This window comes from Juglans microcarpa x Juglans regia, chromosome 1D, assembly GCF_004785595.1.
Source record: "Juglans microcarpa x Juglans regia isolate MS1-56 chromosome 1D, Jm3101_v1.0, whole genome shotgun sequence".
Taxonomy (NCBI): Eukaryota; Viridiplantae; Streptophyta; class Magnoliopsida; order Fagales; family Juglandaceae; genus Juglans; species Juglans microcarpa x Juglans regia.
In genome coordinates, this window is record NC_054594.1 from 15,715,671 (window position 1) to 15,787,759 (window position 72,089).

The 72,089-nt window shown below is 36.5% G+C and overlaps 2 protein-coding genes across 2 annotated transcripts; both read right to left on the minus strand.

Annotated features, from left to right (window-relative positions):
• Positions 1 to 7,817: 7,817 nt before the first annotated feature.
• LOC121251724 (mechanosensitive ion channel protein 10-like) lies at positions 7,818 to 12,671 on the minus strand. The gene is given in 7 exon segments (XM_041151064.1): positions 7,818 to 7,954; positions 8,002 to 8,334; positions 8,998 to 9,200; positions 9,323 to 9,616; positions 9,904 to 10,027; positions 11,425 to 12,211; positions 12,214 to 12,671. Coding segments are annotated over 6 exon segments (2,079 nt in total). The 5' UTR covers positions 12,605 to 12,671; the 3' UTR covers positions 7,818 to 7,954; positions 8,002 to 8,054.
• Positions 12,672 to 22,412: 9,741 nt separating this feature from the next.
• LOC121251734 (7-dehydrocholesterol reductase) lies at positions 22,413 to 43,422 on the minus strand. The gene is made up of 13 exons (XM_041151075.1): positions 43,224 to 43,422; positions 41,445 to 41,667; positions 41,172 to 41,227; positions 39,856 to 39,958; positions 39,704 to 39,769; positions 38,810 to 38,923; positions 32,385 to 32,511; positions 25,484 to 25,584; positions 24,741 to 24,866; positions 24,542 to 24,606; positions 23,434 to 23,515; positions 23,193 to 23,275; positions 22,413 to 22,644 (listed from the first exon to the last, which is right to left on the minus strand). The coding sequence occupies exons 1-13, from the start codon at positions 43,313 to 43,315 to the stop codon at positions 22,578 to 22,580; spliced, it is 1,305 nt and encodes a 434-aa protein (XP_041007009.1). The 5' UTR covers positions 43,316 to 43,422; the 3' UTR covers positions 22,413 to 22,577.
• Positions 43,423 to 72,089: the final 28,667 nt, after the last annotated feature.

The following is a 72,089-nucleotide window of genomic DNA, read 5'->3' on the forward strand; positions in this document are numbered from 1 at the left end:
ATTACTAAACCTCTATGCAATATGTTGATTAAAGATACTCGGTTTGAACTTTCTGATGAATGCTTGCATGGTTTTGAAACATTGAAAAATAAATTAATTTCACCACATATCATTGTATCACCGGATTGGAATTTACCTTTTGAATTGATGTGTGACACTAGCGATTATACTAAGGGGCTGTTTAGGGGTAGAGAAAAGATAAAATTTTTCATGTTATTTATTATGTAAGTTGGACCTTAATTGAAGCTCAACTTAATTATGCTACTACTAAAAAAGAATTGTTAGCAGTTGTATTTGCCTTTGACAAATTTCGTTCTTATTTGATAGGTTCAAAAGTAGTCGTATACACCGATTACTCAGCTCTAAAATACTTGTTATCGAAGAGGAAAGTCAAACCAAGACTGTTAAGATGGATTTTGCTATTACAAGAGTTCGATTTGGAAATAAAAGATAAAAAACGTACTGAGAATGTAGTAGTCGACCACTTATCTCGTCTTAAACTTAAAGAGGTGGCTAGTGAGGAGAAATTCTCAATTAATGAGACCTTCCCAGACGATCAATTAATGGCTATACAATTTATTCTATGGTATGCTGACATGGTAAATTATTTGGTGTTCAAAATTCTACCGGCCGAGATGACATATTAATAAAAGAAGAAGTTCTTCTCCGACTTGAAATATTATTTTTGGGAGGAACTTTTTCTATACCGGCATTGCACGGACCAGATAATCAGGAGATGTGTGCTTGAGGAGAAGATGAAGAGCATACTCATACGTTAGCACTAATTGGAAGCGGGCGGCCACTTTAGTGGAGCAAAAACAGTAGCGAAAGTTTTACAATGTGGCTTTTATTGGCAGACTATTTTTAAAGACTCTTTTAATTTTGTTAATTTATATGATCATTGTTAAAAGGATGGCAACATTTCTATAAAACATGAGATGCCTTTAAACAATATTTTAGTGATTGAATTATTTGATGTTTGGGGTATAGATTTCATGAGTCATTTTCCATCCTTATATTCTAATAATTTATTTAGGTTGCTGTAGATTATGTCTCCAAATGGATGGAAGCGGTTGCCTAACCGACCAATGATGTGAGGGTCGTAGTGAATTTCCTCCGGAAGAACATCTTCTCCCAATTCGGCACTCCAAGGGCCATAATCAGTGATGACGGGAAGCATTTTTGTAATTGCCAATCTGAAGCACTACTGACTAAGTATGGAGTTACCCATCACGTGAAGACACCATACCATCCTCAAACAAGCGGCCAGGTTGAGGTGTCTAATTAGGAGCTGATGCGCATATTGGAGAAGATTGTGTCTCTTGGATAGACTAAGTGAGAAGATTAGATGATGTGCAATGGGCCTATGACAGCATTCAAAACACCGATCGGGATGTCGCTTTATCGGCTCGTTTATGGAAAGGCCTTTCATCTACCCATGGAGCTAGAACACAATGCCTATTGAGCAACGAGAATACTGAACTTTGATTTACAAGCGGCTGGCGAGAAGACAATATTGCAAATCAACAAGATGGATGAGTTCCGTAATAATGCTTATGAGAATGCTCGGATTTACAAAAATAAAACTAAAAGATGGCACGATAAACATATTTTGAGAAGGAAATTTGAAGTCGAGCAGAAAGTTCTATTATTTAACTCAAGACTTCGACTCTTCCCAGGAAAGCTGTGCTCTCGGTGGTCACGACCTTTTGTGGTGACCTGTGTTTTTCCCTATGGAGTGGTTGAAGTCCATCACGAGACAAAAGACACATTTAAAGTAAATGAACAGCGATTAAAACCCCATGTGGATGGAGACTTTAACTCAGAAAAGTGTTCCATTGATCTCGCCAATAATAAATTATGAGAGGACAATGTCTAGCTGTAGACTTCAAATAAAGTACTTTTGGAAGGCAACCCAAGTTTTTATTTTATTTGATTTCTTTTGCTTAATATTATTGCTTTACTTTCATCTTGTAGGAACAAAGAGTCGAGGAGATCTCCAAGGAGTACACAGTTGCACCTTCAAGGAAAATATTCAATTGGCATCACTGGACACAATCAGGAGAGAATCTCTTACCTTCTCTCATTCTTTGCTCTAGTTTTTCTTCCTTTTTCCCATTGAGGACAATGTGATATATAAGTTTGGAGGGAAAGGATATTATTTTATTTAAAATAATAATAATAATGATGATGATGATGATAAAAACAGTATGGTTTGATGAATAAAAAGCCTATGATAAGATTATAATTGAAATTGATTATAATTTTTAGGAAAAATTCTCATTACTTAAGTCTAGTTGTTAATTATTTACTTGATCTTACTTAATTTGATATCTTTTATGTTCAATGAATGCTTCTTATCATCATTAATCATTTTTTAGTACCTAGAGAAATTTTATGTGAATTTTGTGAATTTGAGTGGTCTCAACTTACTCTAAAACTTGTTTGATTACACTCAAGATGAAACCCTTTACTGGGAAAATGATTAAGACATGCTTTGGACCGATTGAGCTTTTCAAGGTTACCTGTTTAATTTCTTTATCCCTAATCACCCATTTGAGCTTTATTGAATTATATTTTGGCCTAATATTTTTCTTTCTTGTAAACCTCATATTCTCTGCCCTATTTGAGCTTAAACACTGATTTCCTTACCTTTTAAGAGAACTAAGTTTACACAAAGTCACAGACTCACAAGTGCATGAAAGGCAAGAGAGGTAGAAGGTCTACAAGTAAAGTTAATTATAACCATATTATCAAAATCATAAGTTTGAGGGTGTGAAAATTCAACTCGTCTACTGTGTGGCCAATAAGAAAAGGCTGACGAGAGTCATTCACAAAGGCAGTTGAAAAGGTATGGAATAATTTCATGAAAAAAAAAAGAAAAGAAAAGAAAAGAAAATGTCCAACCTATCGAATAGACGGGTAAAGAGAGAGATAACTGAAAGTACAATGAAGAGAGTTATGTTGAGAGATTTACAATGATTGAGAAGAGATATTAGAAGTGAGAATGCTCTATTTGTTCTGTTGGTGTTCAAACTTAAGTTCTCTTGCTTTGTTTGAATCATACATTTTCTTTGTAGCCCTCACCCTAGCCATACATTACAAGTTTAATAAAGATCTAGGTGATAGTTTCTATTCTACATGAGTGAAGAGTGATTTGAAAAGTAAGCCTATGGAGTGTTTAGAGATCCATTATTTATTTACTTGTTTGCATAAAACTATCCGGGAAGTTAATGATGAAGTGAGAGTGATAGGTTTGCATGAATGTGGGATGGATAATGCGGTGGAATTGAGTTTTGAATTAACTTTTGGACTTGATTGATCTTGAATGATCCATTTGAATTATAGACTTTAGGCAATCTTTAAGGTAATAAATTTTATAAATCAAACCAATGCTTGTTTTAATTGTCTTTATTTTCTTCTTTGCTCGAGGGCGATGAGAGACAACGAGATTTGGTGTGAAATGAGAGCATTTTGGTATAAAAGAATAGACTACGGATCCAAACCGATGAGAGGCAGTGAGATCTGAAGAGAACCAAGAAGTTTTAGGTGAGGGGACGCATGACCAAAATTGGCAACAAGAGTTAGACGATAAGCGAAATATTTTACCTTTTTGGCGAGAAGACTTACCGCAAGGCTCCGGGTGACTAGTCTAAACGACCAACCTAAACGACATCGTGGGAATAACTAGCAAAGGCGAGCAGCTTTACCGCTTGGCAGGTTGGCAAGAGGGTTCTATCATCCCAATGAGGAGTCTTCTCTCTTAGTTGGTGAGAGGGTTCTATCATTCCGATCAAGAGTTTTTACTCTCGAAAGGCAAGGAGACCAGTTATATTCAACGCACACAACATCTACTCGGTGGGACCCTTCCGAGTTCTGCAATCAATCAATATACCGATCACCAAATCCTCCCGAACTCTGTAAATCAAGCTGCATACCACTGAATCTTCTATTTTAGATAATTCTGTTATTCTTCGGATAATTCCTTTTATGTTAACTTTTATCTTTAGAAACTATTTTTTTAGATCTTTAGGCTAGATTGTAGCCGCATTTATCTTGTCTCTGGATTTGAATTTTGACATCTATTTAATCCCGTATTGTGGGATGAATACGGGGTTATGAGTTTTTTAGAGAGTCTGAGTTTTAGATTTCAATAATTCAAAGTTTATCATTTGAGGTTCTTTCAAGGAGGTGGATATGGGGAGTAGAAGCGAGAGCCACATGCTTCATCAACTAACTCCAATGAAGAATATTGGTTTTATTATTTTTCTTTTCAGTTTCATTATAAACAAATTCTATTTTCTAGAATTTTGATGTAGTCTAGCATTGAATACACAATTTATATTCTAAGTTATTTTATTTTAATATTTTCATGATTGAGTGTTTAATCATTGTTCTTAACGCTTGCAATTTTCTAGCTAATTATTGTTCGATCTATTGAATCATAATGAGATCGAGAAGTGATTTGTAATTAAAGCTCTAGGATTAAACAATATTAGTTGAACGAAAGTAGAGATACTTTACCTCGATTAGTGTAATTTTTCTGAAATATTCAAAGGACTTAATGAGTCTCCAATTAGTTAAATTCACATAGAGATATAGAGTTATTAGTTAGAGATATTTTTGGTATTGTTCGAGAGAAAATATTGAATAGTTATGGGAATTTTATCATCAACTTGAAATAATTGGAATTCTATAACAATGAAGAATAAATTGTGTGGGATTTGTTAGGTGAAATAAACGCTCTAGATTTATTCTTATTATCTTTAAAATCTTAATTTTGACGCTATTTTCTTCAGTTTAATTTAGATAATCCATTCTTCACATTTCGATTTTCCGAATAGTAATTAATTTAGTTAATTTCAATACTCAATAGCATAATTATTCTCTGTGGATTCGATATTCGTTTTCTTAAAAATATTTTACTACTTGTTATGATTTTGTGCACTTCCAAATATATTTTTATGCGAATAGGTATGCATTACTCTCAACTTGCAAAGTCCATAGCAAGAATCAAACAGGCACAAAAGGTGCAGCAAAGGAATCAAGCTTCCTTGCAACTGGTCATGGATAGATTAGCTCAGCAACTCTAGGCAGTAGTAAGGAATGTGGAATCATTGGTCTGTGGCAAGGAGAAACAACTTGAGAATGGTACAGAAGAATCAACAAAAAAATAGTTAATACATTATTTGAAGAACATGGGGCCATTCAAACGCGTGCAATTCATTTGGATTTTCCTAAGTTCAATGGTGAAGACCCACAAGGGTGGATCTATAGAGCAAATCAGTCTTTTGCTCAACTACATGTCGTGTATGTACATGTGCTATCTTAGAGGGTGATTCCCCACTATGATTAAGGATGCATGTAGTTGTAAGAGTGTGGGTGATTCCTTGCCGCGCATATACCTGTCCGTCTAACTTTTCATAAAAGTGTTCATAGTATCAGTAGTATTATTTCTCGTTAACATTCTTGTCATAGCTGTTTAACCTACCTATGGTTTCATTCATGAGATCATAGATTTTGATTCAGATCTAGACCCGGCGTGACACCCGAGGAAGAAGAGTCAAACCCGCCCAAGTCCTGAGTATGGAAACTAGTAGTCGCCATAGCATTCCTGTACCTTCCATTAAAATATAAAATGTTAAGTCACGTGATGACTTGTAATCAATCTGGCACTTTAAGCTGACTAAATTTATGTACATTTGGATATTGTCATATCTTGATATTTAAGGAAAGGTAGAGACCCCTTTTGTTGTAAAGATTAGTATTCTGGTACTTAGCAGCTAGTGTAGTCACCACAACGTATTCTGCTTAAATTTTCACTGCGATTGCATAAGTATATATTCTTCACATCTACTTCCCTCTAAAAAATTACATGTCTAGTTCAATTCCCTCTAAAGTATTGGACATTGGCTAGTATCCTTGACACCACGAATCCTCGCCTAGATCTTCATGAGGAACAGGGTGCCATAGGCAAAATGCCCCTTTTGTTGTGAAGATTAGTATTCTGGTACTTAACAACGTTATCACCACAACGTATTCTGCTTAAATTTTTGATGCGATTTCATAGATAAATATCTTTCCCTCTAGAAAATTAAACCACTAGTTCGATTCCCTTTTAGGTATTGACTATTGGCTAACACCATTGGCATCCTGAATCATCGCCTAAACTTTTATGAGCAACAGGGTGCCACAACCTTGCTTGCATTCAATAAGGCTAGGAAAAATCTTCGAGTTCTAATGTCTTTAGGCCAAGACTAATTGAAAGAGTGGGATGTAAAATAAAAATTAATGCAACTCTCTGTCTCGATGGAAGATATGTACTTTCTATTGTTATGCTTGAAGATGCGCATTTATTGAGTCCAAAGAATGCTAGATTTTTAGATGCAACAAGAAAATGGATTCAATCACATAAAGAAGGCTTGAAAAATTGTCTCACACTCTCAATATGAAGCAATTCAAGCTTGGATTCATAATTGTGTTTACAACTCTTTGACGTTCGAGGAATTGAAGACAAATGGAACACGATGCTTGGCACCTTCAATCTACATGATACTGATTCGTTATATGGGGAAAGGCGTAAGTGGTTGCCCGCATATGTGAAAAATACATTTTGAGCCAGGATATCGACGACACAATGAAGCGAAAGTCTGAACACAATCTTTGATGATTATGTTAACTCAAAGACCTCTTTGAAGCAATTTGTCAAGCAACATGACAATGCTTTGAAAATAAAAGCAAAGAATGAGACAACAACAAGCTTTAGCTCCTTCCATATCCAATTTTCATGTATAACCCACTACTCGATTAAGAAGCAATTCCAATCACTGTACTCTAATGTAATGTTCAAAGAAGTTCAAGATGCGTTCTACAAGTTTTTATATTGTCAACCTTTCTTAGTCAATTGTGAAGATCCAGTCCACACTTATAAGGTTACTGACGAGGTGAAAGTTGTAGATGGATACATTAAACGAGTGATGTTTTGGGTTTCATACATTGAGAATGATTTTGTTGTTAAATGCAATTTTAGATTGTCTGGATTCATGAGAATAATGTGTAGGCATGCCTTGTGTGTCCTGACAATTCTTGATAAGACATTGTTACCCTCAAATTACATTTTTTATCGTTGGAAGAAGGACCTAAAAAGGAGATATACTCTACTAAATAGTAGTTATGAGGATATGATGGATAATCCTGAAGTAAAAGCTAAAAAGATATGATAAATTCACAAAGGCATTTTCTGAAATTGCATTGTCGGCATCACAAAGTGTGGAAAGTTGCAAGATACTAACAGGACATTTGGATATGTTGAAAATTGACTTTGTACATAGTGGAGAACAATGCAGTGGCAACAGAATGTCTCATAACCCCGTTGATGCATGCCCCAGTGATTCAAGGGAAGCAATAAAGTGCTTAACCCCTTAGTTGTCTGAAGCAAGGGTAGGAATCTAAGTGAAAAGTCTATGCTATGAAAAAGACTCTTAATAGATTGAAGACAAAAAACAAATCAGGTTGGCTTTCAGTGTATTTCATTTGTTTCGAGACTGATTTAATTTATTTGATTTAGAACTTTATGTGTCTATGCATTCTAAACAGAAGCCCGTTGAGAAAACAAACCTTTATGCACCTTCAATGCAACATACTATGCCTCAAACACAACATCATCTTAGTTTCAAAGTCTTTTTTAAAATCATTGTTATTTGGTTTTAGGATCATTATTTGGTTTTAAGATCACTATATATGGAGTCAAGAGAGTACACATCTTGGTGCACCTTCTACCATACAAAATGATGAGTTAGGTAGATGCGGTGAAATAAAACCTAAAAAATCCACATGCATAAATATCGTGTAATTTTTTTGTGAGATAGTAGAATATCACATCTTTAAGACTACAGAGTATAAAACTCTTTGGGAGCTTTAAGTTCTCTGAGGAAATGGAAGGGAAGAAGGAGAACTTGGGAGCTTTAAATTCTCTGAGAAAATGCAAGGGAAGAAGGAGAATGGGAGACTAGAACTGGCCAAGGACAACACTATAAAGAGGAACGTATATATGTCTAGGAGAACGGAAACGACATTCTCCCGTTGGTAACGTTGAATTGTGTAACATTTATCTCTTGAGGAAGTAGGTGGTATCGTATTCTAAGGATTTCAAAAATCCTCTTTAATTCCAAGACTAGCTCTGATCTTCGACTATTCTTTTCCCCATAATTCTGATGGTTCATGGTGTGTTGAACGCATAGAGACATCTTCATGATCTTGTTGACATTCTCGATGATCTCCTTGACCAGTACTGAATGTTTTGGGCTCCAATGCTTCGGCTTACTCTCAATATATCTGCATCCAGCACCAACGTTTTTCACACAATAGCTAAACTTTAATTCACAACTATAACCATTAGTAATCAATACGGATGGCAAAGATATTATATATATATATATATATATATAATTTTTTAATATATTTTTTAAGATTATTCTTTTTAAATTAATTCAATTCTTCTATTCATTATTCATATATTAAATATTTGATGAAAGAAAAAAATAATAAAAATTAAAAAAAGTGTGGTGTGTGGAGGTTGTGTAGATTTTTTGAAATAAAAAAAGAAAACATATTTACCAACCTTCTTATTTACATTGTACACATCAAGATACCGTGAACGATACAGAGAATATGGAGACCTGTAGAAACATAGTGTTAAGGATATAATATAAATAACTAAATCTACATAATCTTCCCATTAATTTAATTTTTTAAAATAATTGGTTTCACTTGGTATATATTAGAATATAAGTTCTGAGTTTAAACCCTAACTTGCTAAATTAATTAAATATTTCAGGACCACTCTGACGAGGAGTGGAAAACTCAATGACGTTCAACTTCTATACCAGATAGTTGGTTATGGTCAAAGTCCAAGCTTTATGATTGTTCACCTTTCTATAAACAATCTGTCCAATGCTAAGATATTGAAGGTAGATGCAATAAATATATATTACTTACGATTGTATGGCCTTCTTAAGGGCAGTAATATCATCAGCAGGCGTCGACACATCAATGCTGAAATCAATACAATCTGCCATGTCTGGACTTCTTCTGAAATTGCTGATTGGCTTTGTGAGAAGAACAGCATTTGGGTAATATATTTTCTCATTATCATATCGTAAAAACACTATCGTCAGAATATTCATCTCTTCAACAATCATCTACACACAAAACAGAGAGATAACCATGGTGATAAGGATGAAAAATAACCCCACAAATTGTACTTTTGTTTTCACAGTAAAAGTATGCCTAATCATAAGAAATATATACAATATTTACTTACTTGTACGCCTTCAACAACACAACGATCACCGACGTCGAAAGGGTGCATCACGAACACAAAAATGATAGACTTAAACATAGTTTTGCACATGTTTTGGAACATGAACACCACGAGCAGTAGCTGAGATGTAACAACAAATATAACCTTGGTTGTGGCCAAACCCATTACCAGTAGAGATACCACAGTGATAATCACAACAACCACTGCGCTTGCCAACTTGTGTAGTTGCTGGACAGCCGTCTTTGTATCATTCAGGGAGTGGGCTAAAGCTTTCCGTTCAATGTAGGCATGGACCTAACAATTCTACAAGTATTAGCAATATATGTTTCTTTTTTTTCTTTTCTTCCTATTTCGAGAAACAAATGTCTGGTCGAAAATAAATTATAAGAATTCAATTTCTTTCTCTATCGTACTCCTAGGTGTCACAAATTACCAGGGAAGTCAATGGCAGGCCAGGATCAGATGTAAAATGCAGTTTATAGGACTTAAAGACAGTAGTAGCAACGATGTATGCATGCCCTTTAGGGTTTAGGTCATGACAACAATGTAATAGGATTATAAGCATGTACGTAGAATCTTACCACCCAGTTTCTGAATGAAGACTTCGTGATTCTTTCAGCGTCGACTGCTCCTTGAAACAGTGGAAATATAGTGTTAACCTCCTCGCTATGCAAAAACCTCAGTAAATCTTCCTCTTTTATATATCTGTGACACATAATTAAGAGGAATTGATGAATAAACATTTCAAAAAGGAGGATTACTATATATGTCAGCTATATATATATATATATATACACACACACACATCCATGCACGTTGTGACAAGTTAAATGTGAATCATGAACTTAATTATGATGATCATTAAGATGATGGGTGGAGGGTTCCCTTGCACATCCTCAAAAGGATGATCAATCTAGAATGCAGGTCAGCACATTCTATTGGCATGCGAAGGTTGATTAGTCTAAGTTGGAATTCGCATATCTTTTGGGAGAGGAGAAATGAAATATTTAATAAATATTACTCTTTTTCTATCTTCATGCTAGATTTCATGTTGATTTCCCCGATGGAAATAGTTGTCATCACCCTTTTCGTCACGCTCAATGGAGGACCATGTACGCGCGCGCTTCTCGTTAGCATGATTTAATCAAGACAAATGTTTGGTTTACAGGGTTATTTTATTTAATTAGCAATGTTCTGTTGCGAGAAAATTGCATTTAATTTCTATAGATAAATAACCTTTTAATACTTCTTTTTTCATAGATGACAAGATATTTTATTATAATTACGAGAACATTTTATTATTTTTATATTTTATAAAAATATAATATAATAAAATATAATTTAGATATATTTTTTATATATTTTATATTAAAAATTAATCTAATAATTTTTAATAAAACATTTGATGTAACATATGAATTTTAATCTTCTAATATAAAATTAATATAATATGAAATTCTATGTAGTGTCATACGTGTAAACAATAAACTTATTTAGAACAAGTATTAATAGAGGAATTGGCTCTCAAGTCTCAACATATATAGTGTCACATGTGTAAACGGTAAATCAGACCGAAGCAGACCGAAATTGAAAAAATCGAAAGTTTCTGTTTCAATAATAAATCGGTCTATATCAATACGTAAGTTTTCAAAACCAGTATATTTCGATTTGATTTCAAAATTTGTTTAAAATTGAACCAAACTAAAATGAATACACCCCTACCACGCACGATGATCTATGCCAAGCAACGTAGCTAGAAAGGGCCAACATATAATATTTATTACTATTTAAAAAAACATATGATATTGATTTTTGTGAATTTAGGATATATAACTTTCGTATAATTTTTTTAAAAGAGTTATATTTTGTAATTAGAAATGATATTTACAGTCGTGAAGTGTGCAAGTATTACGTAATTCTTTTGAAAAAAAAAATATCCTGAGACCCATATGAAAAAAACCAACTTTCTAATAATGGATCTCATTCTTTTAAAAAAATTACACAATACTTGACTATATTATTTAGCTAGCATTGCTATTTTTGTAATTGGTCTATTTTTTTCAAAAATCTTAAACTTAGCATTGTTAAGAAAGTAAACTCACTTGGCACCAGGCTTTGCAGCAATGTTCTTGAATATCCTCTTAGCACAGTTCCTCGCCTCCCTTTCACTGGTAATCTCCGACTCAGCCTTCCCAAAATCATCAACAGTTCTAGAAATGGTCGACAATCCTGAAGACATCACGTGGCTCACCAGCCTCTTCATGCTCCACGCCGTCGGCCTGCCCTCCAAGCTAAGCTTCCTCAGCCTCTCCATGTCGATCTTCCGCGCCGGCAGGGTCTTTGATGCCTGCAGACGGCGACGTTGGGGCAGTACCCTCTCGTCCTCGTCCAGAGGCGGCCCAGAAAGCGTTTCCAATATGTAATGGTGGAAAACGCTTTCTTTCATGCGATCGAAGAACGTAGCAACATGGAAGGACGAGGCCAGGACCTTTACGAATAAGATCTTTAGCAGCCAGATGGTTGCACCGATGAGCACGGCGATTAGAGCCCGTAACACTTTCTTGAGAAACTTGTTGTGTTCTTGAACGTTAGGGAACATGATCATCCATGCTACTAAAACTAGGCCTAGCCAAACACAGTTTCGGAAGCTCTTGCGCAAACCGTAGACAAAATATAGGACCTTTTCTCTGAGCATGAAGTTGCGCTCGATGAGGAAGGCGAGAAAACCGACCACCCATCCGGAGACAAGGCGTCCGCAGAAGATGACCATGACCATCAGGCACCATTTCCATATCTCCAAACCCCATTTCTTCTTGTTTTTGACGGAGTTTAGGGTGAGAGAGCAAACCAGGCAAGTCATTATAAAGAAGAACAATATCCATTCAATCAAGCCCTCTTGTTGATCTTTCTTTTCTTTTTCTTTCTGTCCTTGCCTTGTGTTTCATCTTCCCCGTTTTCTTCCTCGTTTCCATACCAGTCGTCGTCGTCGTCGTCGTCTTCGTCCGTCGACGATAAGTTTTCGTGGGTGTTTAATGGTTGGAGTTCGTCGGATTCAAGGATGGTTCGTGGTGGGAGGGGGTAGTTGATCTCCTCAAACCGGGACTTGGGTTTGGAAAAGTTTAGGCGTCTGAGGATCTTGGGTCTTGCTTGGCATTGGGAGACTGGATCATCGGAGTCTGTCTGGAAAGATTGTTTGATATTCTTGGAATTTGGCTGGTCGATGTCGAGGACCAGATGATCAGTGCTGCTTTTTTGGTAGTCGTCTGGTTTCTTGACCTCCATGACTGACTACCTTCAACTTCAATTGCACTCCAACCAGAATATTGCTGTTTAGAGAGAGAGAGAGAGAGATGTGTGAATGAGATTCGTCTGCAGCATAAAACTTTCGAGGAAGAAATAAGCGAACGTACTAACAATAAAAAAAAATATATTAAAAAAAAAAAGGTAAAAGGTGTTAACTTTTGATAAATGATACAAATACAAATACATTTTATAAGGAGAAATATATCTGATTTGGATGATGTGATGAAATGAGATGATTTTAAATGAGTTGAATAAAATATTATTTTTTAATATTATTATTATTTTAAAATTTAAAAAAATTGAATTGTTTATTATATTTATGAGAATTTAAAAAAGATATAATGATGAGACGAAGTAAGAGATGAGATGAAGTGAGATTATTTTTGTATCCAAACGAATAATATATTCTTAAGATATCTAAGTCTAGTGTATTTTATTTTAAAAAAAAATATTATTTAATAAAAAATATTTTTTTTATATGAATCGTAGATTTATTAAAAAAAAAAAAATACACGAGACGTGAAGACTGTAAAACTGCAAACAGGATTCCTATAATTTTTTTGTTGTTTCATTTCTAAGCTTTATTATGCCTTCTGGCCCAGACAACCTCAAAGTCTTGTTTCATTTAGGCAAATTATAGGTTGGACCACTGGTGGATGACCAAGAACAAACATTAATGATTAAAGATAAATCAAGGAGATGGTTCAATGATTATAGATTGTTCGACTATGGTAGGGGGTGGCGCCCTCCTGTCGATAACGGGTCTGACAGTGACAGACCATTTGTAATTTTGATGTGCAATAATCCTTGCACTGGCGCAGATTAACATTCTACTTTTTTTTTTTTTTTTTTTTAAGGCTGCGTTTAAATATTAAAATGAATTTAATTGAGTTAAGTTGAGATGATAAAATATTATTAAAATATTATTTTTTAATATTATTATTATTTTAGAATTTAAAAAAGTTGAATTATTTATTATATTTTGTGTTGGAATTTGAAAAAATTATAATGATGAGTTGAGATGAGTTGAAATGAGCTGATGATCCAAACGAAGCCTAAGTGTCCAAAACCAGAGCTCTTAGGTTGCATTTGGATGTTAAAGTGAGTTGAGTTGAATTGAGTTGAGATGATAAAATATTGTTAGAATATTATTTTTTAATATTATTATTATTTTAAAATTTGAAAAAATTGAATTGTTTATTATATTTTGTGTTGAAATTTGAAAAAGTTGTAATGATGAGTTGAGATGAGTTGAGAGGTATTTAGTAACCAAACGTACCCTTAATCTAAACTTATTTCTGTTTTTTATTTTTATTTTTATTTTTATTGTGATTGTTGTAAAGGATCGGGGTGTTAATTGAAGTCATGTTAAAGATGTTTTATTGAGTTTTGGAAGGTGAGAAAGAAAAATTTAAATAAAAATATTATAAAGTTAAAAAATTATTTTATATTATTTTTATTTTAAAATTTAAAAAAGCTGTATTAATGTTTTTATGTTTTGTTTGGTAGTTTATGAAAATTGTATCGAGTTTTATATTAGATAATGATTAAATGAAAAATTTAAAGATTTTAAATTAAAAAATATTTGGGGTTGAGTATTAATGTTTGGGAAGAAAATATTTAATAATAACTTAGAATACATTGTTACACAAACAAGGCCTAAGAGTCATTCTATTCATAAGTTGGTATAAAGAACAATACACCATCAACATCATTAATGTGAAAATTATCTTATAAACTAAATCTTGCCATATTAGCAATATGCAGCGTTTGTACTCCACATGACTAACTTATGAATAGAAATCAAATCAAGCTTCGGACTCCTAATATTGCTCAAACTGAAAATGATATTTTCACTTCACACTTTGTATTATTCTATCTAATGAGGTGAGTGGACATGTTTTTCCGGTTAGTTGCTTTGTTTTGTTGGCCATATAATTCTTACTTTATAGCTGTAGAGATTGCATTCTTTATTTCTTTTGTCTCAACACTTTATCACCATTATTAATGAAAAAAAAAATGATGAATTAGTTATATTCTAAATTTTGTGCCAAAGGGTACTGTGCTAAATAAATCTATTTCTGTGGTTATAAATTCTACATCTTAAACCCCAACTTAAAACTTAATGAGACGATCAAGGATCGAAAGAGCCAGAAATATAATTTAGGAGGCATTAATATGAAATAACATTTAAGACCTTCAAAGAGCAAAAGTTAAAAGATGGTGATAGAAATACTAAATTTTACCGTATGTGTGCTAACCAAATGAGGCAGACTAATACCATCAAAAGGATTGTTAGTGAGGATGGCTCAGTAGCTACAACTCCTGATGAGATTTCAGAGGTATTCTACCAGTTTTATCAGGAATTCTTCTCATCCTTCAAGCCTGAAGGAATTGAAGAATGTCTTAGCTCTATGACCCCAAAAGTGACTGAGGAGATGAACTCAACCCTAACAAAAAATTTACAGCAGCATAAATTTAAGAGGCCATTTTTCAGATGAATCACATGAGTTTCCCTAGGCTAGATGGTTTCCCTGCAGCTTTCTTCCAAGCTCACTGGAACATTGTTGGAAATGCTGTGAGTGAAGCTGCACTTGAGTTTCTCAATTCTTCTAGTGAGTTAGCACATATTAATGAGACATACATTGTGTTGATTCCAAAAGTTAAAAACCCTAAGAAAGTTTATGATTTCAGGCCAATCTCCTTATGTAATGTCCTTTATAAGGTTATCTCAAAAGTTTTGGCCAACATGTTGAAGAATATATGACCTGATATTATCTCTCCCACACAAAGTGTTTTTGTGCCAGGAAGATTAATCACGAATAATGTTATTGTAGCTTATGTGGCTATTCACTATATGAATAACAGACTTTCAAGTCATTTAGGTTTTATGGCATTGAAACTTAACATAAATAAGGCATATGATAGAGTGGAGTGCGGTTTCTTAAGAGCTATTATGGGAGGATGGGTTTTAATGGCAGATGGATTGATATGGTGATGAGATATATTATTTCTGTTTCCTATCCAGTTCTCATAAATGATTCCCATCAATGTTCTTTTAAGCCAACAAGAGGAATTAGGTAGGGTGATCCTCTCTCACCCTACCTTTTTATTCTCTGCTCTGAAGCTCTAAGCACACTTCTCAATCAGGCATAAGCATCAAGGATGATCACTGGCATCCCCATTGCCAGAGGTAAATTATGTATTAACCACCTCTTTTTTGCAGATGATAGCTTGCTATTTTGTAGAGCAAATTCATTGGAGTGGAGCAAGTTGATAGATATTCTCAACATCTATGAGAAAGCATCTGGACAAAGACTCAATAAATAAAAGACTTCTATTCAATTCAGTGCAAATACTAGTAGTGACACAAAGAAGATTATCCTAAGCATTGCAGGTGCTAGATCCTCTTCTTCATTTGAAAAGTACATTGGATTACTAGCTCTTGTTGGTAGATCCCGAAACCAATCTTTCAAAAGTATATTGGATAGGGTAAGGAGCAGGATTAGCATGAAGAATAGGAAATTCTTCTTAAATTAGTAGTTCAAGCTCTACCTACTTCAATATGGGTGTCTTCAAACTCCCAATGTCTTTGATTAAAGAAATCAATAGCGTGATGCACCATTACTGGTGGGGCCAACAACATAATGAGAGGAAGATCCATTGGATTTCCTGGAGTCAAATGGGAAAGGCAAAGCTGGCAGGAGGCTTGGGGTTTCGTGACCTGGAATGTTACAATTTGGCTTTGCTAGCCAAACAAGGTTGGAGACTCATACAAAGGCTTGATTCTCTTGTTGCCCAAATTCTCAAGCTGAAGTATTTTCTTCATTCCTTATTGTTTCAAGCTAAACTAAGGTCCAGACCATCTTTTATTTGGAGAAGGATTGTTGTAGCTGGACATTTGTTGGAAGAATGTTCTTTTTGGAAAATTGGAAATGACCAACTGGCTAAAATCTGGAAAGACAAATGACTACCTCAACCTAGAACCTACGAAGTACAAAGTGCTATTCATACACTAGATGCAAATACTCATGTAGCTGCCATTATTAAATCTGATTCTAAGCAATGGAATGTGGAACTTATTGAAGAAATATTCTCTAGCAATGAAGCTAATATTATCAAGAGGATTCTTATTAGTCTCTCAAACACACTAGAAAAATTGATTTGGAGATGTATTACTAATGGTCATTTTTTCTGTAAAGAGTGCCTATCATCTACAAAAAATACTCATTGATCAAGCAAAAGGGCAAGCTTCAAAGTTTGTCTCCAAGAAAGAGGAGTGGACCAGCTAGTGGAAGCTCAAAATTCCTAATGCTACAAAGATGTTTGTGTGGAGAGCATGCCTTGAATCTTTGTCTACAAACCTGAATCTTTTCAAAAAGAAAATCATTGGGTCACCAATTGTCCCATCTACCAAAGGGAAGAGGATTCTACAATTAGGGATGTTTGGAGTCTTTGTTCTAAGAGTATTCAAAAGAGCACCCTATCTGCAATATGTTAAGAGCCTATTTGAATCTATGATTGCAGTCTTTGAGCAAGATGTTATGGAGGAATTTGTTGTAACAGCAAGAAAGATTTTGAAGCAGGAGGATCCAAGTCATATTACACGTTGATTGTGCTAAAATACCTTGAGGTGGCAGATCAACGCAAAAATGGCAGGAAATTGTGATATTTCCTTGATTATGGCAGTTTTGGGCTCGTTTCGATATTTTGGCCATAATTTTAGTTTCGAGTATCAGAATCACGCATATGACCCCAATTCGAAAAGCTCTTTTCGGCGCGCACATCTTGGTCACTAGCTATGTTCAGTGTGCATCATTTTCGAGGCTAAATTCTACTATTTTTCCCTCTAAATCCCTATTTTTAGTTATTTTTTACCTTTTATGGTAATATTTCATTTATCGTTTAGGAAGTGATGCTGAAGTCGATTAGGGCCAAATTTTTGGCAGATTACTTCTTTTATTACGTATTTATTTTTGGTGTGATTGTTGAGATTTTGCTATTTTTGATAAAATTTTGATATGGTCGTTTTTCAGCTATTACAACCCGGCTTGTTGGTTGATTTGGTCATTTCTTGGATTTTGACAATTTTGAATTGAACATTAAAGTCGTTTTCTCTGTGTTTTGGGTAATTCTCTTGTCTTCATTCCCTACGAATTATCTATTGAAACTTATTCTGTCCGGCATAGATTTGGCAGAGGAGAAATGAATTTGTCTTTAAAGGCCAGCTTCTTCATCCCTCATTTGTGATGCAGCAATCGAGACATATGCTCTTGGATTTCAAAGAAGTGCAGGCAGGGACCAGTCGACAAGGAGCTGAGATGACTACAAGGCTATGCAAATGAGAGCCTCCTCTTCTTGCTTGCGCAGCAATATGGTGTGACAATCTGAGTTACTTAGCCCATGGTTTAAATCTAATTTTTTTTTATGTTAGGTCCAAACATATTGAGGTTGACTTTCATTTTATACGTAAAATGACGTTGAATAAAGACGTGGATTCAATCCATTTCCACTCTCGAGGAGATAAACATACATCTTTACAGAAGGCCTAATTTAAGCTCATGGTTTGTCCTCTCCCCGTTCGCTTGAGAGAGTATGTTAGTCAGACCTTATCGGATTGAGAAGTAGGCCAGGGGATATTAGAGACAAAAAAATCAATCAATAGAAGATCATGAAGATAAAGTTTGGATAAGTTGCATTCTATTAGTTGTAATCTATTAAGTTATAATCTTGTTTTCCAAGCTGGTTGTAAGTCAAGTAGGATTCAAATTGTACAACTTATATATTGATCAATACATCAAAATTTTGCTTGCATTGTACCTAATTTTCATCTATTTACTTTCAATTGTTATAAAAATCTCATTCTCTAAATTCATGCACGGCTTTGTCGACCATATTGCAAGGGTACTTATTCTTCATTTATTCTTACATATTCCAAATAACTTCCTCAGTTGCATGATTCCACCATAGTACTTTGACTAAGAAATTGACTTCATTCTTAGTTCATGCTACTTCATGTGGTCCAACATTTGCATTGGTACTTCTTCATAGGTCAGATTTTTCTTAACTTGTAGTGACTCGCGAACAATGTGTGAGAAGGGTCAAAGAGATACCTCCTGATCAGCATGACAACTTGAAATAAATTGTGAACTGTAGCTAATTTTGCTAGTAATGCAGCACAATAAGCTAATATGCCGATTCTTTCTAAAATTTCGAAAGGCGCTATGAACCTTTGGTTTAGCTTCCCTTTTTCTCGAACCTCTCAACACCTTTTATTATTGTTATTTTTATGAATACTTTGTCTCCGACATTAAATTCTAGTTCTCTTTGGTGATAGTCAGAGTAATTCTTTTGCCAACTTTGAGCATTAAACATTCTTTAAGCAATGTGATCTTCCCGTAGTCCATATATTGCACGATTTCAGCCCTAAAATCTTCTTTTGATCTCCCACTTCATTCAATAAAGTGGAGATCAATATTTTCATCCATACATGGCCTCCTAGTTTGATGCCATCTCTTGATTGAAAATTGTTGTTGTAGACGAACTCGACCAAGGAACTGTCGGTGACCGGCCAATAGGGTACTAGTTAAAGGTTTGTACTATTGGAAATATAGGTTTATGTGATTTATTAATATAAGCCTTAAAAGAGAAGTAAAATAGAGGAACAAATGGTAAATGGAAATCTACCACATCTTAAATGCTCACATGCCTATAATTAACTAGTAGTCTAAAATATAAAAAAAAAAAAAAATTATAAAAAAAAAAAGAGAGAAATGATTTGTACAAACACTTGCACCTCATGTAATTCAAAAGAAAAGTTTCCCAATCCAATGGCCACAATAGTGTGAATTTGGAGTGTCGAACCCAGGACGTTCGGTTTATACATGAACTCGCCCTAGGACTATATATACTACACCACCCCTTAGGGTTCTCTAGTATCTTAGGTCTAATTACTAACACTAAGATTGTTTGGAATTGCTTAGGATTTTTCTTAGCTTAAACTAACTAAAACCAAACAGTTCTGCCATTGTTTTCATGTGCTGTTAAAAGACATTTTTATGCATGATTAACTAGCTATTGAATGGGACAAGTAAAGCTAAAACCAATTTAATTACTAATGACATGGGGAGGAGGAGTCAGGGAACTGATATTGAACCATGGCAGAAGAAAGAAAATCAAAGGGAAAGATGTGAGAGCTGAGACTTAGGGAGAGACATTTGATATACCCCTTGCAAATGGAGGCACAATTCTGAAGAAAATACTAGGTGTGCCTAAATTAAATAAAACGTTGTATCATTTAGTACTAGTACTGTTTCATAACTCCTGGAAATCGGTTTATGCATGCTTCGTTTTATTTCAATACTAGTAGCTCTGCTTACTACTTTTACTTAGCTTTGTTAAAAGTAATTTCCTTCACCATGCTATAGCTAGCGTTGAACCTACTCAAGTTTGCATGATTTTCTATTCACTATTAAATAGCTTTATTTGTGATGGTTGACCTCTTAGATTTACATCAACTATTTTTCGAAAGGTACTATTAAGGTTTTTTTTCCTTTCGCCTTCATTCCCTACTTGTTGAGTAGTAGCCTCTTGATATTAACATTAAAAAGCAGCCGCCACCCATCCCTTCCAAGCCCCCGTTTGCTCCTATTTGACGCCTCTCCTACCCCTCCATCCCATTTCCAGTATCATCATGTTGGTAGTTTTTTTTTTTTTCCCGGCTTTTTCTAGTTTTTCCTCTTCTTCAGTCAGTTTAGTCCCAATCTACTACTTTCCGATGACCGCACCCCACCATGCTACTTTCCACTCATTGATCTACCGATACAAAAGCTCAACATGTGAGGCTCACTTTCCTACTTTCCAGTGAGTGAATGTCTACATGCGCCCCACCACGATACTTTCCACCCGACGATCTACAAATACAAAAAGCTCAACGTGTGAGGCTCGCTTGCAACTTAGTTCACGCGTGACCACTACGTGCCGCCGTGCCATAACATCTCTGATAGCTACACGCACTGTGCCATAAATTCACTGTCCTCAAATCAACTAGATCTAACCCCCTTCATCCCAAAACCACTAGCACGTGGCCTACAAGTCCTGTGATAGCCACATTTAACCTTTTTCAATTGCTAGAGATTTGGGCTAGTTGATACCGTCTATCCATCCATGTTATGGCTAGTTTTTTGCATTGTACTTGTTGCAGTGGAGTGTTTGTTGGGGAACTTCAATTCGCTCCTTCCTATCTCGATCCTTTTATGCTAATGAATTGCTTGCTTTAAAAAAAAAAAATACTAGCCAATATTGGAATGACTACTTGGCAACGTAATGATAAGAGTGTAGTGAGGGTTAATGCATGCATGTAAGTGACTCAACTTTTTCTTTCCCTCTCCTCCCTACGCACTCTTCATCCCTTTTTTTCTTTTTCTCTCCACTCTTTTTTGTTGAATTTTTTTTTGGGGTAGTGGGGAGCAAAATGAAGGGAATGATGAGGGAACATTTGGAAGACATAACTATTCATTACCTAACTATTGATATCATGAGTTGGCTTTCCCTTATTAATCCAAGTTAAAGAAATATCTCTCCATATCTATTAAAGTTTATTTTTCTCTCCCGTACTTGGATGAGCGCACTTCCCTTGTACTTCCATTGAATTCGAGCCCTTAAAATAAGATTAATTGTTTTTCTTGATTCAACTATAATCAACTTGTCTTTTTACTCGTCAATGTAGAGCTAAATCATTTGAATAGTAATTGACTAATTTCATTAAGTACTGCCTTAAAAGGATGATAGATAAATATTTCTCAATCACATCCAAGACATTAATGATCAATGGTAGATATGAGTTTGGGAGATTTATTTCAAAATTGTAAAATCCTAGAATGTTTAAAAGAGCTGAGTAAATCAAATTGAAATTCAATTCTTTGGAAAAAGATAATTTTCACCAAATTCTCAATCTTCTTTTAGGCCTAGTTTAGATAGTGAATTGAGATGATTTGTAGATAGTAATAAGATATTTGAGTTGAGATGAGATGAGTTAGAAATTATTTGAGTTAGAAATTATTTATTTTAAAATTTGAAAATGTTGAATTGTTTTTTGTATTTTGTTTAAAAGTTTAGAAAAGCTATAATAATTAAATAATGATTAGATGAAAAAGTTAAAAATTTGAAATTGAAAAGTGTTTCTATTTATAGTATTTAAATATTGAGATGAAATAGGATGAAATGAGATGGAAGCATCTCCCTATCCAAACTAGACCTTAGTCGACCAAAAATTTTTAAAGAGTCAGAAAACAGATGAGATGAGATGAGGCCTGAAAACAGATGAGATGAGATGAGTTTTAGAAATTTCTCCAATTTTTCTCATATTTTTCCTACAATTTTCTTGTATATCAATGATGAATCAATCAATGGATGATTCTTTACCACCAGAATGTCGTCAACCTCAAAAGAGTCAAAACACATGCTACTACAATTGCCAGTTTCGCCCATAAATACAAACGCAATCCGGGCCAAACTATAATAACTCCAACTTGCTCCAACCCTCCAATCCGCAGCCAATTCCAAACAAACCCATTTCACTCCCTGGCTCCCTCAACCCAAGCAAAATATAAAGAGAACCATCTCCCCACCCTCCAACAACAAGCACGGTGTTAGTTGCGCTGTAGATCGGGTGATGTGCATTTCAAGTGTGGTAATACTGGCACTGTAGGTTGCTACATGCTACCTCAACAGTGACAATCAATGCATTAGTTAGTGTTAGGTGTTATGGAATAGGCGGAGGGGATTAAACAAGTTTCAAACACGGCAATAACGGAGTCTATCAACATGCTACAAATCAAAAGTTTCGATCACAAAGCAATACCAGAGTTTACCAATATAAATATCATCCTCCACGATACCAAAAGCCGATAAGAACAATTCGGTCAAGTACATTAAATAGAAACAAGGTTATTCAGTAGATTCCGGGAATGATCCTGTAAGGTACCTTCTCGCAATATAGTTTCCAATATTTTCCATACCTGCAAGCAAGACAGTAAGAATTCATTCAACTCTATAAAATGCTTGAATCAAAGTGTACATTGTGTAGGTGTCTATATATATGCATAACACGGGCATGCACACTTGGAGCTTGTCTAAGAAAAAATTATGGCCGATTTTATAAAACATTGTTTCAAACAAATTGCAAAGCATGAGTTAGAACAATTTTATTAGCCCTATGTTTGTATGACACTACTCCTTGCTTCACATTCATAAATCATTATCATGCAGATGGGGCACACCATCATTTTTTTCTTTCCCATGAACTAGCAGTGTAAACTTCATACCACAGCTAATCCTAACTTCTGCAGGGTGGCATGAAATTTGCTTGCCTCTGGAATCACCCAAGACACCACTTGATGAACAAGTAGCTTTAATGAAGACAACTAGGATTAAATAGTCTTAAAATAATTATGGAGACTATGATTCCAAAATTCTTCTTTATGGAATTAGAAATATTTAGAAGACAAATGTTGATGCATGTTCAAGAGGGATGTGCAGACAACACCAGAAGTTTGCATTTGCTTACTTGGACCGGCATCGATCATCATCCCTCTTAGCTCGGTCAAAAAGAAGGATAGTAAGAAATATCACATAGAAATAAGGTAGGAACTGCATAAAAACAACAAAAAGAAAGTAAGATATATCACACAGAAGTAAGGTAGAAACCACAGAGCAATAAAAAGAGTGCGGCAACATGTTCTCCAAACTTTCATGTTAGTGAACCCTTCCCACGCACATAACACTAACAAAGACGAAGAAAATCTTACATGATTAAATAGAGCAGGTACAGTCCAGAAGAAGGCAGCTAATATTTCCGGTGCATAATGAAAATGACGAGATAATCCCCACCTGCAGGAACCATAGAAATGTATGTCAGAGCCAGATTTCAGCTTTTAGTTCCATTATTTTAATGGAGACTAGTTTCCTATGTCCAACTTAAGCATTCCACTTTTACATTCGTATAAATTAATTCACCAATAAAGATACCAACTTCAAGAAGACATGCTTGTTTAAGTCTTTTTTTTTTTAAAATGTTTCAAAATTTTTAAAAGAAAAAATTCAACTTCAAACCAAACATCTTTCAATCTCAAAAGATTGACTAGTTCCATCATTTGCCTAGATTTTAGTGAGAAGTCAAAAACACAAAAACCAAAACAAATTTTTAAAAAACCAACAAAAATATCATAAAAATTATTAAGGGATGCTTGAGGAATGAGATGAGATGGGAATTTTGTGAATAGTAATAAGATGGTTTGTGAATAGCAATGAGATAGTTTGAGTTAAGTATTTATTGGGTTTTGGGAAAGGAGAGAGAAAAAGTTGAATAAAAAATATTATAAAATTAAAACATTATTAGAATACAATTTTTTCATATTATTTTTGTTTTGAGATTTGAAAAAGTTGAATTATTTTTTGTTTTTTATTTGAAAGTTTGGGAAAGTTTTAATGATTAGTTTGAAAAAGTTTTAATGATTAGTTTGAAAGTGTTTGTATTTCAATGATGTTTGGAAATGAAATGAGATGGAATGAGATGCGATGAGATGAAAAACTTTTCCAAACATCCCCTACTTTTCACCTCTTTTCATCCACTTCACAAATCCCAACACACAAAATTTGAAAAAAAATTCAAATTTTCCTATCTACTTCACAAAACCCAATAACAAACATCTCTCAAATTTTCAAAACAATTCTCAAAAATTCACTAACCAAACATGGCCCTAAGATTTAGAAATTTTGGCCTTATCCAACTGCATCTCTCCCATGTTACTAGGACCAACTTAAAGGTGACTTCAACCCCTCAGGAATAGTGGACAAGGAAATAGCAACTCTACAGCCACATATAAGAGTTGATATAAAGGAAAATTGTAAACTCACCATCCAGATGTTAAAAGAAGACTATTTTTTGTTTCCCCAGATGTGGTAGTGTATGAGGCAACTATCTGTAAAGCATGTCAATTAAATTATATCTTTTACCCGCAGATTATGGTAAAAATTGCATGTCCGGCAAAAAGATATCACAAGAAGAAGTGTACATAGTTATAAAAATCATGTGATAAGTGCAAAAAATCAGCACCTTTGAAGGAGCTTTTCCCCAAACTAAGCACTTGCCATTTGTTCTACGAAATTCTTGCCTCTGCCTGTCACAATCATAGTTGATATATATGCACAGAATGCCTGCCACTAGTATATAAAGTGCAAGCTGAAACAAGAGAAGGACACTGTCAGAAAGGGGCAAAGAAGAAAGGGATGATAAAAACTAAATTGAGAAATTTGTTGACATAAAAAATCAACTGCTTAAGCTCATCCGGGCACTTTAGCAAAGGCTTAATACATTTTATGCTGGTACATACCCATTTAGCCCACCCAAATAAGCAGGGATTAAGGCTCACTTGAGCTCAGTGGAGTTACTTTCCCTAGTTTAAAGCTTATATAAAAAATTTCTCAGATTCCATAAATATGATTTCAAGAAAAAAAAAAAAAAATGTTCTACTTCAATTACTTTTGAAGTAATTCTGTCAATTCATACAAAGTTTTCCTCATCCAACCTTCACCCCAATTCTCTAGAACGGCCTAGGTAGCGAAGTGTTCATCACATTGATGAACCTAACTGCATTGAAAATGCATAAAATGTAGAGTACAGGAAAAGTACAGATGTAATTTTGGCAAACATGAAAGGTATGCGGTTGAAAAAGTGAAATTGTACCTAATTAGAAATTGAACATGCCTTATATCAAAATGGCAAAATAATATAACAAACAGACACGTTGCAGAATTCCTATATTTTGGCCAAACCACTGAAAAGAGGTTATATGATACCTGAGTTCCAAGGTTTACAGGATGGTTGACAAGGTACATGCCTGGAGAAGTATAGACAGAAGGAACCCATACCAAGCATCCCCAGCAAATATAAAAACCAGCTGCCATAGACAGAAGTAATATGAACACTAAAAACCTAAGCATGAGTAACACCAGAAGCAGTATGAACAAACCATGATAATGCCACTACCAACCTTTTCATGTTTGAGGATCAATCATATGATGTATCTGAAGACTTCATTAATTCATATTTAAGCAAGCTAGAAAGCCAGTATTATGCATCAAAGTTCATATCTGACAATATGGAGTTACATATATGCACAATGAAGAAGACGAGATAAAAACTACTATAGATAAGTCTTAAGTTTCTGAGGGTGCACAAGAGGGTAAAGGATTCTGTTCCAACTCCTGATCGTGTAGGGCTACATTATTTAACAGCAAAAGGGCTAGTTCATAATTCATTGGAAAGATATTCTATGGGTGTAAGACTTTATCAAATGGATTATTTCATGAATTTTTCAAAACAGGATGTGATCATGCATGAAATTATAGTTTTCTAGTTCAACTGCATATGATTTATCAAAATACTTGTGTGGTAGATTCAGCCAGAGGCTTTGCCAAGAAAAACCAGCAGAATTGTGGCCGCCGCGGGGGGGCAGGGGGCAGGGGGGCGCTATTGATGTGGCTTCCTTGGTTGGAAATAAACAAAAAAAGAAAATGAAAGCAAATAAAGGCAGTAATTCCATAGCCAAACCTAATATCCAAAGAATATTAGAGAGAAAATCTGAACTAAGTATATCCTCCATCACCAAACCAAAGAACCATATTTTGGGATACGATTTGTGCTGAAAATCTGGGTTCTCATAAATGATATTACAATAATCCTTTTTTTTTTTTTTATAAAGATCTTCATTCAGTAAGCTTCAAAAAATTACATCATAGCATTGACACCCACTCATTTTAAATGCCTAGCAAGTTTATGACAACATTACCAATTCCACCCACAGAAATAACCTAAGCCCCTTGGTAAAACTTGAATGCCACTACACATTTCCGGTGGCCAATAAATTTGGAGGAATTTACCAACTGCACCATCCTCAAATAATCACTTTCTAAAATAAGAACTCAAATCCCCATGTTAGGAATCGTTTGAAGCCCTCTCATCATTGCGATACCTTCAATATCATCTGGCATAATTCACTTCATGTTCATTATTTCACATTGTCATAAAAGTATTACAATTTTCATCCCATAAAATGGCTCCGTTTCCAGACTAACGAATATCCCAAAACCTGCATTCATCTTCCACATACCACGTGGGCTTAGGGTTTTTTTTTTTTTTAAGAATGTTGAAGCCGAGGCATCTAATCTCTTTGAACTCCCAAGAAATCAATAAACAGCCGCTTTCTCATAATTCCTTTAAAAAAAAAAAAAAAAAAAGAAAAACACAATCCAAGCTACCTATCCGAAGCTAGAGTGAGCTCCTTTGATCAAATTTAATTTCCAGAAGATGCTTTGACCACCCTTGATGCACACCAGGGTAAAGGCATAAAGCGTGTGAACTGTCCTCAACCAACATTCCACAAAGGTCCCTAAATCATTTCAGAAAAACCTTCCTTCTTGCCACATTTTGTTTATTAGCCAGGATATCAATCTTGAGCCAATAAATTTTTTTAATCCAATCAGGAAGTTGTAAAGGACATAATATTGTCAAAACTTTCTTCATTCTCAAGAATTTGAGCTTTCCCCACTCTCCAAAGATCTCCTCAATTCAGTAGCTACCAAATAAGCACTTTTGACGCTGAAGTCTTCCAATTTTTATTGGTCCCAAACCAATGTATCCCTCGGCATGGAGGGTTAGCACTATTTTCAGAATGCACTTGTAATGACCCAATGAATGCCTAACCCACATCTGGACATACTCTAGAAAGACTAGTAAATGTTACAATTGGAGCACCTTGGAATCATAAAAAAAAGGCTTGAACTTATCCCTCCCAAGCAGTGTGGGACCTATATGTAATTCGAGGTATCTCACTCCTAAATATGTTCAATGATGAAAGGGCAGCTTGTGTTTCTCATAAGAGCAACAGCAGCACTTGAGAGAGGAAGCGGGTGAGAATTGAGAAGAATGGAGATTCGGATTTGAGTTCGGTCTCTTATCCTATAGGGCACGGGAATAGAGGAGTAACATGTGAATAGTTTACGTATCATCAACTTATTGGTGGATGTAAAAAGGGAAAGAGCACCACATCTGGATTGAAGGTTTTCCCTGCATACTATATACGCAGCTAAGTATTTTGATAAGGATTAGTAAAGATGAATTTTTTTTTTTTTTTTTTTTTGCACTATCATCATAGACTGTCACGCCCTAAGAGAGGAGGCCCAAGCCACATCTAAACCTATTCTCCAAAAGGACTAGTCAATGATACAATTGGAGCCCCATTGGAAACCATTATAAAGAGCAAGAACTTTTCCTTCCCAAGCAATGTGGGTTCCCATACACCACCTACCCTTATTACTCAGCATGAGGTATCACAATCTTCCCCCCTTAAATTCCCGACATCCTCGTCGGGCCAGTCCATCGTAGGTGGCTTGGCTCAAGTCTCATATTTCTGCTTGGGATAAGCTCTAATACCATATGTAAAGCCCGAAGGGCGGCCCAAGCCACATCTGGGCCAATATTCCAAAATGAATAGTCAATGATATAACTGGAGTCCTATTGAACCATTATAAAGAGCAAGAATTTTTTTTCCTAAGCAATGTGGGATCCCATACGCCACTACCTTTATCACTTGGTATGGGGTATCACATAGACTCTATTATATGAACTTCAACAAAGCTAGTATTACGCGGAGAATATGAACACTGCAAAACAACCCAACAAAGAAAGTGGAAAGGAAAAAATATATAAACAAACTAACATCCATCATTTTAGCAAAACATGTGCCATCGATTGACCTCTGTCTCTCAAGCTTTTGAACAACAAAACCAACCTCCCAACAAGAACCACTTTTTCCTTGTCCCTTTCAATACTCTGTAATATCTTAACTTCATGCCCATTTTCCTTTTCTTTGATGTACAGGTCAGAAATAAAATAGATTTTATAGCATTTGGACTCCAAAATTTGTAAAGAGCTCCCTCCAAGTCTAAAGTTTAAACCCTTGAGTGCAAACAATTTCTACGATCCATCGGATTGGGGGAATTTCCCAGTCAAAAATAAGGTGCGCTTGCGGGAAACTCCTTGCAGAGGGTCTATACACGCCTGTGATTAGTCAGGACTTTGTTCCCAAACAACTAATGCCAATAAAAAAATTGTAAAAATTTGTTGCTCCCTCTAGATATAATATTTCAATAAAGAATATTGATGCATTTTCAAACATTTATCCCGTTTTCTTACTTCAAGTACCCCTGAAAAGGGATAAATAGAATAAAAGAAAAAAATGAGTGAAAAACAAGAAAACCAGAACAAGATGCTTAAAGAAGCAAGTAGTATATAGAAACCTTTGTGTACCAATCAAGCTTGTTCAGATATGCATGAACATAACAAATGGCAGCATCAACAAGTTGTGCTACCAAAATGCACTAGCTTGGTATCAGCCACTCATCATAATGTTATGAACTGCAAGAACAGTATGAGGGGTAAAATGAGAGGGTACAGGTTAACCTATAAACCAAATGGACCCAGATCTACTGTCCCCGTCCTGCATACCAGGGAAGGCAGGGAAAGAGAGAATAGGTTATAGTTGTAGACGAGGCAGTGGGTGGTGCAGGGAAGAGGGCGGCAGCGCAGTTTCGAGTCATCCTCTGTTGGTTGAACAAAAACACAAAAAGGGAGGCATGGAAGGGGAACTTTCAACTATCCAATTACCTGAAATGGATAGCTGTCCAGGAGAAAACAAGTTGCAAGGGTATATGCATAGTTTGAAAAAGGAGGTAACGGACATGAAGGAGGATTTGAAATTGTTTAGAAAGGAGATAAAGTCTTAGATTTTTAAGATAATCAAAGGTTTGGGTCAGTGCTTGGGCCAACGTATGAGGCCTCTAAAAATAGGAAAAAGGAAGGTTGTTGGGTGTAATAGTTTGAGGCCAGACAAAAGGAATGCCAAACTTGGGCCGGGCCGCATAAGCCCGAAATGGAGGCCGAGGCCGAAGCTCCATTGGCCTGTGTTTGAGAAGGGCTCCACTTCTGGGCCAGTTTCACGGTCCAACGGAAGCCCTGGGCCAAATAAGACCCTTATCTCAGGGCCAGTAACCTCTGTCGTCGATCACAACCCCTACGCAGGCATTCCTTCATCGGTGACAACAGCTCCTACGCAGAAATGCACGCAAGCTTCTACGGAACACTTGGAGGAGGTTTCTGACGTGTCCCCAGTCATAATGGCAGAGAAGGCGACATGTTGGGTATCTGAGAAGTCCACGACAAGAGTAGAGTATGTGGAAGGCTTGGAGCACGATGGGAAGACACAGATAACAACAATGTGTCCCTTGGCTCTGGTTCCGTCTCGTGATCATGGTGTAACACCGACACCTAAAGGGTCCGTCGAAGTTGCACACACAAGGTCGCCAGAGGTGAAGGGACTTGCTGTCAACCCAAAATCTCCAATGGAGAGTACCATTGGTGTTGTTGAGGAGGCACAGGATTTGAACAAGGGTTTATCATTGGTACCGTTTGGATCTACGTCGGGCGCTACATCGGGGGAAGACGTTGTCCCCTTGGTATCTCTTCCTCCATTAAACAATATAGACAAATCATCTTCGGATTGGGTTTTGCAAAAGGTTAATGAGATTCAGCATATTGTGGGAATCTCACATGGAGGATGTGAAGACCAATTTAAAGCTCTAATCACTGCGACCGAGGCAAGCCACTCGCATGATACCAAATCAAGTTTCAAGAAAAGCAGGGAGTTGAAGCATCTTTTTAGTGCAATCAACTATGACGCCAAGAGTGGTAGCTCAAGTCGAGGGCAGAGGTTGATGTATGTTGGGTAGTCTTTTGCATAGAGGATATTTTGGGAGGTGTGATTTATGTTGGGCTATGGGAAACATGGGGTTGGAGAGGGGTGAGTTATTCTATCTCGGGCTTGATGTATGTTGGGTAGTTTTTCGTGGGCTTTTGGGGCAATAGGAGCTCTCTAGTAAGGGTTAGGGATTTTCTTGTATACATCCAGTGTACTTGGTTCCTCCTATTGATATATATATATATAATACTTTTAATTATAAAAAAAAAAAAAAAAAAGGTTATAGCTGCCGCTAGTGCGGACTCAAGGTACTGAAGGCAAGACTAAAGCCAAATAAGATGCACACGAGAAAGGTTTAATATCTCATGCCTTACATGATGATTGAACCAAATAGACTGTAATTACACTCTGAATTTTATTATTATTATTTTTTTCTTTGCCAATCAAGTTGGAAGAATCCGATATACAAAAATAACAAACTAAGAACTACAGTTACCAGGGATGAAACAATAATAAGGGCGGATCATATTTAATTTCAAATAAGATTTAAATTTTTTTAACAATTAAATGTTCAAATTTTGGTACAAATGCATGTTTGTCTTGCATAGTATTATTTGTGTCATAAATTCGTATATAGCCCAAAGCATATGTACAAGAATTCTCGAGTCCAGATGTTAATAACAATTATAATAATTGAACTTAATCCTTGCTCAATAAAAAAAGTTACTTATCTAATGAATGGCTTAAATAGTGATGTCTAAAACTAATATAATTAACAAGTGCACAAAGAAAGAAAAATGTCAAACTCGATTATTGTTTTTATAGGAAATCAAGAAGTTTAATTCATAACATAATAGGCATAGCCAAGCACACAGGACATATACATGAGTAATTCCTAACTAGGATTTACAACCGAAATATGAAACTCATGGACATTTAGCCTGATTTATTGCCCACACCAAGAGGAAAACTCGATTATACATGTACAAAAAACTCAATCTTAAGAAAACGAGACATTTAATTACAAAACTTACAAATTACAAGTACCCAAATTCAAGTATACTTTTTAAATAAGCAGCATAAAATTCAAGCAAATGCATGCAATAACAAAAAGTATAAAAAATCTAATCTTATAATTTTTTTCGTCTTTAAATTTTATTTTTTTCAATTTATAAAAATCTGAAATATAAAAAACAAAACTAGAGTCCAAAATATAAATATAAAAATAAAAACTAAACTAAAAGTTCTTTTTTATATTCTATTTTTTAAAAAATTATAAAAATTCAAATATTTGAAGAAAATTGTAGAATCCTTGGGGGACCTGGCCTCCCTGTGGATTCGTCACTGACTGCTGCAGAGCTCACCTGCATTTCCCAATTTAAGCAACATGTTCTAAACATTAAGTCATAAATAGTCTAGGGTTAAAACTAATTTCAGTCAATTATTAGAAGATATTGTCATTTCTAAAATCAGCGAGAAATCAATAATTGTCTGCCAATGCTGCATATCTATATTGAGTCTTCTTCTTCTTCTTTTTAAAAGATTTCCTTGTGATTGTTCAAGGGTTTTCTAATCTGCGTAGGTTAAGCATGATTCAGGAGTCTTTGTACATATACCTTACTCTACACAGATATTAGAGTTGTGTGCGTGTCTTGAGACAAGATTTCCTTGTATGATCTTTCTTCTCCTTTCATCATCTTGTTAAATCATACCCTTCTTCATACCAGGTTATGAAACAGAATAACGAATCAACAGTGAAAAAGCTCATAGTGATAAAATGGCATTGCAATCAACATACAATAAATTTTCTAGTGAAAAATAGTAGGCAAGCATGATTGGATGAACTGGGCATTCTATGTTTACCACAGTGCTTTATTACCATGAATTAACAAAATAGGAGAAATAGTAAAATGTGAAATGCAAACAATAGACCAAACTCATACCTCGATCATGTGCAATATCCATGGTGTTCCAATAACCTGATTCCCACCAAAAAAACTTTGTGACATAGACCAGCATCAACGTTGTATTGACAAGCATCGAATCAGCCACTCTCCCATTCACTTCGTACTGGTAAAGAGTTGGATATTAGAGAGAGAGAGAGAAAAAAAAAAAGGCAAAAGATTGTGTACTCAAAAACATTTATTTCTGTGTCTGTGTGCAGCATGCTTGTGCATTTCAAAAAAGAATGGCTTGTCTTGCAACAAAGAGATGCCTGTCAACTTTGATTTATGTAATTGTCATAGAGACAACAAAATGTTATCCGCTTGTTTTGATGGAGGTTTCTCTTAGGTTTTTCAAACACTGGTGTCAACATATTACATCTTCTGTATGCCAAAAATACTTTGTTGTATCATGGGGCAAACCAGACCAGTTGTATTGTTTACGTGCTTTATTCTAATGCTTTGTAGCAGTTTCCTGGTTGAGGGCTAATTTCACTAAATTTGAGATGGTTCTAATAGGTTAGAAGTTCAGCATCTGCTCTAGTTTAATCAAGTAAAGTCACAACCAAGATGAGAGAGAGGCCTCGTGGAAAGCAGAAGTAAATAATAACCATGGATGCACATGGGATGCGGGATGTTCTAATGAATAACAAGGATTCTCATGAATAACAAGGACCTCACATGATGGATTATGGGAGAATATAACAAAAGAATGAGGGAAGTTTTTTACCCATAATAGATATGCAATTAGAGGCAATTCCAAGATTCAATTTTGGGATGATTTAATGTGCAGAGATAGGGCTCTTTTTTTTTTTTTTAAGTAAAGTTTTATTGACAGAAGAGGCATCGCCCAAGCACACCGGTAGCATACAACAAACATGCCTAATTACATCTAAGCACTAGTGAGAGATACAAGCAAATCATGAAGATTGTCCATATTACAAATAATGGCCAAAGCCCAAGAGAGTGAAGTATAGTAAAAAAGAACGTGCCATGTCTTTAAAGCACCTCTTGTTTCTCTCTAGCCACAAGCATCACATAATGCAATGGGGGATCATTCTCCACACAGCAACGATGTGGGCATTTCCCCTAATTCTTGTCCAGCAGCTCAAAATATCCCTAACTCTTCCAAGCATAACCCATGCCACCCTGGTCCGATGAAAGATCTCATTCCATAAACACCGGGCCACCCCACAATGTAACAAAAGATGATCTACTCATTCCCCATCTCTCTTGCACATAAAGCACCAATCTGAAATGATAAGACCATGTTTTCTCAAATTATCAGAGATGAGAATCTGCCTAAGAGATGCAGTCCATACAAAGAAAGCAATCTTAGAAGGTAACTTGACTTCCAGATAACCTTCCAAGGAAAGCTAAAATCATTAGAAAATCCCAAGAGAGCCTTATAGAAGGAGCACACTGAGAATTTTTTATTTTCACTCGGATTCCAAATCATCCTATCCTCCACCTCATTGCCAATCGATATTGCATACTACGAGTCAAAGAAATCAGCAAACATATCCAACTCCCAATCTTGAGCTGCTTTCGAAAAACTCACATTCCAATACACCATTAGATGATACCAATATCAGCCACAGCAGCCTCTTTGTCACGAGAAATTTGGTAGAGCATAGGAAACACCTGCTTTAGAGCCCTTTCACTGCACCAGACATTATGCCAAAAACAAACACTATTACCTCTTCCAATTGCAAATCTGAAAAACTAGGAGAATCCTCCTCATCTAGCTCTTATGTTTTTCCACAATCTCATGCCATGTGTCCCCATAACTTCATTAGAACACTAACCCCCAAATACTCCCATACTTAGAATCTATGACTTCTCTCCATAAGCCGAGGCCCTTCCCTAAGACATCTCCACAACCATTTCCCCAAAAGTGTTTTGTTGAAAACCCTTACATTACGCACCCCCAACCCACCACATGGTATTGGTGAGCAAATTTTATCCCAACCAACAAGATGGAACTTAGTTTCCTCCTCAATGCCTCTCCAAAGAAAGTTACAAAAAGTTTTCTCAATACGAGAGGCCATACTTGCAGGTAGTGGAAATAGGGATAGAAAATAAGTAGGGAGGTTAGATAAAGTGCTCTTGATGAGAGTTAATCACTGCCCTTGGACAAATATATCTGTTTCCACACCACTGTATAATTTCCAGCACACTCCTCGATAGACTCAACCACCCTCGAGTCCCACATAATAAGGATACCCCCGAATGCTCCCTTAGAGGCAAGGTACACCCGTCTCACAAATGGACAGCCCAAATGCTAGTGATGATGCTATGATCCTTCAATTCCATCTTGGAATCCTGCAAACAAACAATATCCAACTTCCATTGACGTAAAAGATTCTTCACCCGCATACGCTTATTGGGATCATTAAGAGCATGAATGTTCCAAGAAAGAATTCTAGGCTTCATGGGGAGAAGTAGCCTTTCCCTTGGTTCTTCCTTTGTTAGTACTGCCCTCCCTTCTGTCATAATTGATTGAACAAGTGAGACACTTCAGCTCCCTCTTTTTCCTAGAAGCAGATTTAGGGGATTCAAAAGGTGAGATGCATTTTTGGATCAGCTGTCAGCAACTCCACGAACACCTTCTAAGCCACCATTAATGATTCCTTGGCCACATGCAATCCAAATGGGTTGATTGGCTCATGAAGGTCCCTGGCGCCTCTGCTTCTTCGTCACCTTCTCGAACATCCTCCGTCGCCGTCGATGAGCTCCTCGGTACCACCGTCACCTTCTCGGGAGTCTGATGGGTGACTTGCAAGCCCAATGGGTACCTCGGCACCTTCTCCGGCAAGGTTGACTGACTCCCGCCGGTAGAAGGCTCAGCCTCACCCTCCTTGACTCTCCACACGGGCTGGGTTCCAATCCTAAACTTTTCTCTATTTTGCCCCACTTTTTGAAGCCCAACCAAACGACCCATTTGATTTGGACCTAGCCCAGCCTTTTTTGCTCGCTCTATCGGACAACCCATTTGCTTAGAGCCTAGCCCAGCCTCATTTAGTTGCCCTCCTATTACATCACACTCCCTTAATAGCCCACTGACCTCACTTCCCAAGCCCATTACATTGCCCAATCCAATCACCTCCCTTCCCTGGCCCTTCTTATTAGGCCCGTAACCGTCCTCCTCAACTCACCGTATTAGAGCCTCAACCTTCTCTTGCATTGCCAACAACTGCATTTTCACTTCTAGCAAGGTACTGTGCACATCCTCCTTTGCCAGACCCACGATAAGCCTACCTCCTCCACTGTGCACTTGCCTTCCCAAACGTAGGTGGAGCCTTTCCACCCCTGTCAGCACCATCTGTTGTGCCATAGCCATGAGTCAGCACCTTCTGCTGCACTGAAACCTCCCTATACGAACGACTCTATGGGTGGTTCACCGCCACCAATGGCCTCCACGCTACCCCTCCTCCTCTACCATGAAACTCGCGCCCTCCCTCCATAACGGCCTCCCACAATGCATCATCCATTCTCCTCCAGCCCTTATCTCCCAAGTGTTTAGGTATGAAAATGAAACTTCGTCGGCCACCACCACCTACTCCACCAAAGCCATGTAATGGCCTCGAACATTTGAACACCTCTGTGCAATGAAGCTTCTGGTACCCTCCCTTGCGGTTGTGTAAAAATCCTTCTTGTCACCCTTCAGGCAGTCCTCCAATGTTTTGGCAAACCATTGCACCGTAGGAATTCCCAACCTCATCTCTTTTACCAACCTCCTATTCCTCTCAGTAATGATAAAGGACTTCCCAACCTTCGACAAGGCAAATGCGTTTGATTCTATCACTAAGGTGCTACTTGGATAGCGAATTGAAATGAAAGTTGAAAATTGAATAAAATATTGTTAGAATATTATTTTTTGGGATTTGAAAATGTTGAGTTTTTTATTATATTTTGTGTGAGAATTTGGAAAAGTTGTAATGATGATATGAGATGAGATGAAACACTTTTTTGTATCCAAACGGGGCCTAAATGTTTCAGAAACCTCATAATCCCCCTAATCTCACTTAAAAACACTCAACTCAATAGTAATCTCACTTTAGAAACCCAACGAAACTCATAGGTAGCAAGTTGTACAGAGTGGGAAAAAAACACGATTGTACGATTGAAGTTTGAAAAAGTTGTTGATTTTTGTGTTTTGTTTTGAAGCTTGTAAAAATTGTATTGGTTTTTGTGTTTGGATAATGATTAGATGAAAAAGTTGAAGATTTGAAATTGAAAAGTATATTGTGTTTAAGTGATATTTGGGAATCTCTATCTTTGTTTTTAAGAAAACCTTTATTTTTTTAAATGCACTAAAGCATCCAATGTCATGTTTTTGGACTTTGTTGATACTAAATTTTTTATTGTAACTGTTTTGGGGCAAGTACATTTCAGAAGAACTGTTTTATGCATCTTTTGGGTTTCAATGAAGTTTCTTTCAATTAATCCCCCAAAAAAGAAAGGAATGACTAAGGCCCCATTTGGATGTTGAGCTGAGTTGAGTTATTTTTGAATAGTAGTGAGTTGAGATGGTAGAGTGAATTTTGTAGGGGCCACCTAAGATAAGTTTAGATATGTTTGGATGTTAAGATGAGTTTAGATATATTTATAGGAAGTTGAAAAAGATTATGGGTCCCATTGTAAAGAGGTTTTGAGTTGAGATGAGTTTAGTGATTTGAGAGTTAGGTGTTTGGATGTTAGACTCAGCTTAAAATTAGACTAAACTGAGTTGATCTCGGTTCAGTTCAACTTACAAACAGGGCCTAAATGGCAGAAGTGGTGGAAAAAAGAAGAGCACATCTCAACCCCTAGGAGTTGGCTCAAGTGGTAAAGACCTTGGTCTTGGTGGTATGCTCCCTTCATGTCTAAGATTCAAATCCTCTTATGTGCAAACAATTTCTAAGGGCTATCGGACTAAGGGATTTTTTCCTTAAATTGCCCGAGGTGCACTTGCGGAAAACTCTCCAAGCTTGTGCACCCTCATGATTAGTTAGGACGCTATTCTCGGACAACTGGTGCTAATAAAAAAAAGGACACATCTCTCTCTCATACCCATCTCTAGCCTAATATGCCAATGAGAAACTATGTGCATTATCCTTGCACTGGTGATCGTAAATTATTCTTGAGCTTGCAACATTGGTGGAATGTCATGAGTAGCTAGGGCTTTATTTGACCGAGTTCAGGCAAGTTGAGCTTGTCTGAGCTTGGCTCGAATATCTAATAGTCCTAACTTGAGCTCGGCTCGTATGAGAGTCAAGCTCTGATATTCAGCTCGAGCATGGCTCAATTTATAGAAAATCCAGCCCAAGCATAGCTCGAAGCTTGAATTGTGATCAAGCCGATTGCTTAATCAAGCTCGGCCTGGCTCAACTAGAGAATTTTTTAAGTCCCTTATTTTCTCAATTGAAAAATAAAAAACAATAATCACTAAATAAATGAATTAAATAATAATTGAAATGAATCAAAATTGCAATTTTTATGAATTAGTCAAATATCAAATATGTAGTAATACAATATTACAATTTTCTCTTTTAATTGTATTTTTAACTAATATATATATATATATATATATATATGCGTGCACGCACTCACACACACGTTTATACGTTAATGTATAGATTTTTATTATATACTGCTACTTCATATGTAATATACCATATACATAAAATATGTACAATTTTATAACATTTTTATTAATATGTGTGTGTGTGTGTGCGTGTCTTACATTACATGCGAGCGAGCTTATGAGTCAAGTTTTATACGAGCTTGTTCACGAATATTAATCAAGTCAAATCAAGTATTATAAGAGTTTTGTCATTTAATAATAGATCATAATTTTATGTTCACGAATGAGCTCATTTAATAAACGAATCTAGCATGAATCAAATTCAAGCTCATTTAATAATAGCTCATTTCATGTTTGCGAACATTAATCAAGTCAGGTTCGAGCTACCAATCGAGTAGCCTGTTCAAATTACACCCTCATGAGTAACAAATTACCACCATTCAGGCAAAACTTTATTAAAAAAAAAAAAAAAAAAGACAGAAAAACAGTTAAAGAGGTTGATGGGCAGGTTGGAACCCATCCAAATAATTAGAATATTTTGAATGTAGGTATTTGAAATATACTATAAATGGGTTAAAATAGAAAAGTGAGTACTAAATGATCATATCCATTTATGTTCACCTGTAGCCTACTTGTTTGCCACCCTAAAATTGAAGAATTACTCTTTTTATAAGTACAAAAAAAAACTGAAGCATTACTTAAACATCAAACTACCTAGTAGTCAAATATATTAACCAATGAAATGCCAACCTTTATATCTCTCATATCTTTCTTTTTTTTTATAGGTCATCTCTCATATCTTACCACTTACATAACAAAAGTGACATTGGTGATATACGCACAGTTGGAACATTACCTGTTTTATGCAATATGTCACAGCAAGAACTGCCCAAGACATCATCCCAAATCTGCAGTTTGTGAAAACTTTTATATCAAAATGTTTACCAATTCGAGGATATAGCTCCATACCCTGCAAGAAGCAAAGGAGATTATTAAGAACACTTTACAAAAGAGTAGGACCTAGACTGACAAATCCATTGTTGTCACAGGTAAATCTTGTAATGATAACTAGACATTGGAGTAGTTTTAATTGCACAGACAAGTAAAAACTGGTGCTTGTCAAAAGAATAGTTTACAACATAATCCAAGTCCAATAGGATCATAAAGAAGGGAAGATTTTTGCTATCTCACCAAATCATTAGATAGGGGGAAAAAAGAAGCTGATAGAAAAGGTACAAGAGATGGTACTGATGAATTTACATGTTATAAGTTTAGCATAGTTTCTGGGTTATTCATCTCACTCAAAAATCAAGCCGCAGATAGGGAATGGAGCCTTTCAACATTTCATATTTACATCTGATTATAAGTTGATTTTTTTTTTTTTTATAAGTGATTATATAAGTTGATTTTTTTTTTATAGGTAATTATATAAGTTGATTTTTGATACAGTGATCTTGACACGAAACGCTGTGGAAAACATCATCAGAACTAAGGGTGATGCTAAACAACAACACATACAAAGTCACACTGAGGCAATATATGTGTAAAGTAATGTATTATTGCACTCATAGAACTAAAAAGATTCTTGAAAAATGCAAAAATACCTTTGTTAAAATTGTCTTAAAAAAATGTCACGTCAAAAGCAGACTACACTATTCATTAGATAAGCGTGCCTCTTAAATCATTAGTCATAAATTAGAGTTATAGGATAAGAATGATCAGAATATCATAGATATTTCAAGACACTCACCCAGTAGAAATCAATTATTATGTTCCCAGATGAACCAGAATCGGTGGAAGATGGCGCAACATGACCCTTGTATACATAAACCATTAGTGATGGAAACATAAACTTACATTCCATAAAATGCAAATATTAGTACTGCAAAGTTCAATCCTCACTTTTATGTACAAGAAAATACAGAAGACAAAGCTTCCAAAAATAAGTGCTGAAAATATTTCTCCCAGATGATCATACACCAGCGAGGGGTTGAATATCCCAAACCTGAAGAATGAACATTGAAAAAATGAAATGCCCTGGAAATTTAATTGCATTTATGTAAATCAAAAACAAAAGCATGGTGATATACAGAGCTCAAAAGAAAAGAAAACTACAAGGCATGTCAATAGAGAGAATAATGAGTGTGTTACAGTACAAGTAAACCTATACTTCAGTGAGTTCCAGACAACGATACCGAGCGGAACATGAAATTAAGGTTGATATATGAAAAAGAAATATGCAAACAATAATTTCTAAGTTCATACTCCTGCTAGTAATGGCATGTTTTCAAAGATCAATATATTTAGCAAGTCATACCTCTTCTGATAAGTTTTATAAACAATGGGAAAAAAAAAAAAAAAAAAAGAGAGAAAAAATACATGGGGGGCATGCATCAAATACCCACAGAGAGAGAAAGAGAAGAGAGCAAGAAAACCCTGGAAATAAAGATAGAGAAACAGATTAGCTGTCATCCAATGGTACAGCACATTACGAAAATAAAGTATTGAGCTCCTCAACAGTCCTTTCTGCCGTCTTTGGAACTTCTGTAATTTCTTTCCTACCATATGCACCAAATCAAATAAATAGGGATAATTTTCTCCAAGCCTCATTATGATGGCTACCAACCCACCAATTCCAACATGCTAACAACTCCATTCGACAAGGCATCACCTAACTAAGCCCATATTGCTGAAAAGACCTGCCATAATGGGCAAACTACCACACAATGTAGTAGAAATTTATCCATAGATCCCCCATTTCTCTTGTAGTACATATTCAGCAATTTGACTCTAGATATTTTAACGCCAATTCAGCATTTCATCAGTTTTGTTATCATATAACAGAAAAACCAATAAGACAGTGATACAACCAATTTTCTTCAGTTGGTAGTTAGTTCATCAACCCACGACCTAGCCCACCACTTCCCTTTTTAGCATGATGTAATTTGAAAAAAAAAAAAAAAAAAAAAGAAGAAGAAGAAGAAAGAAAGAAAACACTGATATCACAAGCGCATCAATCATTTAAAATATTATTCAAACGATTAGATGAATTTATATGCTGCCCATAGTGATCGCCAAAAGCAATATCTCTGCACATCCCACAGCAATTAGAAAATAATGACGCAAATTGCTGCAGCTGAAAGAGGATTCACAACCCTTTGAAGGACAAAACCATGTTGGCAAGCATAAACACTTTATTTGATTGAGAAAGTCCTTACCACCAAATACCAAGATAAGAAACCAAAGTCACTACATATGCAGCCATCCCATTCGCCTGCAACATGCATGATATAAGATAAGAAATAGGTAGTTTTTACATTGAACAACTTTGCAATATATATGCAAGTAGCTGGAATCCACAACTTCATGGAGCGCTGGAAAATTCAAAGTAACAAAACATCTTTCAAATTGATAGTTTACCAAGTATAAAAGTTCAGATGTGGAGATAGTAAGAAATCACTCTGGGAAATACAACATTTACTATCAAGTACCTTGTAAACAGGCCGATTTCCTGCTGGAGATACTGGGCCCTCGACCCTTTTGCCAGGTAAAAGAAGTTGAAGCGCAGCCTCAAAAGCAGCATAACAAGCAATAATTTTCCAAGCAATAGCACTGGGTCTCGGCCATATATCTATAAATCCTTTAAGCCTGTGCTGCTTCAAGTAATCGAAAGTTTGGGAAACAGACCCATCAGCATGTACCATTGTATACCATCTGAACAAAGTATCAAATTCTGATGTCAATACCCACTTACAATAAACCAGTTTTATAGCAGAACTTGTTAACCAGCAGACACTCACTGATAAGGTGCTCTAAAAATCCAACTTGTACTTTAATTGAGCATAAGACATCACCCAAAGCTTGGCCATTGACAACTTTTCTTTCTCTGCTCTGGACTCTTTTTTATTATATTTAGAGTCTGTCCATTTTGTATTGGTGTTTGTTAGTTCAAGGACATGTCTGGATTTCAATAATTGACATGAGTGCCAGTCTATATTGGTAATTATCAAGCTGGCCATGAGCATCTTCTTTCAGTTTCTCATTTTCTTTTCTATAAAAATATTTGAAAATAAATGAATTTTCGGAAAACCTCTTGAACCAAGTGTTAACCTCAAAAATAAGTTATTTAAAACATGAGAATATCTAATCCAATCAAATGGATCATTTAATTTTCTTTTTAGTTTCTGGTACATTTAGTTGGTGTTATAAGGAGTGAATTGTCTACAAGATAACACTGAGGAGTAGTGCCTGTGTATTTTAAGTGTGATTTGTCCATGAAGGCTTTCCGGGCATGAAACAATACCCATATTGCTTGATGTTGCTCAAACAAACCGGGGAACTACGTGGCATTATTACCATACCGGAAGCAAGAACTGGAACTGGGTAGAGAGCTTTTGTGGAAAGCTGGGCAGGTGGTGGAACTTTTTGAATACTCTATAGGCTCTAGGATCTTCAAGTGGACCAATGAACCGATCGAACTGGCCGGAACCAACTGGTTTCGACTGGATTTTTACTGGGTTGGCCAATTCTTAACCCTCTTTCTCGAAAAACCAACAGTGTCAACTAGAGTGTTGGTTTTAGGGTCTCAATTTGCCCAGATAAAACCAAACGGACCATTTAACATATATGAGATATAAATAGGTATGGGTTTAACAATTTTCATGGAGAGAACCCCATCCATCGTATTTGAAGGAAATTACAGCAAGAATTTCCTCAATGAAAGATTGAATTTCAAGTAGTTTTAGAAACTTTTATTAAAAGATTTAATTTCAAGTATAATTATCAAAAAAAAAAAAATCAAGTAATTTTAGAAACTTTTATCAAAAGATAAAAAATAATAATAATAATAATAAGAAAATAAAATAAAAAAGCACTAGAGGCACGTCAAAGTTGTGACACTCAAATCTGTATATTAGTTTAGAGGATGAAAGTTTCATAAAAATCGAAGGGATGATGCGATCATATGGTACTTACTGAGATGATGTAACACACCTTTACTGTTTGAATGATTGTTGATTCTTTGTATAAGGCTAAGAGCTAAGTAACCGCATTCATACCCTTCTTGCTATATATGCAAACAAGATGCCCATTTTGCAGAGGATTAATGAGATTTAGATGTAACAACATCGTCCCCTCCCTCCAAGTATGATAAAATCGCACCCCATTACACATAACAGTAATTTTCACTTCTCAGGAAGATTATCATTATTGAGAAACAAACACAAATCGAATCCGAATTAAGAGGGAGACAAATATAGGGGAGTGCTTACAGTAGAACAACAAAAGGAGGGCAGAGAGAGAGCAAAGACAGCATGGAAAAGTATGTCACCAGCGGCGAGTGTACCGTCTTAGCATCTCCCATTTTCTCTCTCTCTCTCTCTCTCTCTCTCAATCTCCGACTGTTTCTGCTTGACTGACTTCAGTACATAACAACCCCTGCTGTGCATGAGATGCGAATGGCAGAAGGGCATTTTCTTCATATTTCCAGTTAGGCCCCTCTCATTTGCTCGTAATTGCAGAGGCTTCTCCACGTGTTCTGAGATCTGACAGTCGCTGATCTGAATTCTGATCACTCTTTGCCTGCTCCATCATTTTTATTTAAGGTTTTATTTGATTTTACGAATGAATTGAGATGTGTTGAATTGAGTTGTGATAAAAATTAAATTAAATATTATTATAATCTATTTTTTAATATTATTTTTATTTTAAAATTTAAAAAATTAAATTATTTATTTTATTTCATATAAAAATTTAAAAAAATATATAATAATTAGACGAAAATGATTGTGAAAATAAATAAAACTTAAATATTAAAATAATGTCTTTAATTCACCTCTCATATATATATATATATACTGTCAAATTTAAAAGTTAAAAAGCTTGTATAACATTTTCAATCTTATAAAAAATAAAAAATAAAACTTCTAAAAAATATATAGTTATTTATTTTAAATTCAAAATTATTTTTACAAGTTTTTTTTTTAATTTTTGAATGGATTTTTGTTTTTACATTAATACTATAATTGTTTAAAATATGGTACATACATGCCAAATATTTATTAGTGGCAAACTAAATAGTAGACTATTTTAATATTTAACCCTTATTTTTAGCTTGTCAAATGGAGTTTATATTAACAAGTGTTTGATTCTCCTTCAATATTTGACAAATTTACCTCAAAGAGATGTATGATATTTTAAATGTGTCCATCACATCATAAAAATCAACCAAATTACCTTCCATACATATAAAAGCAAAAATAAAAAATAAAATAACAAAATAATAAGAAAAAGATTTGTTTGGCATGAAATTGGAAGATCCAAACTTGACCCTATATTGCCAAATAAGCATGCCTAACTGAAGACTAAGGGCTCGTTTGTTTGATGAGATGAGATGAGATTAAAGTTAAAAAGTTGAATAAAATATTATTAGAATATATTTTTTAATATTATTTTTATTTTGAGATTTAAAAAAGTTGAATTGTTTATTTTATTTTGTGTGAGAATTTGAGAAAGTTGTAATGATGAGGTAAGATGAGATGAGATGAAATGAGATGTTTCTTGAAAACAAACGAGGCCTAAAGCTGCAAAAATTAAATAAGCATAGATTGAATTCATAAAAGCTTGGAAGATTTTCTCACATTACTGGGTAAGCAAATGTATCAAGAAGATTTTCTTCTTTATTAAGCATTTGGTATAAAAGAGATTTTACTAAAAATAAATAAAAATTGCTCAAACCTTAAAGTCATAAACTAAAAATATCTATAAATAAATCTAAATCTCAATCTCTTCTCCTTGTGTTAAATCCTGTTTTGTAACTTCAACCCTCACTTTAAGTATTACCTAGGACAGTCACATACTAAGATAAAATCAAGTCAAATACTCATTAAGAACTACCTTTATAAACATATAAGAAGATAGGTTTTAATTCAAAAAATAACATTCATATGTATGTTCATATTTAGTCATATTCATCACATTCAATCTCAATCATGCATTAACATTCAGTCTCATTTATGCCTTTACAGACTCTATTTTGACCTCATGATCAATACACATTGCTAACTATTATGTTAGGGTTAGTGACTCTTGCAGCCTTGGCACTTTCCTAGACTGTTAAGAAAAACCTCAGTCCTTGTGAGGGCCCCGTCATTGCAAGGGGACAAACTACCAATGGGATTGAGTGAAAAGAAAGATGAGGAATACTCCATTGGTTTAGTGCAGAAAATAGTTACGGGGGCTGCAAACTACAACTAGTCCAACATGTGGGCGGGCAAGCACATTGTAGATAACCTGGTAGGTATGCCACAGAGCGAGGTGGAGATGATTACCTCCCCCCCCCCCCCCAATGGTAGGCGAGCTAGAAAATTTGTCGCTATGCAGGCGAGAACGAAGAGTTGAAAAGGCTGGTGGCTCGAATGAGATAAAAAGCTACTCGCCCAAAGCGAACAACGGTCTAGAACATACCAGAGTAGATATGGGAGCTTTTTCGAACAACACAGAAGATGCTTGGAAGAGTGGTAGTGGCATATGTAGAAGCCCACATTTCACCTGAAGGGTAACATCCAAAGTGGGGTCTGCTAGAGAGTTTACGACTCAGGAAATTATATCATCGTAACCCAAAGGTATGTCCTGATGCCACATGGAAAGCCTTCATTCAAGGACGGACCGAGGAGTTGGCAGGTCGTAAGGAAGTGCGGACCATGCCCTAGCCATCTGTCTTTGTCATCTTGCAATACGATAGTCAAGGCCAAAGGACTTTTATCCAAGCATATGGGGGTCAAAGATATGTTAGAAGAACATCTGACAGTCTCATCCTATAAAAAGAATTTGGATATGAGACAAAATCTCACTTTTAAGATCTTAAACACCTGAGACCTTGTGAAGCCAAATTCTTTAGAGGAGGCAAGGAGGGAACGGTGCAACAAAGTAGCGAACCCAACATTGTGAGGTATGTTAACTTCCAAGACAAGACTAGGGAATGGGGGGTAAATATTGTATGTAAGAAGCATTTGCATTTTCTGTAAACTTCCCATTTTTGAACATAAATAAATCTATTTTTTATCATTATGTTTATCTTATGTTTATTTCTTGTTTTCTAAGGCTTTGAAGGCGTTTGTTGTTTTTCATTACTTCATGATCCGGTGTGAATATCTATATGTGTGTAAGTATACCTTGCATCAATAATCATAGGATGGGATGGAGTTTCCTGGACCATTCCTACAAGACATTGCCACGAGCTTCAAATGGAAAAGGTAGGCTCAATGACATATAAAGTTGCATTACCAGCCGAATGCCAAGAGGTGCATGATGTATATTGCGCCTTCTTTGTGAGAAAGAGTTTCAGGACTCAAGATCCCTGAATAATTAGTTCAAGAGAGATTTAGTTGCAACCGAATCTTACTTATGAGGAAATGGCAGTACGAATTGTAAATTGGAAGGAACGAGAACTACGGTCCAAAACTATACCCTTAGTAAAAGTATTGCGGGGAAGCCCAAGAAATGAGAAGTTCACATACGAAATCAAAAAGGTCACAAGGGAAAATTTTTCCTAATTATTAGAGCCACAGTAGCTGAACGGTCATGAAATTTAATAAGGGCATGTATGCCATTGGATGAGTAGGTATGCGGCCATAATTAACCCCTAAACCCATTTGTCAGAGTCAATACTCTAGAAATTTTAAGAAATATCACTATAGTTAGGGAGAAGAAGACTGTGCGGATGGTAGCTCCACCACCAGGATCAGCGATTCATGAAGGAAAGGCGTGAAGCAGCAAGGCTATTAGAGGAACAACAACGGGTCGAGGAGGAACATCAACGAGCAAGAGCTCCAATTGCGAGGAATTGTAACGAAGTTGTGGACTATCACGATGGTGTTGTGTTCACCCAACCAATGAGATCACATGAAGTAACATGTTCAGTTTGGGAATGAGAGTTCCGAGAGGAAAACGAAGACTGGATTGCATTGGGAACCAACATCCTTGAAGCTAGCAGAGACGCTAGGATAGGACGGAGCATAAGTCGATGATGTAGAAGAAGCCAAATAGCTAACTCAAAGGGAAGAAACTTTTGATCCAGTGACGGAGGGGTCAGTCTGAAGGTGCATGAAGGATCGAATGTACCCCACAGTCAACCAGTGAGCCAGTCGATGATGATGGATAGCACGATTAGAGATCTATCCCAAAAACATCCCTGACACTCCTATTAGGGGTGGGCTCCCACTCCAACGGAGTTGGATTCCTCAACTCCAAACTCTGACTCCGATAACCATCGCAGTCCAAAATCAACTCTGATTCCTACCCTGAGATAGAGCTAACTTCGGGTTCGCTCCGCTTGATCGGTATTGGATTCAAAGTTCCATTCAGAGTTGGGGTTTTCTTTCCCATTTTCTTACCCACTCGTACTTTCCCAACATCCAAACAAATAATAAGAAAGTTTCTTAGCCACTTGCACTTTTCCAGCATCCAAACAAAACTTAAGAGATTTTCTTACGCATAGTTCGCACTTTCCCAGCATCCACACAAAGATAAAAAATTAGTTGTACTATTAAAAACAAGATTCCAAACCAATAAACACAATCGACGACAGAGACAATGATGTCGGGGTGTCAATATTGGCTGTCGACGATGTCCTTTTCCAGGGAGGTACAACACTGCCGGTCCTAGCCACATGCAAGTATACATGAGATGAAGACAAAGAACAAAGAGAGACTAAGGAGGTAGAGAGACTAAAAGAGAAAATGACTGAGGAGAAATAGAAACGCGTAGGGTTAGCAAAGAGATGAATATATAGGATTTGAAAACCAACATTGTTTCAATATTTGTTTTCTTATAAATAAAAAAAAAAAAGAAGAAGTTGCAGGTGCGTGATTTGGTGTCTACGAGGGCTTGAACCATGTTCATTAGTTTGCTAAACCCAGCTATATTCGTTAGGCTACTTGACGAGTTCTAGCAATTTTGTTACAATATCAAATAAATTAAGTATACCTATCGAAGTCAGAGTTGGTAGCCAAAGTCTTGTTCAACTTCGAACTCTGACATTGATTTCAACTCCAAACTCTAAATTTTCAAACTCCGTCGGAATCAAACTGGGAGTGGGTGTCGGCCAGAGTTAGAATTGTTTGAGTTTTTACCCACCCCTAATTCCTATAACAAAGAATAGTCGTCCTAAAATTTTGAAGATGACTTTTTTTTTTATATAGGAATGGAGGATGTAAGGACCACTTCGAACCGAGAAAATAAATCCCTTCACACAGGCGAAAACTTTAACTTGAAGAAGGCAACCAAATGAGCAATGTGTAGCCAAGGATAAAGAAAGGCAAGTATTGTGGCGAATAAGGCTAGTGCGAGCAGCACAAAGAGAATAAAGCGACTAAAGAGGTTAGCTCTATATCAAGTGAGCGAAAGATGTGTTGATTGTATGTAAGGCGAGCAGCGGGCAATGGAAAGCCCACTATGGAGCTGGGAACGCTCCAAGATAATACGGAGGAGCTTAGAGGGTTGCAGGTGACGTCTCAACTGGAGCATGCCTAAGAAAAGAGGAATACGGACGTGCACGCCATACAACTGACATTAAAAGTAAGGTCTAATGCCATGTGGGCGATTTTTATAAAGAGACGACTACATGCCCATTTTTGAGGCAAAATGTAGGGATGTGCACGTCTTGTCCCATCAACCCACTCGATCTCTACATTCATCAGTTTAGTGTACACGTTGATGAGCGAGACTCAAGGTCACTCTTTTAGTCAATCGGATGCCAGAGTTGTCAAAACCATGATTGACAGTCCTGCCGTATAAAAGACATTTGGATAATAGTCTTCATCTCACTTTTGAGATCGTGAAGTACTTCAATACACTTTCTTTCATTTCTTCCAATTCGAGACTTCAAGGAGGCTAAGAGATAGTCTTCATCAACAAGGAGACTAATGACTCCAGCGCTACCCTTAGTGTTTAGCATTGTCCAGGTAAATTCACTCCTATGACTACGCTAGTAATGTGGAGTAAATGTCTATGGATATGTTCAAGATTTCATATTCTACTTCTCACCCCCTTTCTCTCATGAAAGCACATATTTTCTCATTATGGTTATTGAGTACTTTGATGATTTGATTTCAAGTGATGTGTTTTCAAAGTGCTCTATATTCATGGGATCTGGTTGAGGATTCCCCGTACCATTCCTGGCAGCGTGTTGCCATGTGTTTCACTCAAGTAAAGGGATTCCATGTGTTGATCAAGGTCGAGCATTTCCATACTATTCCACATGATAACAAAGATAGATAGTATTTGTGTTGATTAGGTGGGGTGATTCTCGTATCATTTTGGTGGAAAGATCCACTTGTTGACCTAGTTAAGAGATTCCCCATGTCGAACGGTTGGAGTGATTCTCCATATCATTTTGTGGAAATATTTCATGTGTTGATCGGGTAGAGAGATTTCTCGAGTCGAATGGGTGTAGTGATTCCCCGTATTATTTTGGTGGATGTGTTCCACGTGTTAACCAGGTTAAGTGATTCCCCGTGTTTAAGGGGTGGAGTGATTCCCCGTGTTGATGATGTGTATGATAATTCATGATTATGTTGTTTTGCTAATAGGATGATTCATTGTCATACTTATAATATATATGTTTCATTTAGAGGGGGATTCCTCGCCTTGCTTATGATATATGGTTTTGCCATTGTCTTTCATTGTTAGTGTTGTTATGGGTTTTAACTTATTGAGGTTTTATTGAAATCTCACTGTGGTAATCCCAGTACGGTTTCATTCATCGAGACTATTGGCTTTGATACAGATGTAGCTCATGTGGATTTTCTCGAGGAAGAAGAACTAGTCTAGCCTGAGGAATAGCCTCGAGGGCCTGTCCCCATTAAGCTTACCATTTTTGTAAATTTGAAGATGTTTATTATACTTAGGCAATGATCAATATATGGTGCTTTATAATTTGATGTGGGTGATGAAGTAATGGTGGTATTGAACTATATTTGGGATGAATGAACAGTGACTTATGGATATTAACAAATTAGTATCGTACAATTTATCTGGTACTACTAGTATTAGTCTTCGACTAATACCCTTTACTTATTCTGCTATGATTTTGATACACGTGTGCTTACCAAATGAGCACACAAGATTCCTATGAACATAAGGGATTTAGTCGTCCGGCTTGCATCCCAAACACTGCACTCCCTCGTAACGATCGATAGGGGGCCAGGGCGCCATGGTGTAGCTCTTCCAGATGCGTACAAAGATGTACATGACATATTTCATGTCTCTTCCTTGAGAAAGAGCTTTGGACAACAACAACCCTGAATTAAAGATCTTAGAGACATTCCACTTTAGCCCAACTTAACTTATGAAGAGACCCAAGTACAATTGTTGGACTAGGAAGAACAATAGCTTAGGACCAAGAAAATCCCACTAGTTAAAGATTTATGACGAAACCAGGACATTCAAGAAGCCAAGTGGGAGAGAGAAGAAGTAATGAGGAGTAGATACCCACATTTATTTGTTTGAACATATGTATCATGACCATTGTTAAACATTGATTATTTATCAATACTAGATGTATGTTGTTGTATATTGTATTGTTTGGAATAGAATTTACAACATGTATTATATGATTATTTTGATGCTAACTTCATGAGTAAGCCACAAGCATTAATGTTGAGGACTAAATAAACTGCATATAAATCAACATTGCCCTCGGTTGTTGTTAAAAGGATGCGAATGGAAACGAGAGAGGCAGAGTATGTTAAGGAACGATGTAAGATAAGAGAAATGTATTGTTGGCATAAGATCAAGATCATGGATTACAAGGATGGAATGATTTTCGCTAGGAAAGAATTACCTCATGAAGAAATGCTCAATGCAAGTGAACAACAAATCATGGAGGCCACTTTAAGAGATCATGGGATGATTTTTTTATGTAGAAGCTGAGTCTAGCAAATTGGGAGCAGCAAGGAATGCTTGCACTTGAAGAACTCTACATTCCCTGAAACCTCCAAGTGAATTTGGACAGTTTGGGGGAATTCTCGTGGAAGCACGCACTCGAGGAAAATGGGCCATGACCTGAGGAAATGGAGGACATGTACTATGATTCATCCCATGATGAATTCTATTACTTTCCTCAAGATATGTATTTTTTAAAATCGGATAGTCCACCCAAGTCTCCTTGAAGGTTATGAGGTAAGTCCCAAGATTCTAAGAATTTATAGATTAATAATTCTAACGAATTTTGAGGACAAAATTTATTTTAAGGGAGGGAGGATGTGAGAGCCACAACCTTGGCTAACATTTGCTTAAGAGAAATTTTAAGAAAGTGTTGAATTTATGATTTTGGGCAAATAAGGTGAGCAATGACATTGGCGAGAAAATTCAGTGAGACATAAATAAACGAACCATTGATGTGAGCAATATCGGGTGAGCAAGAATCGAGCGGGAAAGCAATGAGCAAGCAAAGACTTGGGCTAACAATTCACAAGGTAGGCAAAGATGGGAAGCAGGTAATGAGTATATCGAGTGATAAAGGATGATACGTGGGCAAGAGGCGAGCAAAGGAATGTGAGCAGCATGTTGAGTGAGCAACGTGGGGTGAGCAACATGTTCATTCGACACAGCTAGACGAGCAATGTGTTTGGAGTCTAGAGTTTTAAACAAGTCGGGCAAACCCTTTTAATTATCATACATGGTGAAGCTTTAAGTGATTACAACACTTTAAATAATTACAACGCTTTAAGTAATTTTCTTCTCAAATACAGACACTTTTTAATTTTAAATTTTTAACGTTCTTATCTAATCATTATAACTTTTCTAAACTTTCAAACAAAACACAAAAAATAATACTCTTTTTTTTAATTTCAAAACAAAAAAAAAAATTATATTCTAACAATATTTTAATTTTATAATATTTTTTATTCAACTTTTCTCTCTCATTCTCAAAACCCAATAAAACATCTTAACTCAAACTATTTCACTACTATTCACAAACAATTTCACTATTATTTACAAAATTTTCATTTCATCTCATTCCCCAAACATCCCCACAAAGTTCTACATTCAAAGAGAACCCACTTTGATCAAGTCTATCAAATCTACATAGAAATAAAAGATTTTTATAATCCTTGAATTTTAGAGCGATTTATGATGAACTTAATAATAGTTGAAAAGCTTAGATTGCCAATCAAAAAGGAAAATTTAGGCAATATATGGCTACCACACACTGACACTTGTTGCCTCGGGGATGCTGCTCTACCCAACCGCAACCAACTCATAGACACCAACACGTGATGCATCGGGGGGGCCCCATCCCAACTATCAAGTGAGGTCAAATATGACTTCGTTCCACCTCACTCTCCACGAGGCATTCTCCTTCTCATGTGATGTACGTGGCAATGCTTTATGGAATGGTCCCAAAGAATTCTCTGTCCCGTACAATGTATAGAGACTCTTACTGACTACACACACACACACACACACCGATATCCAGGATTCCCACAAAAGATCTCATCATTAAGTATAGAAAACAGTTAAAAATATCGAAAACATTGGAAGCGTCGGATATCAATGAGTAAATGCAGCTGGAAACATAGTGCTTGAAATATTTATTTATGCTTGAAGAATGGGGAAGAAGTTGCAGAAATAATTCAATGCTTCTTATACACAACATTCACCCAACATTATCCAGTACTGTTTTAGAAGCTAACCTACATTCCTACATAGGAAATTCTCTCGTTGCCTCTATGCTCCTTATTTTCCGTAGCAGTCGTCTTCCCAAGCTTCTTAGCGAATGTAGAGTGCGATTGTCAGATATCCTTTCTAACGTATCTCTAACTCCAGTATGCTTGTATAGAAGTCCATCATTCTTGTCTTGTCATATTGCAAGATGATAGGGATAAGTGACTAGAGTATGGTCTACACACCCTACGTCTGCGAACTCCACAGTCCTTCCTTGAACGAGGGTTCTCCACGTGGCATCGAACCATACTTCAGGGTCCTGATGACACAACTTTTTATGCTTTCACCTATCGTTGCAGAATCATTCTGGATGTGACCTTTCAGATGGGGTGTGGCCTTTACATACAGTACTGACACTTTTATGAGCCCTTCCGTGTCATCTGAGAAAGTTTCCATGTCTAGTTGTGTCAGATCTTGACCATTGCTCCTCTTTGGCGAGTGATCCTATCTCGCCTTGGGTGGGGTGCTCATCATTCGCCCGAACTCATCAGTCCCTTCAGCTCCTCATTCTCATCCTCATGGTAGGTGGATTTTCTACCTTGCCTATCATAGTTGAGACACTCATCTTCCCCTTGCTCTGGGACATGTCAGCCAGCTTCCCACAAGGTGTTTACTTGCCCAGATATTGTCAAGTTGCACTATGCATCTCCCACTGCTAATTCTGTAGACCATTGGAGTGTTTCTTTCATCTTTGTTTTTCTTTCAACTCCATGAATGATCTGTCAACTTTCCTATTAGGCGGGACCCTCACAATAAGACATTTACCTAAGAGAATTAAAGAAAAATATACTTTTACCATAGAGCATTTAAGAAAACTTTCATTATCTCATCCTCAAGCATTAATCATCCATTTCCTTTAACCTCATTTTAACCTTCATGTATTAGGATTAGCGACTTTTGTGATCAATAGTTCTTCCCGTAGCTAGCGGATAAGAACCGAACCTCAGGAATGGGTCATCACTGGGTGCACCACCAATGATGCATTCCGACATTGCAACTCATCCCAACCTCATGGTACCATCCTCGTCTTCATATGACCCATTCATTAACCTCATCAAACACATACAATCATCCATTCCATTTTCTTTTTTTCTTTAACCCTTCCTTACCTTTCATTATTTGAAATAGATAGTCGTATTATATAGTATTCAGTCACACATCAGTCATGCAGGTCTTGAATTGTAAAACATTTTCTTAATTCTACTTGAGGTTCATAAAAAAAGGCTTTCAAATAAGGCTCATACATACATATATATACATATATATATATATTTCTTTATAAACTTGGACTACATATATACATTTTCAAAACAAACTTTACAGTTTATCATAAAGCGATGTGTAAAAGAACCTGATCATAGTCACTTACCTTGGTATTTGTGTAAATTGTGCTAATAGTGCATGACTCCAAGCTTTGAACCTATAACATTTAGGTTGTGGCATAAGCAATCTCAGTAATCATACGTTATATTTAACATGTTTTATGCATGAAGTCTTGAGATGCCTTAGTTCCTCAGTCATTACCCTTTCCTTTCCCAACTCACACTGCTCGCCTAATACTTTGGCCTCGCCTTTGTCAAAATCTATCCTCGCCTACCTCTCTCCTATTCTTTTCTCGCCTAGCTCTTTTCTCTTCTTTTCCCACATAACTCTTTCCTTGTTTTTCCTTGCCTAAAACTCGAAACTTACAGTAGTCCAAAACACATGAAAGCCTAGGTCGCCTATCCTTACAACTCTACCCTTACGCATATCCCTTACGTTGTATTTCCTTATTTCACTCCTCTTCCGACCTCTAACCCTAGCTCTTGAAGTCTATCTAGGGGTTTATATACAGAAGGAGAGAATACACGGTTATGAAAGAATGCAAGTAAACTAACTAACAATAGTGCACGTGATTGCAAGGTAAAGATACAACAATATTTCTTCCTTCTTTTCCTTGTTTAGATGGTCGAGTAGTGGTCAATAACCTTTAACTGCATGGTTGTAGCAAATCAATAGGGCAAAGGTATGTTATGACAACCCTTGTTCTCCTCTATTTTTGTTTAACAAAACATAGTGCGAAAAATGTGATTCATGTGTGTTAAACATGGAAAAATGTGTGGTACTATGACTAAATAGACTTTACCAGAAGTCTGTGAATGGCATATGAATGGGGTCTCAACGGTACCTAAGCAAGTGACTACTCACAACTTTCACAGTCTCATAATATTGTTCTTTCTTGCAAGGTTGAGTCGTGTAACACCCATTCCCCTAAGGGTTAGAACAATGTTAATTTTTTTTTTTTTTAGAAAATAGAGGGAACCGTTATGCTACTAAAGATTTTGTGGACTTTTCAAATAAAAGAGAGGTAAACTTTTTACAAAGAAACTAACTTTTTATAAGGAAAATAAATTTTAGAAAATAGAAAATACAGAGAAAAAGTTTCTAAGCAGAAGTCTCCCTAAGGCATGTCTTGCTTTGCAAGTCTATTTTTTAACTTTTACTAATTTATTATTTTAATGAAATTTTGAAATGATCATTTTAGACACATGCAGGTCAAAATGACACCTACTACTTGAAAGGGCTTTAGCGCATGAGGTAAAGAAGTTTATGGTTATGGCTACATGATTGATTGAGGTAATTACTGGTGGACTAGTCGTGGGCCCTAGGCAAGCCTGAATTTAGAGATTTTGTATACTTCTAGACCAGAAGAAGGAAGGTCATCTTAGAACATTTTTTTTTTTAAAGATTGATAGTGTACGTTGTTCATAAAAATGGATGGAAATGATCTTATATTTTATAGAGTATATAAAAGAAGAAAGAACACAACTAGAGAAATAAAAGGAGAAATTGGAATAGTGTAGGGGAATAGTAAAAGAAGAGATAATATGTAGAGTAGGAAAAAGATATAGGTAATGGACAATAACGGTTGTAGTAGATTTCATGTAGCGTGGATATCTAGGATTTTATGGAAATTACGTATAGTGTGAATTACGTGCCAATATGGTTATAGGAAGAATGTGTGAAGTCAATATATTTTAAGGTGTGAAGATGTAAGGTTTATGAGAGAAGATGATTGATTAAGTACGTGTATATATAAGACATAAACATTATAGGTTTAATGATTTGACAAGCATAAGAGAAGAGTGCCTTGAGATTTTTGGAGTCTGGTTGGTGTCATTATACGTGTAATTGAGGTAATTGTTAATAGACTAGATATGTGCTTTAGATGAGGACGTCGTGAATGTAAAGGGGGAGATTGTGATACTTCATATTGAATGATAAGTGATAAGATTAGATGGTGTATGGAATCCCACCTTGTTTGGGAATGAGAAATTCTTGCACTTAATAACAATTCCAATAGAACTTCAATTTATCATTGACTAGCTCTTTTGGAGTATAAGCCCAGATGTGGCTTAAGGCTCCCTTGTGGCATTACGAGTAGAGATCCATGAGTTTCAGAAGTACAAAGTCAAGAGGGTTGGAAGAAGAAGAAGAAAGATGTAAAACGGATGAAAACTTGGAAAGTGATTTGTGAGACATGTGGTGCTACCTATTCCGTACGTTACATCAATGTTACCTTAACAATAGCTCACTGTTTGGGTTACGTTTTTGGCTTATATGAGAATCTGGGTCTTGTTTTGGGCTTCTAAGCAAGTCTCTAACCCATACTATCTCTACTCCTCTCTAAATCCTAGAAACTCATATACTAAAACTTCTAAAAGCTTAAACTCCTAATCTTCTCCTAATTTAATGCTAATCATAATGAACTCTAGCAAGCGCGCACACACATATTTATATAACCAATAATCAATTATACAATAACAATACCTTAACTATTTTGTATAGTTAACTAGGGGTTATAATCTCCCCACCTTACAGAGTCTTCAAGATTTGCAAGTACTTGGCCAAAAAGAGAATAGTACTTATCTCTCATCTCTTTCTCGCGCTCCCACATGGCCCCTCACTCTAAATGATTATTCCATCATACTTTTACCATCGGAATAATCTTGTTGTGGAGAGTTTGACCTTTTTGGTCTAAAATCTCTATAGGTGTCTTTGCGTATGTAATATCTTCTTGAACTTTTAGCATTTATATGTATGATGGATCAGGAATGTATCTTCTTACATCCAGACGTGAAGTACATCATGTACAACTGACAATTGCAGTGGTAAGGTAATGCAATAAGCTACTTGTAACGCCCTAATGGTAAGCCCAAATCACTTGGCCTAGACTCCAAAATGACTAGTCAATAATACAGTTGAAATTTTATAAAGAGCAAGAACTTCTCTTTCCCAAGCAATGTGAGATTCTATTCACCACTTACCCTTATCCTTACAATGCAGAGTATCACAATCTCCCCTTTAAATCTCAACATCCTTGTCGGGTTTGTCCGTCATAGGTGGCATAGCTCAGATCCCATATTTCTGGTTGGGATAGGCTTTGATACTATTTGTAACGCTCCAATAAAAGGTCAAAACCACAAAACCTATACTCCAAAAGGACTAGTCAATGATAGAATTGGAGCCCCACAATAACCTTATAAAGAGCAAGAACTTCTCATATCCAAGCAATATAGGATCTAATTCACCACCTACCATTATCCTTATCATATGGGGTATCACAATCTCCCTCCTTTAAATTCTCATCGTCCTCGTCTAGCCCATCCATCGTCAGTGTCGCAACTCAAATCCCACATTTTTTTGTTGAAATAGGCTCTGATACCATTTGTAATACCCAAATAGAAGGCCCAAACCACTTGACCTATACTCCAAAAGAACTAGTCAATAATACAATTTGAGTCCCATTAGAATCTTATAAAGAACAAGAACTTCTCCTTCCCAAGCAATGTGAGATTTCATTCACCACCTACCCTTATTCTTATCATATGGGGTATCACAATATTTGTAACGCCCAATGGAAGGCCCAAACCACTTGGCTTATACTCCAAAATAACTAGTCAATGATACAATTGGAGCCACATTAGAACCTTATAAAGAACAAGAGCTTCTCCTTCCCAAGTAATGTCAGATCTCATACACCACCTACCATTACTTATCATATGAGGTATTACAATCTCTTGACTTAAATTCTCGAAGTCCTTGTCGAGCCCGTCCATTGTAGGTAGCACAACTCAAGTTTCACATTTTTGGTTGGGATAGATTAGGATACCATTTGTAATGCCCCAATGGAAAGCCCAAATCATTTGGCCTATATTCCAAAAGGACTAGTGAATGATACAATTGGAGCCTCGTTGGAACCTTATAAATAGCAAGAACTTCTCATTCCTAAACAATGTGGAATCTCATACACCTCCTACCCTTATTTTTATTATATGGGGTATTATAATCTACCCCACTTAAATTCTCGACGTCCTCTTTGGGCCAGTCTATCATAGGCGACACTCCTTAAGTCCCACATTTATGGTTAGGGAAGACTCTGATACCATTTATAACTCCTCAATGGAAGGCCCAAACCATTTGACATATACTCCAAAAAGACTAGTCAATGATACAATTAGAGCCACATTGAAACCATATAAACAGCAAGAATTTCTCATTTTCAAGCACTGTGGAATTCCGTTTATCACCTACCTTTATCCTTATCATATGGGGTATCACATTACTGCTCTCCTCTTCTCTCCAAAATTTCAAAAGGTGCGATGTATCTCGAGTTTAACTATTCATTCCTCCCAAATCTCATAACACCATTCATTGGTGCAATCCTGAGAAACACTTTGTCTCATACATCAAACCATAACTCCTTCGCCTACAATCTATCGCTTCTGTGACGCCCCCAGATCCGCTTGGGATCGAACTGACTCTGAAGTGTCGGGATATGCAACAAATAGTTATCTGCTAATATTTACGATAATTAAGGATGCAATGCACTTAACATGCATCTAACAATATATTGTATTTGCAGCGAGTATTTTTTTTTATAAGCAATATTATGCACCAGACATATTATATCCCAAACATAAAACATATTCCATAAACTGAAGATAATAGATGTTCAAGTTACAGTGTAAGTCCAAAATATCTTTAATTATAATAGTACTGGAGGCATAACTCTTTAAGTACATGCAAAAACTAAGGTAACTACTAGGCTACTCCATCGAGTAGCTCGAGCAACTCGATCTATGATGCCATAATACTATCAATAAAATGGAGCATCGAAATGATGAGCTCGGCGTCATGCAGTCGTTGTCTAATCAACCGTCTCCAGTCGGCATCCTTCGTTGCGTCTCCTGATCCTAGCACATTATGATAACCCAAACTTAGCCAAGTCTTCATTCATATTTTCATTATCAGGCTATGTATGGTTGTTGGGCCATGCAAAATGGTAGAGGATACTTAGGAAACTTTGGACCTGATGCATTAGGCATCTAAGCCCACAAGAGAGGCCCACAAGGCCTATAGATCTAGGCCATCACATAGGTTTTGGGTTTTGGAAACCCTAACGAACCTTAGGGCACACGCCCAACTCATCACATAATGCCACATGTCATTCCACTTGTGTCTTACACTAGGTGCAATGAACCTAGACGTGATATGAGGAAAAAGAGGCAGGGCGAGAAACTTTAGGTTTCACTAACCCAAAAGCTCCACATGCCTATCAGGAGTTGCTCACCTACCTTTTGCCATTTGTCACTCATGCAGAAGGCTTTTACTTGGAGGAAACCACCTGACTTGACACTTGTCACCAAAGTAGAAGGCTTCTAGAAGAAGGAAAATGATGAGACGCATGGGAAGGCCAAGGATCACTTGACCAACGCAACCCTCACCAAACCACTCATGTTTGCATGCCACTTGTCAAGACCGTGTAAGTTCCAAGAAGATCTCATAGGGAAGTGGTGCCTAGGGGAGTTCAAAGGGCTAAGGCATGACCCACTAAGGAGATAGGGTTTCAGTTTCAAGAGAGTGTCACGCCTATCAAAGAGTTTCAACTGTTTTTTTTTTGTCGAGTGTCACTCATGCATGCCTTTCTAGAAGATTGAAATGATTGGAAAGTGGAAGAGTTGCATGGGATGGGGCGAAATCCTAGTCCCTAGGTTTCGGCCAACACACACACTTCCTCACACATGCCACTTGTCACTCATTTGGAAACCCTAGAGGGAGAATCATGGGGAAAAGGAAAGGTTGCTTGGGAAATAACACACGCACACCTCTTGAGGATTCTAGAAGAATCCTGATGGGAAATGGAGGCAAGAGGAAGAGAGAGGGTTGGCTAGGGCAAGGAGCCTTGCACACGCCACCTAACCACCTAGGTCAACCACATGCCACCCTAGATCTAGGAAGAAGAAAGGATTGTCTGTCGAAGAGGAAGGGATTTTCGTCCAACACACCCACCCACCCACATGCCTCACTTGCCAAATGGCAAGCATGCATATGTGTAGTTGCCCAAGGATGATTTAGAGTTGAATTTTTTACCTTTTTGCCATCAAGTACAATGAACCTTAACGCACAGAGGAGGGTATATGTGGAAATTAAGGTTTCAGATGGGAGAGTTTCACGCCACTTGTCCAAAGGACTTTTGGTTTCCCCACACAACTCCATCATGAGGAAGATGAAGAGACTATTCGACCAATGTGCCAAGTGGCACCCATGCACAATGACTTTTGGCTTTCAAAATAAGGAGGAGGCGCCTATAAGAAGGGAGAGGCCAAAAGTGAAGAGTCCTTTTGTCACTTTTCAGATTTTCTCTCTTGTGTCACACGGCTACACCATCCTCACACAAGTCTCTTACTTTCCACTATTTTCTCTCCACCCAAACACCACACATGCACCTACCTTCTTCCTCCAACCACCATTTCAAACACACCAAGGATTACCAGCGCCATCCAAGGTGGAAGAGCACACGAGGTAAGGACCATTCACCTGTCTCTTACACACACACACACACACGACCAAAGAGGAACAATAATGTGGTTTCAGATTCATGGATTCTTTCACATATATATGTGCACACACACACCCTTGGGAAGGCTATGGTTTCTCCTCCAGAGGGAGAGAAAGGCCCAAACCACCATATACATTATGCAAGTGAATATGAGACTTTGGAAAGGAAGAAAAGCCACAACCACCATTCTTAGTTAATCTAGGGTTTCTTTCTTCTTGAAGCTTCAGATTTGAGAGTGAAGTTCAAATGCTAAGGAGCTCTTCTTACCATGGGAATGGATTTCATGAGCCATATACACGACACACACTCACAAATGAGATTAGGGTTTTCGTATGCCATGTCTAATGATTTTCAATATGCATTTTCAGCTTGTTGTAATCGTTGGATTTTTGTAAGTAGACCTTTAACCTACTTTTGGATAATATGTGTATATGACGTGTGAACTTACATTTGGTTGATATTTGATTGGATGAAATCTCTTATCATGTTATACACTTGGTTTTACCTAAATATGTGTTGCCATATTGATTGTTGGCTAAATGAAATATCTTGTAATACCATGCCTTGTATTCGGATCTATACGATTATGTCGTCACGTTGCTTGATGATGTTATAATGAACACGTTAGATGTTATAAGTCCATGTTACTCTTGTAAAATCATGCTTTCTGATAAAGTGTCAGAAATGCATAATTAAGTAGCTTAAGCGAGTGATTTATTTCATCAAAGAAGAGTTGAGCACTTATGCATCAAATTTTAGTACTGGATGCCAAATTAATTGATGCCAATACTTTGTATATAAAACATACAGAAGTTCCATCTTTGCCCTTAAAATAATAAACACTGACATTACATTTATATACTGCAGGGCATTTTTGGAAGAGAAAAGAAAAGCCTCAACAGAAAGGAATATTGTGCCGAGTCAGAGACTATGGGGGTAGCTCTTGGACGTGAAGCAGGAGGGAGAAAATCAGTTAGGGGTTGCGGAGTATAAAGAAGCAGATGGTGCGATGGAAAGAATCATCATCATTGAGAAGAAAAAAAGTTATCGGGAGAGGGCGAGAAGCAGTAGAGAAATTCCATTCTCTCCCATTTTCTATTTCAATTTTTCTCATTTTTAATTTGGAGATTCTAAGATGTTTACTCACAGTCTTGTTTTGAACATGTTAGGCTAAATTTATGAGCTTAAGTTTGATGGAGTAACCCTAATTTGGATTGGAGTTGATTTCTCATTTTCCTATTTATTTATTATCATAATCTTAATGTGTTGTGAGGCATGCTATATTTGTGAAAGTTTGGAATTCTACTTTCTTATCTTGATTTGTTGTTTATGTAAGGCACAACTGATGCTTAATTGTGATATAAGGCTCTATAGTTTTTCATCTTGCATTGACCAAGCTTGCTTTGCAATTTAGTAAGGAATTTTGGATAAACTATAAACTGAGTTTGAACTGTTTTATTTTCCTATCATCATCTCTTTGAATGAGTAAATGATTAAGTAAACAGGAATTTGAGAATTACTCAACAACTATCCATGCATGAGTGAAACCTGAACCTTAGGTGTTTGATAAATTGTCCCTTAGACTTTTTTTTTATCACATTTTGCAAAGTATTTTTGTTGGAGTGCCTTCGAATCTAGCCATTTTTAATTTCTTTGTTCTTTCTTTCAAGTTTCATAGCTAGAAATGGAATATAGTTTACAAAAACCAAACCAGAATATAGCCATTTAGCCTTTTAAACGTAAATAGTTACTTTCCATTCAATCCAACACTGTTGAAAATTCATTATTTCATATACAACAATTATAACATTTTTTTTTACTCTAGTTTTTTTATTGCTCTCTCACAAATGAAATCTAATGTTTACATGAACCACATTGTGTAACACCCCGTATTTTTTTTAGTGTATTTTTTTTTTAATTGAATGATTATTTGTTACTAATTTAAAAATTGATTCTCTTGTTTTAAATTTTTAGATTCTAGTGGGTTTATTTTTATGATTTTTATTAATTTGTGAAAATTAAATTTGACATGTTTCCTTAATATTAATAATTGTTATGCATTTAAATTTCTCTTCATTTAAATTAGTTTGTGGGTTTTAAAATTATTGTATTGTTGGATTTAATTATTTTATTTTACTTAGTCGGTGTGTTTAAATTTATTTTATTTAAAACTGTTGTGTTGAAATAATTTTTCGTTGGAATTTCGTGACTCAAGTTGTGAGTTTTAGACCTCATTTATTTCCCTTCACTTTTTTCTTTTCCACTTTTTTTTTTCTCTTTTCTCTTTTTTTTTTCTTTCTTTCTTTTCTTCTTTCCTTTTCCGGAACTGCTCCTCATGCGCGCAACTTCTCTTCCTCTCTCCCCGTGCGTTGCGTCTCCTCCCCAGCCCGCCGTCGTGCGCTTTCGTCCGGCGACACCGCCCAGCCCATGGCCTTCCCCACCCTCCGGCGACCACCTCCCTCCAATCTCAGCCCCTTTCGCGTCGCCATTTGCCCCCACGCGCAACACTATGCCGCGGCGTTCCTTGTGGAAAATGGTCCAGCCACGGATATAATGGTGGTTTATAACCCTACCACGGGGGTGAAACATGGAAAATGGCCCAGCCACGGGTATAATGGTGGTTTATAACCCTACCACGGGGGTTAAACATGGTATTGTCCCGATGTGATATTAAATGATGATAAGATTATAATGTTTCAGTTTAGAAATGCCAACGGATTCTCTTTTTGGAATAAGTTTATTTTTCTGGAAATTTCGCTCTAATGCTTTTGTACAAAGTTTTGTTTCTGCATTCTGAAAGTAAATGTTTTGTTCTGCTTATCAAATGTTATAAATGCTCATGTTTACATGTTAGTATATGCTCTCTGCTTACTGAGTTGTTGATAACTCACCCCCTTATCTCCACAATATTTTTCAGATATTATGATAGTTCAGCTAAGGATCAAGATTATGAGGTATTGGGTGAGATGATTTAAGTGTAGTGGTTCAAGCATAGGAAGTTTTTTATGAGTATTGTCGAATTTTATTAAGAAATTTTATTGTGTTGTGATGACTTGGCATTTTGGAAAATTGGTTTTATTGAGAAAATTAGATTGAATCAAATTTTCTAAATGATATTGGGAATTTAGAGTCTTTTTTTTATATTGTTGGAATGTGAGTTTAAGTGCTAGGAAGTAACTCTCCGACCCGTGCGGGACCGGGGCGTTACACATTGTCCCTGTGAAATCGATATTGGAACTCATCCATGTACTACTTTGATAGCTTCTGCACTTGGAAGACAGATTCAACATCTCATCAAGTTTTTGGCGTCTTTGCCGGGGACAATTGATGTTCATTGAAGCAATTTTGTTTGAAGAGAGTTGAAGTCTCTAATGTTGTGAACCCCTTCATAGTTTTGGTGATATCTAATCTTTGTCTTTTTCAGTTGTTTGTTCTCTTTATTTTATAGAATTTCTGTTGTTGTATGTGTTTAGTTGGGGTCGAAATCATTCTAGTCATTTGATTAGAAGTTTTAATGGCACACACTCTGATTCAACATCTTTTGTTTCAGCATCTGATTTAGCATCTGTGTCTCTCAATTTTACATCTGAAACTCAGAGTAATATGGATGATAATGAGCATCTCGAGAGGGAAGTTGTGAATCCTAATAGGACTCTTTGGGAATATTTGCATCTTATTCGAACTAATGCACCTTCATGCATCATTCAACCTCTAAATACCAACAATTTCAATTTTAAACCTAGCATGATACCTTTACTTCCACATTTTCATGGTATGGAATCTGAAAATCCCAATATGCATGTCAAGAAATTTGAGGAAATATGTTCTACATTTTTAGATCGAACATGCATAGAAGAGGTCATTAGGCTAAAGCTATTCCGATTTTCTTTAACAGATAAAACTAAAACATGGTTGAACTCACTTAGATCTCGGTCTATAGGTACTTGGCAGGAGATGTAGACATAATTTTTGAAAAAGTTTTTTCCATTACACAAGACAAATGCTTTGAAAAGACAAATCATGAATTTTTCTCAAAAAGATTCTGAAACTTTTTATCAATGTTGGGAAATGTTCAAAGATCTGTTAAATTCATGTCCACACCATGGTTACGAGCATTGTCGTGTTATTAGTTTCTTTTATGAGAGTTTGACACCTAAAATGCGCCAATTCGTTGAAACCATGTGTAATAGAGAGTTTTTAATAAAGAATCTGAAGAGGCATTCAAATATTTTGATTATTTGGCCGAGAATGCCCAATTTTGGGATACTGCTAATGCTTATGACAGATTTAAGAGTGTTGAGTCTAGCAAGTTTACCCTAAAAGAGGATGATAATGCATTGCAGTAGTTCATGCAAGGACAAACAACAATTAATAATCATAATTCTCAAGTTATAAATGACATGAGGAGCACACTCACAAGGCTAACTACCACATTGAGCATTCAAGAGAAAGGAAAATTTCCTGTACAGCCACAACCGAATCCTGAATTTCAACCTCAACAAGTTCAAGATGCAACTGAGTGTTCTAACATCAAACCAGTGAAGGCCATCACAACTTTAAGGAGTGGACGAGTGGTAGACATTCCTACTCAAGGGGCAGACAAGGTAGATAAGGCTGGTAAGGTTTCTAACTCAACTCAAATTGCTGGTGGAGAAAATGTGACTGAAGTAGAGGTAAATCCCTGCCCTGTTCCAGCTTCTTTCCCTCAAAGACTTGTCCCTTTGCATAAAGATAAGCATCATTCAGATATTTTAGAAATCTTTAAGCAAGTTAGAATCAATATCCCCTTGTTAAATGACATCCAACAAATTCCTGCATATGCTAAGTTTTCAAAGGACTTGTGTACTATTAAGAGGAAATTAAATGTCCAGAAAAAAGCCTTTTTAACTGAGCAAGTTAGCGCCATTATACAAAGCAATACCCCACCAAACTATAAAAATCCAGGGTCTCCCACAATTTCTTGTGTAATAGGTAGCTCAAAAATTGATCAAGCACTTTTGGACCTTCGTTCAAGTGTAAATCTGCTACCTTATACCATATATGAGCAGCTAGGTTTAGGGAATTGAAACCTACTTCAATCATCTTACAATTGGCTGATTGGTCCATCAAGATATCTAGAGGTATTGTTGAGGATGTCTTGGTTCAAGTGGATAAATTTTTTTATCCACCTGACAAGTTTATCCTCATTCCAACCTCCAGTAATCCTTGGGAGACCATTTCATGCAACTTTCAATGCTTTGATTAACTGTAGAAATGGTGTTTTGAAATTGAGTTTTGGAAACATGACACTTGAACTAAATATTTTTAACACATGCAGGCAGCCGCATGACTTGGAGGAAGTTCAAGAAGTTAATTTGCTGGAGGCAATTTTTGATAAAGAAACTTATTTAAAAAAACAGTTTGCTAATGTGGAAAGTGAGTTAGAGACTGTTAGTGAATTTTCTTGTAACAATTTTGACCAGTTTTGTATTTCTTTCATAGGGGATCAAAAGTAGACATTCTGGAGGCAGAAAATTGAGCAACTCCCACCATCAACATCTGCTTTAAAGCCTTCCTCAGAAGTAACCCCAAAGTTGGATTTGAAACCATTGCCAGCAGATCTGAAATATGCTTTTATAGGACTTAATAAGACTTTTCCAGTAATGGTTTCTTCTCTACTCAGTGAGGGGCAAAAACAGAAGCTACTTGAAGTAGTACCATAGCATAAGGGAGCTATTGACTGGACTATAGCAAACATTAAAGGTATAAGCCCCCTTATTTGTAGTCATAGGATTTACTTAGCAGAAAATGTAAAAACTTCTAGGGAAATTCAAAGATGATTGAATCCTACCATGAAAGAGGTTGTTAAAAATGAAGTTTTGAAGTTGCTTGATGTTGGTATCATCTACCCTATCTCAAATAGCAAGTGGGTGAGTCCAACTCAAATGGTTCCAAAAAAATCTAGTTTGACAGTTATGAAAAATGATCCTGATGAGTTGATTCCTATGAGAATGACCACTAGTTGGCGTATGTGTATCGATTATAGGAAGCTAAATGCAGCCACTATGAAAGATCATTTTCCCTTTCCTTTTCTTGATCAAATTTTGGAAAGAGTTGTTGGCCATGCTTTCTACTGTTTTGTAGATGGTTTTTTGGGCTACTACACCACTTTCATCTGTCCTTTTAGCACTTTTACTTTTAGACGAATGCCATTTGGTCTATGTAATGCACCAGCTACTTTCCACCAATGCATGTTAAGTATTTTCAGTGATATAGTTGAAAACATTTCAGAAGTGTTTATGGATCATTTTTCTGTTCTTGGCAGTACCTTTGATGATTGTTTAGCTAACTTACAAGCTGTTTTGGCTAGGTGTGAAGAAAAAAATCTACTCCTCAACTGGGAGAAATGTCACTTCATGGTTCAAAAAGGGATAGTCCTTGGGCATATTATTTCAGTTAGGGGAATTGAGGTTGATAGGGCCAAAATTGACCTAATTTCTAAACTCCCTGCACCTAAAATAGTGAAGGATGTTAGGTCATTCTTAGGTCATGCTGGTTTTTATAGGAGATTTATCAAAGGTTTTAGTTCCATTTCTAAACCTTTGTGTCTTTTACTCATACATGACACTGTTTTTAATTGGACAGCTGAACACCAAAATGCTTTTGACCAACTTAAAAGTTCGCTTACCATAGCCCCTATCATACAACCCCCTGATTGGTCCCTCCCTTTTGAAATTGTGTGTGATGCTAGTAATTTTGCCATAGGAACTGTGCTTGGACAGCGATAGGATAATCATCTTTTTGTCATATTATGCAAGTAAAACTTTAAATGGAACCCAAAAGAACTATTCCACAACTAAAAAATAGTTACTTGATGTTTTCTCTGTCTTGGACAAATTTCGGACTTATCCACATGTCCTTATGAAATGCACCAAATATTAGGTTTGAAATTTTAGTCTTCATTAGGCTTAAATTTCGTGCAGTATGAGAGATAGTATGTGGTTGTAATACGTGTACTCGTGTGTTTCAAGAAGTGACACATAACTCGTGGTAGGATATCTCGGAACCCTAAGGGAGCCACAAATCAGGAGAATCAGAATTCGCCGATGGATGGAGGATTAACTGAAGTTGCACGTCTGCTGGCTGACGTGCTTAGAGAACAACAACAGCAGCAAGCGAGCATACCCAGAACTGAAGTTAGGGGTTGTCCATATGAGAAGGTTCTTGATCCACCATTACCCAAATTTTTCTTAAAAAAAATGATGGGCCACTGAGAGCTGAGAAATTGATTATTGATCTCGAAAGGACATACGAGATCTGTGGATGTACTGAGGACCAAAAGGATTTATACGCTGGATACCCATTTCAAGGTGAAGTTGGAATATGGTGGGATACACGGAGACAACTTCTAGTTATGGAACAAGGAAGTCTTGCTGCACTGTCATGGGAGAGGTTCAAAGAAGAGTTTGACAACAGATTCTTCCCAGATTCTGTCAAACAACTAAAAGCGTAGGAGTTCGCATCTTTGACTCAGGGTAGTTTAACTATGGAAGAGTACACTGCCAAGTTTATGGCATTGGGGAGGTTTGCACCTCACCTGATATCTACATAGAGGATGCGGGCGTAGAAATTTCAAGGAGGACTTTAGCCTAAGATCCACAGCCAAGTGGCTTGTCATAGAATAGAAACCTACTAGGAGTTGGTAAATGTCGCTGCCATAGCAGAGGTTGAGCATAAGGGTTTGACTGCCCAGATCATTTCGGAAAGAAATGGGACTTCATCGTATGCTATTGAAGAGAGTTCGGAAAGGAAGAAGATGTTTACTTGATCAGATAAAGGAAAAGGCATTGAGATTGGGAGCTCAATACCGATCGCATTTCCACCTTGTGTTGAGTGCGGTAAACACCATGGAGGCAAGTGCAGAATCGCTTTGGGAATTTGTTTCAGGTGTGGCCAACTGGGTTATATGATCAAAGACTGCCCCAGTGTTGCTTTGAGGAAGGAAAGAAAGGGGGTATCTCTCAACGATGACTACAAACCAAAGCTGAGGTAGCACTTACCTATGAGAGTGTACGTTGTCACTTAGGGAGATGTAGATGCTAACGCCCCAGGAACTGAAGGAGCTGGCACCGCCACTGGTATTTTTCTAAAATATTGTTAAGCTTAGTTAATGTTGATTAGATTGCAACTGATGGTATTATTGCATTATTGTTATGTTGGGTAATGTTTAGTCATTGAAGTTTGTAACTTGTACCCTGTTTGATTCAAACAAGTCCCTATTTTTGGTGATTGTGGTATTACACGAGAGTTTAGTTTGGAAGCCAAATTGTTACCCAGGTGGTAAGAGTAACAAGTCTGATTAGGAGTATTATTGCTTATATCGGTGTAGATAGAATATCCTTTAGCAGTTAGAGGAAGGATATTGAATGTTGATGAACTAGTATTCCGTGTATTTGGAGTTTGTTTTGATTTTGAGGATCCAATGGAATTTGTGTTCGGAAGAATAAAGTGTTTGAGACAAACTTTGGCCTTAGTAGAATTCATTCATGATAATAGTTTTATCTAGCCGCCATTAAATGGCTTTTGGCGAAGCATTGTGTTTGTGAAAAACGTAAATCACCCTTATATTGGAGGCTTTTATATGGGTAGTAAAATCTTGGTCTTGAGAATTTACGTGAACAGTAGGAACATTTCCTTTTATTTAGAATTAGAATAAGAGGCAACTCATGATGGATAGAAGAGCTATGCCAACTATAAGAGGGAAAGTCCTGAGTTTAGATTAATAGTTGATCGTTTATCAAGGTGTCATCTAGGAAGAGGAACGATTCGTTTTGATTATGAAGGAGTAAGCTAGTCCTAAGCGGATAGGTTTCCCTGAGAAATAAAGAAAGTGAATTCAGTTGTATTTGGATTAAATTCTTTCAAATTAAACTGCACGAATACTTGAAATCTTAGATTTAGAGAGTATGCCAGTACGACTTGACCTACTTTCCAGTACAAATTGATGATTTGAGATAGAGAGTTAAGGAATGGTAAAATTCAGGGGTATATGTAAATATATATATATATATATATCTGTGGTGAATAACTCTTTGAGCAGTAAGGAAAGTAGTGATTTCACTTAAGCAAAGATTCAGTATCTTAGAAAGGTAGCCTAGAAGTCATTAAGTTTAGGCAGTGACCTTTGTGATTGTTACTTTTCTCTTATATGGTGGTAGTTTTTTTTGTGTAACCATGTGATAGTTATAGATAAGAACAGTGTAGGCTACAAGAGGAAGGTGTTACCTCGTGAAGAACGTTACCTACCTTTACACTCGACTACGTGGTTAGACCGGGATAGCTTCAAAGCGAGGATGTCATGGGATGGAGCTGAGTCCAGCAAAGCAGCGGAAGGGCGTGCCACAACCACCAACACTAAGCCGCAGCGTCAGGATCATCTATCCATCAACTCATCGCGAACGTTTTCTGGTAGAGGATCAAGAGCCAGATAACGGCGATGAAGAGGTCATGCAGTAGCTTGACCCAGGTCATTTCGGCAACATGGCGTATGATTTAGAGGACGACTCGTTGTACTACTTACCGTAGCAGGCCATGCTGATGGACATTGATGCGCCATCACCAGAACTGACCAGTGACGATACATCCAGTGATGGACAATAGGTTTGGTGAGCAACATCTTCATCTACTTAACTTGTTGTTGTTACTTGCATCGATTTCGAGAACGAAATATTTTTTTTAGGAGGGGAGCATGTAACAGCCCGTTAGGAATTCAATGGTGGAATTTCTATAGGCTTTAGGAACCTCGTGAAAATATCGTAAGTTTTCACGATTTGATCAATCGCGTAGGTTTTAGTCTATCAGCATAGTCAGAGCTATCACTCACTATGGTGTTGGAAGCGCGATTTTATTTATTTGAGGTAGTTAGAAGTGTCAGTTTGAGATATGGTCTGCGCCATTGGATTTAGTTGATTATTTAGGATTTTACGATATAATAAAGTAGTAGAATCTGTGATTTCTTTGACCATTAAGAGAGAGTCACTTTCAATATGTATTTCCTAAAATCCAAGAGAAAGGCTGAGTTGTAGGCCTCTTAGAATTGCAAGAAGTTCAATCTCAAAAGAATCAACCACTACTTGTTCTTTTTTACTAGTTGTCATGATAAGTTTACCATTGCTGTCTCTGAAGATCAAGCTTGCCCCTGTACAATGTTGCTCATGGAATATTGCACCATCCACATTTAGTTTAACTACATCCTAGGGAGGAAGTTGCCACTGAGTAAGTTTTTGGGCACTGCTTAGGTTAGCTCCCTTCATAGCCTTGAAAGTTTTTGGGCACTGCTTAGGTTGCTGAGATTTGTAATGCAGGGAATTGCTTCTTCCACATCTCCTTTACAAGAGGACACTGATATAGAGCATGAACAGTATCCTCAATGCCTTTGGAACACAGCTGACAAAAATCCTCTTCCACTGCATTTCTTCTTTTTAGGTTAGATTTGGTAGGTAAACCATCTATGCATGCCTTCCAAGCAAAAAACTTAACTTTATGAGGTATTTTTAGTTTCCAAATACCCTTCTATATTCATTTCTACCTGCTTGCGTTAGATGTTTCACCCTCTTCTCTTTTTGCACACATGCCTCGAAATAGCCTGTAGGGACTTCTCACACTAAAAATCTCATTTCTCTCCAAAGCCCAAATCAGTCTATCAGCATGATTTTCTAGACTTTTTAGAATCTGCAATGCTTCATCTGCAGCTGTAGGTGGGAGAACACTTCTAACCTTCAAAACATCCCACCATCAACTGTTATGATCAATAAATGCCTCCATTTTGGCCCCTTGGTCACTAATCTCTCATTCTTCCATAAGTTGTTTGAGGTCTCTAAAGCTAGGAATCTAACTGTCATTCCAAATATCTATATCTCTTCCATTCCCTACTCTCCATCGACAGCCTTGAGTCAGTTTATCCTTTCTAGACCAAATACCCTTCTAGACATATGAAGGGTTGTATCCCAACTTTAAGTCCAAAAACCCTTTATGAGAAAAATCTCTCGCTTTGAAAACCTTATGAAGTATACTATGCTCATTCTGCATAAGCCTCCACCCCTGCTTAGCTAGGAGAGCATCATTGAAAGTTCTAAGGTCCTTAGACCCCATGCCACCTTCACTTTTAGGAGCACACATTCTCTTCCAGCTCACCTAATGGATTTTCTTTTCTTCATGTTTTTTACCTGCCAGAATCTTGCCATCATTTGCTCAAGTTCATTACAAAGAGAGCTAGACAGTTTAAAGCAGCTCATAGCATAAGTAGGGATAGAAAGGGCCATAGCCTTAATATGAATCTCTTCTCCACCTTGTGAAAGAAGCCTCTCCTTCCAATTTTGTAACTTCTGCCACACTCTATGTTTTATATTAGAGAACGCTCTATGTTTGTTTTTTCAACCATGGGAGGTAGGCCTAAGTACTTATCATAATTTTGGTACTCCTAGATGCCCCAAAAGGAAAGCAGCTCCTTTTTTTCTCTATGTAGGCACATTTTTGTTGAAAACGATTG

Excerpts from the sequence above, each read along its gene's own strand:
- LOC121251734 (XM_041151075.1), bottom strand. The coding sequence starts at position 43,315 with ATGGGAGATGCTAAGACGGTACACTCGCCGCTGGTGACATACTTTTCC. Across the intron at positions 24,867-25,483 it reads CTGTAAACCTTGGAACTCAG|CTTGCACTTTATATACTAGT; the intron begins GTATCATATAAC and ends CTCTTGTTTCAG. Across the intron at positions 23,276-23,433 it reads TACCTGCTCTATTTAATCAT|TTCCTACCTTATTTCTATGT; the intron begins GTAAGATTTTCT and ends GTTTTTATGCAG.